General features: G+C 37.0%; 4 non-coding genes across 4 annotated transcripts; 1 reads left to right on the plus strand and 3 right to left on the minus strand.

Moving 5' to 3' along the window:
* Positions 1–9,025: 9,025 nt before the first annotated feature.
* Trnan-guu lies at positions 9,026–9,099 on the minus strand. The gene has a single exon. It is a non-coding gene; the product is annotated as a tRNA-Asn (tRNA).
* A 14,102-nt stretch (positions 9,100–23,201) lies between these two features.
* Trnan-guu lies at positions 23,202–23,275 on the plus strand. Its single transcript has one exon. It is a non-coding gene; the product is annotated as a tRNA-Asn (tRNA).
* Positions 23,276–25,249: 1,974 nt separating this feature from the next.
* On the minus strand, positions 25,250–25,323 carry Trnan-guu. The gene has a single exon. It is a non-coding gene; the product is annotated as a tRNA-Asn (tRNA).
* A 33,989-nt stretch (positions 25,324–59,312) lies between these two features.
* On the minus strand, positions 59,313–59,394 carry Trnas-uga. The gene has a single exon. It is a non-coding gene; the product is annotated as a tRNA-Ser (tRNA).
* Between the last annotated feature and the right edge of the window lie 12,695 nt (positions 59,395–72,089).

Consider the following 72,089-nt stretch of genomic DNA (forward strand, 5'->3'; position numbering starts at 1 on the left):
CAGATTATAAAAATCGAATGTACCTCTGATTTTTTCCCGCTAGACATCAGTATTTGGTCTATAATTTTATAATCGGAAGGTTACAAAATATTCCATCGGTGAAATTTTTCCCATACATTTTATAGGGGCTGAAATGTGATTTTCATAGTCTGTATATGAAAAAATAGCTAAAAAGCGGAAGAAATCAAAATTCCACCGATGAAATATTTTAAAACCTTTCGATTATGAAAATATAACCCAATTACTGAACTCTAGCGGAAAAAAAAATCCGAGGTACATTCGATTTGCATAATCTACTGGTTTAGACATAGCGTGAGGTGTTCTTCATACTCATCCGCTGCACAAGTATGGACACTTACACCATGCCGAAAATGTTTCCTTTGCAACACACCATAAAACGCTCAACACGCTACGCGATGCATCTCTGACATTGTACGCACACACTCGAAACTCATACAACATGATAGATGCACCACGTAGATATGGCCGGATGTTGAAGAACAACGCAAGATGATTTGAAAACTCACGATTTTAGAGACAAATTATATACACAGAAACTATTTGCAGATGTCTACCGATAAATTGAACTTAAAATAAATGAATTCACGTTTGATTTCAGTTTTGGTTCACATTTTTGCACTAAACATCAAGAAAAATATCGGACGGTATTCAAAAGCAAACCTCCTGCTTAGCAATGCACCCAAAACTCACATTTTCGGTCGAATTTTAGGGGTTCAAAACATTTAGGTATCTAAAAAATTATGATACAATATTGAGAAGAATGTATGTATAACAGAGCAGATAAGTATATTTGTTTGAGATCAAAATATAGACCAAATTTTTATTAAAACAGTTCTTTCCAGGTTTTGATTTTTAATATTTTTTTTATTGATTACCAATCTTACTTTTTCTAAGGTTACTTAAATCATTCGATCTATGTCGTAAAAAAAAGTTAAGTCAAAGTTATGGGTTATTCCCAATGTTGCACTGCACAGCTTCTAGTATTCAAAAACTGCAAATTTGCAGGTTATGATCCTGTTTTACATCGGTACAAGAAAATTTCAAGATAGGTGTATGATGCATGCAAATAGAATAAATATGCATGAATGATTAATAGTTTGCAGGAAGGCCCACTTGAATTATATTGAAGTAATTTAACCAATTAAATTGAATGGAGAGCATCAACATAGTTGATCAAAAAAGAAATAATATTTTGCTGTACACAAAATATAGCTTCATTTACATAACTCAAAGCTCTCAACATTATCTTTGCGCATTTCCGTCAAAAATTACACATTTTAATGATAAACTCAGGAATCATTCATGTGATCTTCATAATTATTATTGGTTTTTGATATACACGCCAGGAGAATGATAGGGCTGTCTTTTTTCCAATTATTATTGACATACTAGGAGTTGCTCAAAATTTAAGTTGAACTTTTTTTTCATCACACCCCATTTTACGATAAGATTTTTGTATTTTAATAAATATAACGACTGGATTGGAAAGTATATTTAGAAAAAAAAAAGCAATTGAAATTAGCATAAGCATTGATAACCGTACAATTCGTAGTTGCTACTCCGAGATTGACCGGAATAATCAAAATTGCATAGAAAACCAACTGAAGTAGCTTGGGACTAGCATACATCTTCAATTTACAATTTCGAGGACTCCAAATTTAGTAATGTCAATAACGGCGGTGGACGTTCCTTACGGAAGAGAAGGAATATTAGTGTAACGTCCATTGCTAATAGAGACCGAGATCATCTCTGCATCTCCATGGTTTTCACAGGAAGGAGTTTTGTTAGTGGGAGGGTCCAAAAACCATAAGATCGGGATTCACCTTGGTTAGTGATGAGTGAGATTCATGTAGCCTCTATTTGCCTCTATCAGTGCGTTGACAAGTTTAATGTCGAACTATTCAAAAGCTTTTTTTGAGTAATAGCGAAATAAAATAAAAGAGAGTTCTGTTTGATCTTCCGACCTTGACGCTTGCTTCTGCGGGAGCGGGTGACGAGGGCAGGATCAAACATGTCGCGCGTCGGTCGAGTAAAGTGAAAAAGTGCCGCGATCGGTTAGTTCTGTTTGATCTTCGACCTTGACGATTGCTGGCAGTGCGTCAAGAAAGCCCGAGCAGTCGTCAGTTGTTTTCCCTCTCGGGTCGTGCGCCTATTTTCTCTGAGTGATTTTATATAGCCGAGCAAACGAGTTAAGCTGAATGTGGATTGTTGCTGCTCAGTCAAGGATGACGGATCAATTGGTGAGCTCGTTTCATGCTACTATTTCTAATCTATAAAATATGTATGACTGCACATTTAATCGATACAACGGTAGGACGTAAATATGATTTTTCAACAAACTATGAATGGTTCGTCACTGTGAGTGTCGACATAAACTCTAATTCATGAATTATTTATGTTTCACATTTTTTTGTTTTCAAAACACCCCTTTCTTTTTATCTTTATTTTTGTAATTATAAAAAAAAACTTTGAATGGTTCGACACTATAAGTGTAGACTTGCGAAAGGTTCACTTTATTCAACAAACTTTGGATGGTTCGCCACTGTAAGTGTCGGCATAAGAATAAGAGTGTTCTATGATGTTCCAGCCAATCGAGTTTTTGTTTCTTTTCAAATAAGTAAAATATAATAACACATGCTTTCGTACTGACAGCTGTAGGTATGTTACATTTAGATATTTATTCAACAAACTTTGAATGGTTCGTCACCTCAAGTGTCGGCATAATTTTCCTTTACATAGAAATTGTTCATATCAAATGAAAATATTATATTTTCATAAAAGCATATTTATATTTGACAAAAAACTATTTATCATGGTCTAATTACTTATCAAAGTGAATCCTTTGACCCAACGATCCTCCCCATTAACAAACATCCTTCCCAGTAACCTTTGTGGAGATGCAGAGGCAAACACGGTCTCCAAATAGCAAAGGTTACACACTAACATTCCTTCCCCCAATCCCACCTGACTGCAAGGACGTGGCCGGCGCCGTTATTGACCATGTATAAATAGAGGTACTGAATTATGCACACTGAAGAAGATTATGGCCAATCCCAGCCGAACTTCTAGTTGATTCTTTGTGCATTTTCACTGACTTCGGTCAATCACGGAATAGCAACCATTGATATGTGTAGCCAGTCTAAGCTAAGCTAAGCTAATAGCGAAATAAAATAAAAGAATATGTACGTTCCCCTCAAAATGTTATAAACCAAGAATAGGGACTTATGCCGACACTTTTAGTGACGAACCGTCATTAGTTTGTTTAGCGATTAAATAAACGTAACATTGCCACGATACAAATGTGTGTTATAACAATGTGTGTTATAATCCATCCTTGACTGAAGTCACTTTCTCGATATCAACGAATTTACTTTGTGCACTGCTTATTAGTGGTTCATTAATTACGTAAGACAATTTTGGCGACTTTTCGACCCCCCTTTCTCCCATTGTAAGATTTTTGTATGAAAATTGAAAATAATTTGTTTGACACGTAAGAAATCACAAAACCCACTTCCCCCCCTCCCCCATAACCACTTACGTAATTAATGGACAGCTCCTAAGGTATGGAACCGGGTAAAAAACATATTTCACTCTCTCTGGCGTCACGAGAAACCAAATCTGAAAACATTTCACTCCGGGGACGCGAAAACCGAATCCATATGAAATGACAAACCGAAAGAGAAAACATAAATTTCACTCCGGGGCTGCGAAAACAGAATCCACTTTCTCGGACTTCACGAAGCACACTCCTTAGATAAAAGCAATTGCAATAAATCAAAGATCTGGCAACACTGTTATGAAATGTGATTCCATATAGAAAATTCGAGCTTTTTAACTTGGAACGCAATTTCTCAGAATTGCCTCAAAACACCACTGGGAGTTAAGTGACTTATTTTTTTCAAATAAATAAACACTTATTCGTCGAAAAATCGATTTAAAATTTCAATATTTATGCAGTTAGCTCTCTCGAACTTGATATCGAGTTAGAGGGGTATCGAATAATAGAACACAAAATTAGTGAAAATGCGTCCTAAGGGACCATCAAGGTAGCCATGAAATCCAACGATTACTATGGTTCTCCAACTTCATATCGAGATACCGAATGTCGATTAAAGGAGAGTTGACTGTATAAATAAAAATGGAATGGAATTTGTATGTCACGAGTTGGCATGAGACCGGGTAAACAGGACTTGTATAACTCCGTTGCGTTCATCTCGTTGCGTTTCGTGAGGGGACAGCTAGTTGAAAACAAGAATATTTGGCAACACTGTTTACAAAAATAGATATTCTTTCTGAACTCCATAAACGGGTTTCTTCAAAAGTACCGAAGGTCAATTTTTTCTGTGTCCAATAGTTTCGACGATATAAATTGAATAATGTAAGATAAGATGCCTGTGTTGGTAGCAAAGCTCAAAGCTTCTCCAGTAGAGAAGCTAGGTAGAATACAGGACGCTTCGATGCTTACTGACTTTGAAATGGCTTGCTCAATTTTCACCACCTAATAAAATTCAAATCTTGCGACGCCTATCAACCTATTCGTTTCCATCATTTGTAAAAATCTTCTATAGATTCCCTTTACCTTTGAGTCGCATGACCGCTATAGCCATAAAACAAAAATAATATAACAATCACGATCGATACCTTCTCCTATAAATCATGAATTCTTGTCAAATTTTTAATCAATAGGAGTGTTCCGATACGCGTAACAATTTGGCCTTTTACATGGATCAAGGAGTTTTAGCCAAAATTTGATTGAAATTTGCGGTGGTCAATTCCACGTTTGTACTTTTGTGGAAACTCGCTAAGAAATGACTCATATTAATGTACATGAATGATGTTAACATTCATGAGATCATATAATATCCATAAAAAGATAAAAGAGTAAAAAATAAAACAACTTATTTCTAGATTTTTGGCCTATAAGCGGTATCACCGTGCAGCAGCGGGGGGAAAACTTTTACCTTGTAACGCTAAGCGACGACTAAGATGTTGATGAAAGTGTTGCTCCATGAAGCGCGCCTTGTGTCCATACAAGGCAAGAACATCCATCAATCCATTGCTCGTGTGCTTCCCTTTAGTCGTCTTTCGAATGCATTTCATTATCATCTGATTAATTGCAGATAGAGGATGGGTAAGCTTAAGAGAGGGGAGGAGGCGTTTGATAGTAGATCATTTTATCTCTAAACTCTCACTTCCCGGCGAGGCAACGAAGGCAGCAAGCTAACAACAATTGATTACTGCTACTGGTCTTGTCGGAGGCAATTTTCCAGACGACTGGTTCGACTCTTTCAGAAGGTAAGATAAGTGTTGAATTCACTTAAAAACATGGACTTTCGATATAATAGTAAGAGTTCTGTTATTGAAACCGCTTAAAAAGGTTCAAGTTTTGAAGAAATCCTAAGAATAATCCTTTTCTTTCGAATAAAATCCTTAAAATAATCCTAGAAAAAAAATTGAAGAAGATTTAGACTTGTTCTTGAAAAAAAAGTATCATTGGTTGAAATTCTTTTATAATCCTTGATGATATTACAGGAATTTACACAAAAAATATAGTTGACATTTTAGAAAAGTTGTAGAGGAGTTCTTATTACCAATTCTCAGATAATTTTTATTATTCTAAGCGGAGTCCTGCTTTCCTGGTATCGAGTATCTGGGTAATCTCTATGGAAATTTGTTGAGCAGTACCTTAACATGTCCCTAGAGGAATCTAGAAGAAATTTTTTAGAAATTAACAAAACCCCCATCCAAACTCCCAACGTTTTCTTGTGGAAGTGCAGAGGACTCTTCGGCTTCCATAAAGCAAGTAAAGGTAAATATTTCTCTCCCATCCCCAAATTGACCTGCATTCGGACGCAGCCGGTGCCGTTATTGTTTATTTTGAGGATACTATTGAATCTGAGTAGCGTTCGTTGGTTCCCTTTGTAAGTACAGTTGTTCTAGCAATAACGGAGTAGCAATTGCGGGCGGTCAATCATGCTCATGTTCATGCTCAATCCATGAAAACTTTATGGATCAATTTCTTTTGAAGTCCACAAATAACTTCTGTTGGATCTTTAAAGGTATTCTTACCTTGAATAATTCATAGAATTCTGTGTAGTAATTTGTATATTATTCCTGGAGTCAATAAGGATAAAATGCTTGATGGAATTTCCTGTACATTGTCGAATTTATTATAAGAATAAGATTTTGTGAGTAAATTAGTCAAAAAAGTTTAATTTTATAACTAAAAGCTAAGCAAACTTGCTTGATATGATAAGTCGTAGGTGACTTCATCAAAATTTTCTATTCAGAAAAAAGTCCCTCCATCAAACACTTTTCCTTTCAATTACGAGGTGGTTGTTGCAGTTGCAACAACATCTACGATGGGTGACAATCTACTACATATCGACACCAACAACCGAAGGGAAAGGAAATCGAAAGTTTCCATTCTTTCATAAGATCGGACGACGCAGACGAAGACGGTGACGACGGGAGAAATCATCACCGACATGGGAAAATCAAGTAGCTAACTCGCTTTATCCATCCAGCCAGCGTCGTCGTATGTGCAGGTTTTCAAACGCAGTTGCAGTTGCAACTGCAGATGGAAGAAGCAACCGTGGAGGAGAGATTTTCATTTTCTATTGCCACAATTGGCCATGAAAAACGAGACTCCCGTCGTCAACGTCTCACAGTTGGTAGAAGGTAACTATCTACGACATAGGTTCCCAAACTATTTGAATGCACGAGCCAGCTAGTTTCCTACGTTTTAATGTCATATCGCATACTTTCAATCAAATTGAAAATTATTCCGACTTTTTAGAAAATTTAATTTTTTTAAAAACATTTCTAAATTGTTGATAGATTGTTGATGTATAAATATAAAATTATTGACAACGTAAGGTTCTAAGAAACATTCAACAATATATGCGAAAAATACGATATGCAGTTTGGGAACCTCTGGCCCATGATGAAGCACTTGCAGCAACAGCAGCAGCAGCAAAGCGACTTCCCATCGATGGATGACGACAAAGACGATGAGGTTGTGGCGTGTGCAGATCACTCTCACTGGTTTCATCCGGAGTTTTATTAGATGGAAGAGCAGAGAGAGAGAGGGGATGGGTGGAAAAACATGCGTTAGACCTAGTGAAAAGTGAAAAACCCGGTGACTGAGTGAACCAATTGTGGCTTGTGCAAACGGCGACCGGATTTGTAGGTGTTGTTTAACTGTAGTTTTCCATTGGTGTTCAATGTCGTTACTTTTCATCGCCTAGTGACAATTTTTCAGATTCTCAAACATAATAATTTTGATTTCTTTCACCATTTTAAATATACTTTTGATAGATTTAAATGATTTTATAGAATGTACTTGCCAAGAGGCGTTTGAAGTACTTCTTCTATCTTCTATCTCCCTATCTTCCATCTTCCAATCTTCCATCTTCTATCTTCTATCTTCTATCTCTACTTCTATATCTATCTTCTATCTTCTATCTTCTATCTTCTATCTTCTATCTTCTATCTTTATCTTCTATCTTCTATCTTCTATCTTCTATCTTCTATCTTCTATCTTCTATCTTCTATCTTCTATCTTCTATCTTCTATCTTCTACTCTTCTATCTCTATCTTCTATCTTCTATCTTCTATCTTCTATCTTCTATCTTCTATCTTCTATCTTCTATCTTCTATCTTCTATCTTCTATCTTCTATCTTCTATCTTCTATCTTCTATCTTCTATCTTCTATCTTCTATCTTCTATCTTCTATCTTCTATCTTCTATCTTCTATCTTCTATCTTCTATCTTCTATCTTCTATCTTCTATCTTCTATCTTCTATCTTCTATCTTCTATCTTCTATCTTCTATCTTCTATCTTCTATCTTCTATCTTCTATCTTCTATCTTCTATCTTCTATCTTCTATCTTCTATCTTCTATCTTCTATCTTCTATCTTCTATCTTCTATCTTCTATCTTCTATCTTCTATCTTCTATCTTCTATCTTCTATCTTCTATCTTCTATCTTCTATCTTCTATCTTCTATCTTCTATCTTCTATCTTCTATCTTCTATCTTCTATCTTCTATCTTCTATCTTCTATCTTCTATCTTCTATCTTCTATCTTCTATCTTCTATCTTCTATCTTCTATCTTCTATCTTCTATCTTCTATCTTCTATCTTCTATCTTCTATCTTCTATCTTCTAATCTTCTATCTTCTATCTTCTATCTTCTATCTTCTAACTTCTATCTTCTATCTTCTAACTCTATCTTCTATCTTCTATCTTCTATCTTCTATCTTCTATCTTCTATCTTCTATCTTCTATCTTCTATCTTCTATCTTCTATCTTCTATCTTCTATCTTCTATCTTCTATCTTCTATCTTCTATCTTCTATCTTCTATCTTCTATCTTCTATCTTCTATCTTCTATCTTCTATCTTCTATCTTCTATCTTCTATCTTCTATCTTCTATCTTCTATCTTCTATCTTCTATCTTCTATCTTCTATCTTCTATCTTCTATCTTCTATCTTCTATCTTCTATCTTCTATCTTCTATCTTCTATCTTCTATCTTCTATCTTCTATCTTCTATCTTCTATCTCTATCTTCTATCTTCTATCTTCTATCTTCTAACTTCTATCTTCTATCTTCTAACTTCTATCTTCTATCTTCTAACTTCTATCTTCTATCTTCTATCTTCTATCTTCTATCTCCTACCTTCTATCTTCTATCTTCTATCTTCCTATCTTCCTATCTTCTATCTGAAAAATGTTCCAAAAGCTTTAGTGTTTCACTGTTATAATCGAGAGAGGGCGAGAGAGGAGAGAATATCGTATTGTTACCTAGGTGCTTTAGTAAACTGCCCTTCTACGCCTACCTGTCCCATGTTCTATGTAAACCTTATGGACCGCAGGACAAATATGCGTAGAACGACAGTAAAGTTCAGCGAGATATCTTCAATATTCTTCTCTCATACCAATACCGATTTCCACTCCACCAGACAATCGAAACGTTAAGTTCATTATTAAAAAAGCATCCCGCCCCCGGGTGGACTCGAACCACCAACCTTTCGGTTAACAGCCGAACGCGCTAACCGATTGCGCCACGAAGGCTTGATAACAAACGAACTCATTTGCTCGTTCGACAATGCTCCATTTACTCACAGCGATTCACGTGATAGGTTTTAAATCAACATTGCTAGTTTTATTACGGTTTTAATTCGGTCAGAATTTGAAAAAAAAAACATAAATGTGCCAATGGTATGATCTTTTGCGTCATTAATTCTGTAAAGTTCAACTTCAATCGTGGTTGTCAGTCTCTATTCCTGTGCACATGCTTTAATTGCCATAACACAAATTAAATTCCGCGCAATCCCTCAATCTTATCTAGTCCACGCCAAAATGGCACGCTTTAGAACTCATAAACTTGAAACTCTCTTTCGAGGAGCAGCCTGTCAAATCAATCAAAACTGACTGTCACTGCCTTTCCCGACTCGCTAACGTAACGACGACGACATATCACAGGTTACACGCACTTCCTGCCCTCATTGGCTAAAATTATAACCCTTTTTTCCTCCTATATAAATAAATCTCCGACTCCGACTCACACTCCAGAGAGCAGCATCAGGGTGCATCTCTAAATGCGTTCCCTGATTAATTCAATGCACCGCACTGCGAAATCGTACCGAGATCGGTCGTCAGTGCAGGGCTGGTAGCGACTGAGAGTCTTAATATAGGAAGAAAAAAAAACAGATAGAAACCAAACAGGAACCAAGAACTCAATAAGAAACCAGATGACAAGAGTTTTTAAGAGATTTTTCAACATATCCAACCAGACATTTCTAGCAGTTTTTGTGAATTCCTCGTGACATCCCGACAAAAAGTATCGAACGTATGAATATAAGAATTTTCCATAATTTTCAACGGGAATTTCTACACTAATGAATTCTGAAATTTGCCTCTGATATTACTGCGAAGATTTCTCCAGAAGTCCAAACAGTGATTCCTTCAAGAATTTCTTCTTCCTTCAAAAGTTCCGCTACATGATTTTTGGAGACATCTCGCAAGGATTCATTGATTCTTCCAGGTAATCGTTTCTCAAATTTCGTTTTTGCGACCCTACAATGTCTGGTCTGCTCGTAGTACATATGAAGCGACGTGCTGACAGATCTGGGGTTGCGAGAACCAAGTTTAGATAATGAGACTTTTTTAGGGATTTTTGTAGAAAATTTTCTACAAATTCACAAAGTTTGTTTTAGTTTTAAATTCACGGGTATTTTCATAGAAAAACTTTCATGAATTTAATTAATGTTTTTATTGGTTCTTCGAATTATTTATCAAAGATTCAGCTATTAATACCTTAATGAAATACGCTGGATATTCTTAAAGAAAATTCTTCAGGGATTTCGTATTACGTTTCTCATGGAACAAAACCCACCGTTCATAAATTATTCATAAATTATTCCAAGAACTCTGCCAAAAAACGAAGAAGAATTCTTTCACAAATTTCATTACAAAATTGTATTACAATGTGAATGCCTGGATTTTTAATCAAACGATCTTCCTAGAAATTACTCCAGAGATTGCATGAAGAATTTCTTCAGTAAAAACTCCAAATATGTTTTCAGACATTTCTTCAGTGGCTTCAAACATCCATTCATATCCATTCATAAATTCTGTTTATACAGCATCTTTTCAGCTGAATAAACTATTATTCAGCTACCAATGTTACTTGGGTCGGCAAAAAGTTATGAAAATTCGTAATAACTTCAGGAATTACTCAAATAATTAATCCAGATATTTTTTAAAGAATTCATTGGAGTTCAAATTGTCTAGAAATGTTACAAAAATCTTGTAGAATTTTTTTCAAGCACTAAGCTGAGGGCCACATTCCGTTTCAGTGGAAATGAAGTATAAGATATGGTTATAATTTTGTTTAATTTGCCCGACATCGACATGCTATGGCGGTAAAATCGCCTAAATTGATGCTTCAACCATGTTCCATTCAGGCTTTATTTTGCTCATCTTGATCTGATAGATGGAGCGACCTCGTACGCTCATAACAATTATGAGTCAGCATTCGATGTTGGTTGAATAATCCGTGGTTGAGAGAGTGGAGAGAAACGTTGGCTCTATCCAATCGCACATCTTCCATTTGACAGCTCTAGCTTACTGCGAAGCTCTGCAAACACATCATCATTGCTTTTGGGATGAACTGAGGTTGGTTTCTCCGTCAACGCAAGAGCATGATTTCGCTGTCCTCTTTGCACTTTTGGGCAAAAAGCTACAAAGAGACAACGAAGAGCTGTCAGGAAATGCTCTTCCCCGAACTGAGAAATGGGAAAAAATGCTCTCCCCCTAACTGAGAAAGGGAGAAAATAAAATCTTTCTCTTTTAAGCACTGAGGTTGTCAAAACAAACTCTTTACCACTGTGGGAATGAAAATAAGCAAAGACAAACGTGTAAACTCTTCATCTCACAGATCAAGTACGCTCAGTTTGTGGGTGACATCGCTTCTCTTTTGTAGTTGCTCAGTAAAAGGGGGAGAAAGAGGTTAAGTCAAGAGCAAGGAAGAAGCCTGGTCCATTAAACACGTTGACTTCGCAAAAAATGTTAAACAATGTTATAATCACAAATCATTACAGCCCTTAATGCTGTTGTAGCGTTTCTTATGCTGTGAAACATTTGAAAAGTTCCAGAACATTCTACAAATCAGAGAGTAGACTGTTACCCGGAAATTATTTAATGTTCTACTGAATAGTTGTTGTATGATTCATTGTGGTACATCAAAATTACAGTTGTAATGTTCTTACCTTCGAATTAACTGTTGTAGGGCTCTGCAAATTATGTCGTAGTGCTCAGAGAAAAACATATTGGTACAACATTTCAAAGCTTTACTGTCAGACAGATAAATCTAGAAATTTAGATATTTATTGAAGAAAATAATTACATTCGTGAATATTATCTTGCAACATTTTCTGATGAAATTTCTTGAAAACGTCGGAGTTTCCTGAAGAAATTGTATAGAGATTGGATGAACTACTGGAATAATTGTTGTATTTCCTGCTGGTGTGATACTTTACACATTTAGATTTATGGATTTGAGTGGGAACCCAACAGCTAATGTTCGGTGATATAATTGACATTTATTTTCAGTTTTAGATGAATCTGTAACTTTGCTACGGACTTACTTCAATTTACAGAAATGTTCAGCTGTTGAGATTACGGAAAATTCATCGAAACTCGAAAAATGCACTTGGTATGTATGGCAGACTTAACAAGATAAAGTCTTCGAGCAATGTTTGGAAGGGTGCGAAAGTAATTCTTGTATGGAATGCTGGGGAGTTTCTTAGAGAAATGACTGCAGTAACTTCATGAGGGCATCCTGGAAGAGTTCTTATTAGATTTCCTGGAACAACTGTGACGGATTTTTTAAGCAATTTCTGGAATGAACTATGAATAAGTTCTCGAAGGTATCTTTATGAAAATGGCTGGAAGAATAACTAAAAAACATCGGCGTAGAAACTCCTGAAGGAGTTGGGTTTCCTATAAAAATCCTCAAACAAATTTCTTCAAAAAATCTGAAATAAATCTTGTGGATTTTTTTTTTGTATAAATTGGAGAAATTTGTGAAAGAATAACTGAAAAAAAAAATCAATTGCAAGAAAACCTAGTAAGGATAATTGGCCGGTTATTATAGTTATTTCTGTAGAAAGTTCGCATATTCCTCTAAATATCTTTTGAGGAATCGCTGGAGAGAGTTGGTCATGTAATGTCTAGAAGTATTGCTGGAGAGATTGTGATAGTTTTCTAGAGGAAACCTCTGGAGCAGGGGTTGAATTCTGAGAAAATAGAGAGTACCTCTCACTTATTTCTCTCTGTAACAATCATGATCCGCAACACATCATGAGAGTCTGTTTATCGCCTACTGCTACAGCTTTGATTATATCGGGGGAATGACAGTGCATGATTAAACCCTTCTAAACAAGCTTCAAATCTGGAGTCAGTCTTACCATAGGATGTTCGAGGATTGTTTATCATGCTAGTGAAGTAAAACATCTACCCCTTATGGTAAATAAGCGAGAAAAATTGGTTTTATCATCGCTCTCTCTTTATGGCTTTCCTTCGCTGCTGCTATTTATCAAGTTTGTTACAACTTGTGAAACATTGCGATCATTAACCGACACAGATACGATGTTTTTCTTCGCTTGCTTTGATCGTACTTCGAAATCAATTGAGAACGAATTATGCAATGCCTGCTCTGGAGAAATCGTTAGAAGAATTGTTGAAAGAAATCCGTAATGAAATTCTTGAAGAAACTGTGGAATAGACTCGTAAAAAACTCTGAAGTCTCTATAAATTTGTCATCCACACGTAGAAAATGAAAAAAAAAATGACTTTAAAGACCATTTTGGTAATAAAGAGGCTTTACATAGAACTGAATATATTTAGAGACTTAAAATCGAGACCTGCTACCAGCCCTGCTGAGAGGCTAGATTGATGATGAGCAAACTACACACACGGGACGGGAAGTCCCCATCTTGGTGATCTACGGTCTGAAAATAGGTGCGCTCCGTGAATCAACTAACGACGAAGACGAAGGCGATGGCTATATGCACTTTTCTCAACCAAAGAGTCACGACGACGACGTAAGGCATCCTAGTTTTTGCATACTAATGGCGTTGATGCTGCTGCTGGCTGCTTGGGTGATTCAGACTTTATTAGATCAGAGTCAAGGTTCCGAGCGCTCCGCTCCGTCCGGCTCGAGTTGACCCCATTCCGTCAAGGAACATTCAGAGTGCGCTCGATGTTTGAAAGACGTCAGTGCGGTTGCATCTACTGGTGCATACGCACTCCCTTGAGGAAGTGTGCAACATCAAACGAGCTCCAGGTTGGAGAAGATCCAGTTCTGAGTAAACTGAGACGTCGTTTTATGAAGTATTTGACTTTTAGACGATTCAATTCCCATACTCCAGAATACTCTGGAATATGATCTTCAGATCTACAAACATGATCTTTGAAACTTCTAAAATCTTTGCATAGTCAAAGAAGTTCAGGGAAATAAGGTGGTTTGATTTTGTGGCATTGTTCTTTTCAAAAGATGTTCTCAGCTATCAAAGAACTTCCTGAAATACATGTCTATAGATCTACAGACGGAACAAGGGATATTCTGGTTGATTATTATGCAGTGCATGTCCATAGTAATCCAATAAGCAAACTTCATGGAATCTGGATCGAATTTAATGTAAGAAATTGTGTATAATCTGAACCATCCAAGAACTTCCTGACATATAGGTCTTGAAATATATTAACAATCTATTTGTTATCTATTGAAGATTATTGAATGTAGGGCATGCTCAGGAAAGATTGAAGAATTTATCTACTTATCTTGATGAAAACAACAGAAGGTACAAGTCATCCAAAAACTTGCAGGAATATAGATCCTGAAATCTACTAGAGCAATAACTGTCCTGGATGACCAAGAACTGTAAGGATGTTAACAGTACAGCGTTCGACGAACTCCATTTAACGATCCTGTTTCGTAAATTAAGGTTCCAGTGTACTCGTGTCTATTTGACATTTGAAGATCTGTTGATTTGATTGACGTCGGAGCAGGAGGAGCCGGAATTGCCTCATCATAAACAGGTAAATTAGAATCGTGAGTTCAGGAGCTCGTAAAGGTTATTGTTCTACGATTGTATCCAATCGTAAGCCGCCAAGAACTGCAATACCTTTCTTCATCTCAGCAGATGGTTTCCTGTGAAATTTGAACAAAGACCACTCGGAGTAGAATCGGCTTTCTGTTTCATCAGAGGTACCTTACTGTAGGAATTGTAGCGCAATGACGGAGGAAGCGTTGGCGACGAGGAGGAATCTATCGCGCAATCTTCCCGCGTTCGTCTCGGGCCCTTTGCCGCGGCCATGGCAATCTTCGATTCGAGCGAGAGTCGTGCAGTCAGCCCATCGACTTTTAATAGCTCCGGTCCGAAGAGGCGAAGAAGACGACTAAGGCGAAGACCGGATGCGACAAACATAGCAAGCGATGAGTAGCTACCAACCAACATCTAGTAGGCAATAGAGCTGGAAAATCATGTTTCCTCATGCCCCTGTTCGCATTTCCTCTCTTCGATGCATTCAGGGTTACCATGTTTGCTATTACTGAAAAGAGTACATTCTCCACGACATTTTGAACTTTGTAAAAAATACTAAAGAGTACACTCAGCCTAACCTGAAAATTTGGTAATACGCTTTTTACGTATGTAATTGTGTCAATCTCTTATATTTTTTTCTCGATTCTAAAATTCGTGCTCGTTAGTCGTATTAAACTATGCCTTAATTCTATTAACAACCGAAAGTTAAATTTAATTTGTGATATCTGTAAAAGACTACTCTAAAAAGAGTACATCTGGTCACCCTATCTGCATTCCGTCTGCCAGCAGTTTGCCAACTGCAAGTGCGTGTGATGAAAAGTGAAAAAATAAACCTGTGTGTGCAACTTGCTGCGAATAAATAAACATGGTAGCAGAAGTCGATGTCTACGGAAAAATGCTCCCGTAAACTGCACTGTGCTCTGCGACTCAAAGAGGAACGGATAGCCTGCTGCAATTATCTACCCTTCCTCCGAGCAGAGCACACTAGATCAGACCGAACCGAAGACGATGCGCGATTTTTTCTTCTTTCAAGTTTTTCGAACTCGTTCTCCTAAGCCTACTGCCTTTGTGCTGGATACTTAGGGAGGAGCAGCAGCAGAAGACGCTTCTTACACCACCAAGTCTTCGTCTGGTTACGATGGAAGAAGTGGTTGACACCGACACACATTGCCGTCATTGGCACGAGCAGATATAATTTTCCTTTCGCTGTAATCCGAGTGTTGGGAGTTGAGTTCGTTGCTTCCTGGCTGCGGGGGACGTAGACGCTTCTGACTTTCTATTTGTGGTGAGCCTAGGAATGCTACTTGAATTGAATTTTGGATTGATTAAGATTCTCTGAACCTCCCAAGAAGAATGACTTGATCCTTTATGGATGTCTCAATGGCATGCTCAATGCCCAGACAACCAAAATGTACGTATAACGAAATCACCTGGAGGCTCTATATGTGCAAAATTTCACTTATAAGATGTTGCGAAACGGCCTTCTACGTACAAAAGTGGAGGCGATATGCGTGCATATATTATGTGATGAATAATAACATACAATGCGAGTGTAAAAATATTCTACCGAACTAACCTGCTATATTATGCGACTTAACTTATGATAACAAATGATGATTTGACAGCTGCTACGGATCGATCCGACTTACTTTGTACGTGTGTACGGGACGAAACAAAATGTACAAATGAACTCAGAAAAGAAGTGTTTTATGCGAGGAAAGTCATCAATCTGACGAGTTTATCCACGGTGTTTAGCGAGTTTGATGTAATTAGTATGAATAAACGAGTTGTAACGTGAACTTTCATGCGATTTCTGGTTGTCTGGGTGGTCTATGGAACTTTCCAGAAGAATCTCTGGATTCCTTCAGAGGCTATCCAGGATATTTCTAGAAGATACCGTGGATAGCCTTTAAGAAGATTTCCAGATCTCTTGATACCCTCTAAAGGAGTCTTCAGATTCATCTTGATAAGCCTCTCTCCTGAAAAGGAACTGTACACCTCCACACAGGCCTCGAGATGTTCAAATATTTATTATCAAACTAGAACCTTCTGCAGGAACCCTCTGAGGAGCCTTTGGATTATACCAGGTAAGCTTCTGCATCTCTTTTGATAAGCCTCTGGATTGTCACAAGAGGACCCTCTGGATCCATCTTCATTATCAATCTGAAACCTTCTAGATGGATTTCTGGGTACCCTCTAGAGGAATATATGGATCTTTCCAGGCGAGCTTCTGGGTCCCTTTTGATAAGCTTTTGGATTTTTATATATAAGTCACAAAACGAGCCTCTGGATCCATCCAAGTAGAGAACTACTGGATGCCATCTTAAGGATATCTCGCTAGATCTTCCAAGGTGATTTCCTGGATCCCTCTAGGTAAGCCTCAAAATCTCTCCAGAAAAGCCGCTGGATGGTTCATGGGGAGATACAGGATCATTCTATTTGTGATAAGTTTCTAGATCCATCCCTATTTAAATCCTTTGGAAGCTCCATGAAGATCTACTGGATCATTCTGTTTGTGATAAGCCTCTGGATCTATCCATATAGGAAGCTACTGGATGCCATCTTAAGGAATCCCTGGACCTCGCATGATCTGACAAGAAAATTTTCTGGACTCCCATTGGTAATTCCTCCAGAGGAGCCTCTGATTGCTTCATGAAGAACTACAGGACCATTCCGTTTGTGATAAGCTTCTGGATCCACCCATGTAGGAAGCCACTGGATACCACCTTGAGGATTCTCTGAGACTCGCCGGATCTTTCTGGATCCCTCTAGGTAAACCTCTGTATTCCTCAAGAGGAGTCTCTGGATGCTTCATGAAGAGATACAGGATCATTCCGTTTGTGATAAGTCTCTGTAGAGAACTACAGGATGTCATCTTAAGGGATCTCTGGACCTTGCCAGATCTTTCAAGATGATTCTCTGGACTCCCATAGGTAGCCCTCTTTATTCCATCAGGGGAACCTCTGGATGCTTCATGAAGCGATACAGGATCATTCTATTTGTCTCAGAATCCAGACCTATAAAAAGTTACTGAATATAATCTTAAGGAATATCTGGACCTTGCTAGATCTTTCAAGATTATTATCTAGATCCCTCCAGCCAAACCTCTACATCCCACTAGAGGAGCCTCGGAATGCTTCATGAAGAGCTACAGCATCATTCCGTGTGTGATAATGCTCTGGATCCTGCCATGTAGAAAGCTACTGGATGTCATCTTATGAAGTCTCTAGCTCTCGTCAGATCTTATGAGATGATTTTCTGGATCTCTTCAAGTAAACCTCTACATTCCTCCAGAGGAACCTATGAATGCTTCATGACGAGCTGCAGGATCATTCTGTTTATGAGAAACCTCTGAGTCCATCCATGTAGAAAGCTGCTGGATGTCTTCTTAAGGAGTCTCTGGACAAAGCCAGATCTTTCAAGATGATTATCTGGATCCCCCTAGATAAACCTCTATATCCCTTCGGTGGAACCTCTGGATGCTTCATGAAGAGATACAGATCATTCCGTTTGTTATAAGCCTCTGGACCCATCGATATAAGAAGCAACTGGATGTCATCGTAAGGAGTCTCTGAGTCTCGCCAGATCTTTCAAGATGATTTTCTGGATCTCTCTTGGCAAGCCTCTACATTCCTCCAGAGGAGCTTCTGGATGCTTCATGAAGATCTACTTGATCATTCTGAAGCTATAATCCGTCTCTGGAAAAAGAAGAGGATCCTTTTAATCTCCTTAGAAAGGTCATATAATATCCTCTAGTAATCCATGGTAAATACATAGATCCTTCCATAGAAGCTGCTGGATGCCTCGAGCTAATTACATCTCTACAAAGAACCTATTCATTCAGGAACCTTGCACGGTTTATGTTGCTGAGCTGGCAGCAATCAACTTCGCTTTGGGGATGATCTCTAACATGCCCGCAGACCACTTCTTCATCTTCTCGGATAGTCTCAGTTCTATTGAGGCACTCCGATCGATGAAACCTGTAAAGCATGTATCTTACTTTCTTACAAAAATAAGAGAGCAGATGTGTGCACTGGTCGAAAGATCATATAAGATTACCTTTGTATGGGTCCCCTCACATTGCTTAATTTATGGCAATGAGAAGGCGGACTCTCTCGCAAAGGTGGGCGCTGAGGAAGGTGAGATATATGATAGAAGAATTTCACACGATGAATTGTTTCATTTAGTACGTCAAAGTTCTCTTCACGGTTGGCAAAGCGACTGGCTAAATGACCAACTGGGACGGTGGTTACATTCCATAATCCCTAGAGTTTCCTTGCGAGCGTGGTGGAAAATTTGGGATGTAAGTCGAGATTTCATTCGCGTGATGTCAAGACTTATGTCCAACCATTACTCGCTAGACGCACATTTGCACAGGATCAACCTCGCGCTGAGCAATATATGTAATAGGTGTGGTTCCGGTTATGATGACATCGATCACGTAGTTTGGCAGTGCCCGGATATGGACGCCTCCAGAGCACAACTTATGGATACCCTTGTGGCCCGAGGTAGACAACCCTATGTTTCAGTTAGAGATGTGTTGGGCTCCCGCGATCTCGTCTACATGTTGTCGATTTACGATTATCTTCGCTTGTGTTGTATAAAAGTTTAATTCTCTTGTGTTCTCTTCCCCAGTTTTTTTTTTCTCTCTGTGTTATGTCCCATTTGTGTTGGATTGATGTTCCTGGCCATCCGGCAATCGAAAACCCACATGAAGTTGGTATACGCCATGACACGACAAACGAGCAACCATGAAATACCACCCGGATGAGCTGCAAAGAACCCTGTAACCCAATCCCAACCTAGCCCTTCCTAAAAATATTTGTGACCACTAACCTCGAGTTGCCACGAGTACCCTGGCTCCAACCCGGACTAAACTTGGTACTTAAGAAGTTAAACAATTGTAAAAAAGTACAAAAATGAATCTCGGCTCTGTAAAGCGTTAAACGCGATAGAGCCTTAAATAAATGAATTGGTAAAAAAAAAGAACCCATTCGGATCCCTCTAATCGAGCCTTCGGGTTTCTCTAGAAGTGTCCCTGTGGACTAGAAAAGTTTTCAGACCCGCTGCCGTTCTGATTCCTCCAGATAAGCCTTTTGGTCCTTTCAGACAAGGAAGATGAGTCCAGACTATGGGGGGCCTATGGATTCATTCAGACGAACTTCTGGATTCATCCTAAGGAGTCTTTGTATTCCTCAGTCTCTAAAATATTCTGGAAGAGGCTTTGAATTCTTTGAATTCCTCAAAATAAGCCGATTTCGCCGTGCCGTCGAAATGAGGTTCTGAATCCATCCCTGTAGGGAGCTGCTAGATGTCATCTTAAGGAGTCTTCGGACCTTTCCAGATGACCACATAGATTTTTCAAGATGATTCTCTGGATCTTTCTAGGTAAGCCTCTGTATCTCTCCAAAGGAGCCTCTGGATGCTTCATGAGGAGCTACACGATTATCCTGTTTGTGTTATACCTAAGAATTTTTAGGTTCTTTTATGATTATTCAATTTAGGAAACTCTGGGTCCGTCTGGGAAATAATGAGCATATAAATCTCTCCAACGGAGCCTTTGAACCTCTCTCAAGATGATCTTCTGGATCCATATCTGTACGGTACTGGATATACTATCTAAAGGAGCTTCTGGATCCCTCTAGATGAGCCTCTCAATCCCTCAAGATGAGTATCTGGCTCCCTCTGTTTAAGCCTCTAAATAATTTCAAACAAGCTCCTGAGCTTTCTAGACGAGCAAATAGATCCATGGAGAACTACTGGGACATTCTGTTTGTGCTAAACATAAGCATGCTGTCAATTCAGAAACCTCTGAGAAGAGTCTAGGGTATAGGGTATTGTATAAAAGGTCCAAATGCCTCCGTATGAGCTTCTGAATCTCTCAAGATGATCCTATGGATCTTTCCCTAGAAGCTGCTGGATGCCTCTAGAGAACTACATCCCTACAAAAAAGCCATTCGGACTCTTCGAAGAACGGACCTTACAAAAAAGCCATTCAGATAGAACTCTGGGCCCTTTCAGACGAGGGAGGTTCTTTGAATCCGGATGAGGGCAGTCTATGGATCCATAGTCATAGAGATGGCTCTGAATTACTATTGAGAGGCATTTGCATTTCCACAAATGAACCACTGGAATCTTCTTGGAGTTTCTCGAGAGACGTCACCCTGTAGGATCCTAAGCTGAGTCCAGCCAAGTCTGAGATTTTTTTTAGAAAAACTATCCTGAATACTTCAAGAGGAACTGGTAGATCCCTCCAGAGGAAAAAATCTCTAGAAAAGTAGATTCTACAGAATTTCTGTGTTCATTAAGAGACATTTTTGGATTGCTGCCCAGTATTGGACCTTAATACTTTCTATAAAGGGGGACTTTCCTTAGCCGAGTGGTTAGCGTCCGCGGCTACAAAGCAAAGCCCTGCTGAAGTTGCCTGGGTTCGATTCCCGGTCGGTCCAGGATCTTTTCGTAATTGAAATTTCCTTGACTTCCCTGGGCATAGAGTATCATCGTACCTGCCACACGATATACGAATGCGAAAATGGCAATTTAGACAATGAAAGCTCTAAGTTAATAACTGTGGAAGTGCTCTTAGAACACTACGCTGAGTAGCCGGCTTTGTCCCAGTGGGCACGTTAATGCCAAGAAGAAGAAGAACTTTCTATAAAAGCACCTAGAATGAGATCCCTCTATAGAAGTATTTGCTGGATGCCTTTAAAAAACTACATCCCTACAAAGAAGCCCTTCGGACTCCCCAATAGGGTCGTTGGATTTTTTTGGAAGTGTCGCTGGATACTGGAGATGTCTCCGTATAGAACTCTGAGCCCTTCCAGACTAGGGAGGTTCTTTAAATCCAGATGAGAGTATGTAGTTTATGGATCCCTAAAGATGGTTCTGAATTACTCTTGAGGAGCCTTTGTATTTCTTCAAACGAATAACGGGAATCTTCTGGATGACGAAGTCTTGGAATTCGTCAAGAGACGACTTATGATGAGTCAAGATCTGGATGCCTCCCTGTAGGAAACTACTAGATAACATCTGAAGGAACCTATGGATCCCTCCAGATAAGTCTGTGCACATTTTAAGAAAAACTATGGATGCCTTTAGAAAAGATTCTTTTCAAATGAACCACCTGAATCCTTCAAGAGGAACTTGCAGATCTGTCCAGAGGAGATTTAAGATCTCTCCAAAAAAGTAGATTTCTCAGAATTTCTGGTTTCTTCAAGAGAAATTTTTGAATTGCTGCAATTGAACCTCTAGCTGGATACTAGAGATGTCTCCGTATATAATTCTGGGCCCTTCCAGACGAGGGAGGTTCTTTGAATCCAGATGAAGGTAGTCTATAGATCCATAAAGATGGTTCTGTTCTGAATTACTCTTGGGAAGCCTTGTATTTCTTCAAATGAATCACTGAATCTCCTGGATGGTTTTCTGAAGTTTTAGAATTCATCAAGATACGCTTCTAGACCTGTTCTTATGAGTCGAAGAATCCCTCAAGATGAGCCTCTGGATCTCTCTCTGTAGGAAACTACTAGATACCATCTGATGGAGCTTTTGGAACCCTCCAGATGAGAATTTTAAGAGAGACTATGGACCCCTTCAGTTAAACCTCTAAATATTTTCAAATTAATAACTTGAACTCGTTATGAGGATCTTATAGATCCGTCCAGATGAGTTTACGGATTTGTCTCGAGAAGAAAATTCCTCAAAATTTATGTTTTCAACGAGATAAGTTTTTGGATTGCTGCAATTGAGTTTACCTTCTTGCTATAAAAAAAAAACATCTGAATGAGTTAGATAGAATAGAATATAATAGAAGTATTTGGATCCCACTAAATGAGCGGCTTGTAGGTAAATTCATGAATCCCTTTGGAGTCTCCTTCACATGAGGTTCTGAATTTTTTTTCTGGGTGCTAAATCTTTCCATGAATAGCTTGTAGATTCTTCCAGAAGAGCTAGTATATCCGTTCCAAAGAGCTTCTGGGTCTCTCCAGATAAGTAGATCCATCTGATTGAGTTAGTAAATCCCTCACAGATGTATTTGGATTCCTCTAGATGAGATTCTAGTTATTTACCTAGAAATGTTACCGTATTTGGGTGATTGTATAGTTAAATTTTACTCCTCTGGTTTCGTTCTGAACAACCAGAGGAGTCCCTGGAACTCTTCGACGAACCTTTCTGATATCTCCAAAAGAGTATCTTGATGATCTCTGGGAGTATCTTTGATTCTCCCAGATGATCCTTTGAATAGTTCAAGATGAGCCACTGAAGCAGTACATTATTAGAAAGGTGCTGACAGATCCCTCCAAAAGAGTATTTGGATCTCTCTATATAAGCCTCTGTAGTTGCTAGATGAAGATGAAGATCCTCTATAGAAGCATTCGGTTCACTTCGGCCTCCCCAATAACATTTTAACCGTCCGATAATTTCATTTCATGCTTTTTCGTTCTGGATTGTTATCGATTTCTAATTTACGACGCAGCCCAGTTGAAAGAAACTGTGAACATCGACAAAGCAGTACATGAACGGCCTGAAAGAGTACATCAAAAGCTGCAGCTGTTATTAGAAGCATATGCCTTCGTGGCGCAATCGGTTAGCGCGTTCGGCTGTTAACCGAAAGGTTGGTGGTTCGAGTCCACCCGGGGGCGGATTTTTTTTTGGGTAATGTACATTTTACTAAATTTTACTTAATTTTACTATATTCAATAATTTTTTTTCTAAATTTTACTGAACTTTATCAAATTTACAAGTCGAGTCTAGTTCACAACACTGAAGACGGCCTTGCAGTTGAGGTTGAAATACGCGTATCTGTCAAAGGATACAAACTCTAGTGCAATTAAATGGTATAAATCTAAATTCGGTTTTCATTTGCTTGAAATTCAAATTTCTTTTCATTTTACTAGAAATTTTGTTGAGTTTTATTAAATTTATTCAATTTACTGAATTTTACTATTTTGTTCTAAATTTCTGCTGAATTTCATATTCTATTAAGAACCCATTCGGTCAGCTTACTGAACCACCGTCACTGTACCGTGATTACCTTTATCACTGCCATTCTTCTCATGCAAATCATCCAATCAATGGGTGACACAGTCTGCAATCAATATATCTAGATATACGCTCTCACTCTCGACAGTCAAGTGTGAGTACGATACTCACGGATGAAAATCCGAGCATAGCAACAGGTGGGACGGAAACGGTTATCGCCCGAGGATATGTGTTTTATTCGATCTCAGTTCAGGGTTTGAAAAAAAATGACAGAGAGTTGAGTGTCGCTCGTTAAATCTGATAATTTGTATGCGACAACAGACATGAACAGTTCGATATCAATCCGCAACTTGCTTTTAATACCAACACAAAAATTTCAATCACTGCCACCCCCACGAGTACCGAAGCCGGCCCAGGACATTGAACCACTTTTGTCGCATTTTGCATTACCTGCACGGAAATATTGAATGTCACAACCCAGATGTTGCAACCGGCGGCGGCCATTAGGGGGCCGCCTGACTAGACTGGATCGATTATCGATTAATAACAGCCCCCTCTTTTAAGATACTGACACCCAATCGATGAAGGGAAATTTTCGAACCAGCAGGTGATTTGACCGAAGGTCAACTTGAATTTTAATTGAGCGAAAATCACTCACGTTGAATGATCGAAACTCGCGTTGCTCACATTTTGCCCCACCCCACCCAAAGGCTTGATATCTGAATTAGTTAGTGCTGCCGGCAGAAGCAGGAAAATGCACGCCCGGTTCAAGATCTAACTCTGTTATCGCTTTTCCCACGCCGAGAGCGTGCGCGGCCGGACGGAAAGTAGGGTGTGAAAATCGAAAGAAATCGAAACTGAATGCACGTTGGCGGTACGTATCTACAGTGTTGGACAATATGTTTCATTTTTTTATTTTTCATACAAAATGATCTTATAACCAAAAATTCACTAAAATACGGTATTTATCAAACTTGTTCATCTTGTCTGAATCGACAACTTTGCTAAACATATTTGAAGCCTTAAAATGTTTAATATCTGTAAAAAAAATGTCAAAAAATCACTTAACGTAAATCGTTATGCTTTTAAACTCTTGATTGGAAAAAAATCATTCAAAAATAATGTTAAAAATCAAGCCATGTTTGAAGAACCTTGATAATTTCATTCAAATTGGTCCATCAATAATCAATAAGATCTAACCCGCTAAATTTTACCATTTTGTTTCAAATGTATTGTCCAATGCTGTACACATATTTGCATCACCGAACAAGAGAATGCGCATTTTTATGTGGGGCGGAGGCGGTAATTAGAGGCATTATCACTGTTTCGACTCGGTTGCCACGCGAAGATTGATCTTCAGTTCGCTGACTGAATGGCTGAGCGTCTCTCTCACCATTGGCGTAATTAATTGATAATGTGGAAGGAAGGGCGATACATCGCGGCGAATTAAATCGCAAGATGGGCTTTTGATTTCCACTCAATCACCCAATTAGAAGACTGATTAAAATATTCAACGGCGATATCCATGACCGTCGATTACAGTAGATTTAAATAATGCATAGAATTTTAAACGTCATAAAAAACAGATTTTTACGATATCAACAAGATTTTTTGCTCATTCGACAAAAATATTCCGCCCCCGGGTGGACTCGAACCACCAACCTTTCGGTTAACAGCCGAACGCGCTAACCGATTGCGCCACGAAGGCTCTGATAACATAGGTATGCGTCAGCCATTACATATGGTTAAAAGATATCCAACATTCCTTATCAAATTACACGCGAATCAGTAACGGTAATGGAGCTGTTAATCAATTATGAACGATAACTTGTTCGTGTGTTGTCTATACAGTAAAACCTCCAAGAGTCGATGTACCGCGACTCAATATTCAGCTCATGAAACCACAATGATATCGAGTTTCCTTCATACCTCATTACTTTCCCAAAAAGTATGGGTTTCTTTTTTCTATTGTTGTATCTATTATTGCATTACTATTGTTGACTGTATTTTATTTTCTTCTATAATTCATGATTTCTTAAGCAGTAAAGGAGATGAACTATGAATTTTGAGTTTTTGCTCCTAGCTTTTCACAGAGGACACAGAATGTAAGGCAAATCAATTATATCCATAAAAGTAATCTTTAACTAAAATTAAATATGTTTAAACCTTTCTTAAACAAATAGAAGTAAACAGAAACAGTTTTGATAAGTCTTATATACACGATATACACGCGTATTGTACAAAATATTTGCTACTTTTTCGATTCTCCATATAAAATGATCAACTTCGGTAGGATAGATCGGAGTTATTAACGGACCAACTTGAATGAAACTGCCACGGAAAGACATAATTGGAATTTTACCATATATTTTTGAGCAATTTTTCCAATCACGAGTTCAAAAGTAATAACGAATTGACTAAAGTGAAATATTCGGAAAAAAAAATTCTAAAATATTTAACTGAAAATCAAATAGTCCTATACAGGAACTATCTTCAGCAAACTTTTCCATTTTGTCAAAATCCAAAACTTTGCTAAAGATTTAATGAATCTATTTCTTTAATTTGTTTAGTTGTGTCAATTATAAAAAATCGTCAAAAATTACTTTGTTCAAACCGTTATTGCTTTTCAATTCGTGGTCAGAAAACATTTCTCAAAAATGTTGAAATTCAAGTTATGTCTAAAGAACTGAGAATTCCAATTAAATCGGACCATAAACGTCTCAAATCTAACCCACTGAAGTTAACCATTTTGTATGGAAAATCGAAAAAATTTCCTTGGAGTATGTAACGAATAATTTTTACGCCAGAAATTATGAACACTATTTGAGAATAGTCATTGAAACCCAACAAGCATTTCAAATTGTGATATCAAACTATTCTACATTATTCAATCATTATTGAATATTCTGATTATTTCACGCATGATTTTTCAATCCGACGTATATGCAAAACAAGATTAATCGAGATTTGCATTGCGTGTGCTCGACAAAATATAAGCTTCATATTGAGCATACAAACGTATTACTGAAACCATTTATGGTTTTTGAAAATAAATTTCAATTATGTCCAATGTATCCAAAACACCATGTTTGATTATTTAAAATAAATTCTGATTATGTCCTATATGCACTTTACTCAGTGTTTTTTAATTTGGTTACATACACCTCACGTTTGCAAAGCGACTCAACTGTCAGCGTTTCTCAATCCAGCACATACACCGTTCATACGCTATTAGTAAAACGAGCTATGTGCAGACTCAATACATAAAATTTCGATCAGCATATACGCCATATTTTTTATGAATCACTAATTATGTTGAGAATTGAGAGGTTCGGGTTTCCACAGCTGACTGGTCGGTCGGCAAATTGATGTGGATCAGCATCAGTGTTCGGTTTTAGGTAATATTTCTCGCAAGTGTTAGTTCTGCATCTACTTTTGTTACTAACGGCTTCGTCCGGTGCTCCTGTTATTCGAGTTGAAGTTGGACAAATTCGAAAATCAATAATCGTTGTAGTTGAACATAACAACAGACGAATTAATCAAACAACTTTATTTAGTATATATGGGAATTCACAAACCGACGTATGTGCAACTTCAAAGCCAATACGAATGAAAAATAAACTGTCAAACCGACGCATCAAACAAGGTGTATGTAACGATCTAAGTATGAAATCGACGAATCATAATGGTGTATGTGATAAGTACAAAGCAAAAGAGGTTAGTTTTATCAATTTTGCAATCTAATTCAAAACAAATCGGCATTGCTTGATGATGACTAGAAACAGTGTTCTTTCTTATTCAACTTATAGTAGATACAGAAACATAAATCATGCAAAACATTTTAAACAGGATTCAAAATGCTTTACAATACATTGCAACGCATTTTTCTCGAATCCTTCCAAGTGTTAGATACGTCGATTTTGTCGCTAATTTACTTTTTTCGTGTTTTTATTGGAATTGAGAAACCGACGTATGTGCAACTTCAAAACAAATACCGGTGTATCTGATGTGACGCATGTGCCAAGCGAACTTTCGAACCGACCCATTGTACAAGTTGTATGTAACAATCTAGGTATGACATAGACGAATGTATTTGTTAATGTTATCAATTTTGCTATCTAATTCAAAACAAATCGGCATTGCATGATGATGGTTAGAATTAGAGTTCTTATTGTCATCTTAAATTAGATACAGCAATAGAAAATACGGAAAACATTTAAAACAGTATTTAAAATGATTTACGCTATATTGCACCGCATTTTTCCCGAACCCTTCTGAGTATTAGATACGTCGTTTTCAAAAATTATGCTTTAATTTTTTTTGTTACTCAAGTCTCCGTTCGCTGCACCTGTTGGTCGAGTTGAGATAGGAAACATTCTTAAATCAATATTCACATACATAGCAACCGATGAATCATGTTTTTATGGGAATTTAGAAACCGACGTACACTACCCGCCATAAGTATGGAATCGCATCATTTAGTATTGCACCCCCCAAAAAGTTTAACATCACCCGTAAACGATTACACTAATGACGAAATATCTTGGAAACCTTACTTTCTACCAAGCTGCGGTCTTCAGCAAAGTTGTTCAGAAGCCTTACGGCGTTCATGAGCTGAAATTTTTGATGCGTCATTTTGCCGCTACGTGGCGCTAGTGTGCATGTAATTTGAACATATTCTAGTAGGCTCTAGCTCATGAACCTGACCACTTAGAATGTTGGTGTCTTCAGCAGCGTTATTCAGAAGCTTAAAAGCAATGTGAGGCAACACTGGTTGGTTAGCAATTTTGCCGCTACATGGCGCTAGTATGCATGTAATTTCAACATATTCTAGTAGGCTCTAGCTAATGAACCTGACCACCTAGAATGTTCGTGTCTTCAGCAACGTTATTCAGAAGCTTAAAAGCAATGTGAGGCAGCACTGGTTGGTTAGAAATTTTGCCGCTTCGTGGCGCTAGTGTGCATGTAATTTGAACACATTCTAGCAGGCTCTAGCTCATGAACCTGACCACTTAGAATGTTCATGTCTTCAGCAAAGTTGTTCAGAAGCTTAAAAGCAACGTGAGGCAGCACTGATTGGTTAACAATTTTGCCGCTACGTGGCGCTACGTGTGCAACTTCAATGCAAATACCAGTGTTTCTGATGTGACTCATGTACAAAACGAACTGTCATACCGACGCATCAAATAAGATGTAAGTAACAATCAAAGGTGTATGTGACAAGTACAAAGCAAAAGGGTTTATTTGTTATTTTTTTTCAATTCAATTTATTTTCTCCTAACAAACTTTGTTGCTATAGTCAGCGGTTTGGACGCTATTCAAAAAGCGCCAAAATAAAGCACAGTGCATCGTTACATAAATTTATCATATAATCTTATATCGACAACTTTTATGTTGATACATTTTAAAATTTAGAGCTGATCTAGTTTGCTCATTAGGGGTAGCGTTAAATTCATTATGATGAAAACGTTTTGAATATGTGATCACGAAATATTTTTTTTTTTTTTCAAATAATATCGACAATTTTGATTATTTATATGATTAGTCACTATTGTTCTGATAGAAACTAATAAAAATAATAAAAGGTATTTGTACAATTTGAAGAATCAGGGCACTAAGAACAGATTGAAATATAATAATAGAAAACAAATAATTAACGGGAAAAAGAGAAAATTGAAACGTAAACAATAAGGCATTCGTAAGAGCAAATGGAATATGGGTATACAAAGTTGCTAAGAATAATTGGTTAAATATTGTAGAGACAAGAGATGCAGGGAGAAGGTACAAATGTCCAGTGAAGTGTAGATTATCCTGAAATTCATAAAATTTAAACCTACTTAATGTACAGCAAACCTACAAACAACTGAAAAATCTACAAAAAAAACTGCTTCACGACTCTAAGAAGAAAAATAAAATCAAAAAACTAAAATGATGATGAAAGCTGTAAGTGCATTGGAGAAAACTTCAGAAAAAGCGGGAAGAAAAAAAATGTGAGAAGAAAAGAAGCCAAGTTGAAAGAGTAAACTTAATAATAATAAAATCTTGAATAATATGTACAATTTAAAATGGCGACAATGGATAAACAGAATGAGATGAACAGAAAGAAAGTAAGAAATTGAAACGCAAAAGAAACTATTGGAAGAAAGTACAGAAAAGAGACTCTACATCGTTGAGAACTAATACTGTACAGATTAGTTTAAGGTGCATACAAAAAACCTCTTAATTAGTCTAGAAAAGCCCTTTTCGAAATTACTTGCAGGTCGTCCAGAGGATCGTCAGGATTTCTACAGGTATTAAGAAGATCCTTCTAAATGAGTCACTAAATCGTTCCAAGAAGCTTAGGAGTTCTACAAACGGACTCTTGTATCTTTGAACCTCTAAATATAATGTAAGGAAATTTCTAGAATCATCCAAACCTATAAACAATCTGCACCGCAGTTTCCACAGAAATTTTTGCAAGCCGTTACAGAAATACGGTAAAGAACGATGCGTACAGAATAATATTGAGCAATTCTCGCTGAAACCAGGCCGCCATCGGCACCCATCGTTAGAATTCCAATTTTATGTCACTGATCGCTAGTTTTCGATAAAACTTAAGGGTGGTCCTTTCTGTTTTCTCAAATTGGTGGACCTTTCGTACGCCAGCTAGCTAAACAATTTGCGAAAAAGCCCATTTTTTGATAAATCTTGGGTATTTCTTCACGGGATATGTCTCATATTTCGCTTGGAACACATAGCAAACTTAGTGGCATCGTATAGAGAAAGGATATAGCTTTCATTTAAACTTGAAAAAATTTTGGCGGCCATTTTGAATTTGGCCTCCATTTTGAATTTTGTTAGAAAAATCGATTTTTCACCATTAGCACACCGCTAGTTTTGAATTCTGAAATCACCATTAGAAAGCTGGGGAAACTAGGTGAGCAATGGTATTTACCCTATCAAATGAACGATTTTCTAAATCATGTTATACGATTTGCAATCAATACAAACATCATTTTTTGTACAACAAAGAAACAAGTTTTCAACCTTTGGTGTTTTATTCGAGTCGAGTAAAGAATAAGAATATTATTTTTAGTGAAAAAAATCTGGCGGCCATCTTGGATTTTGACGCCATCTTGATTTTAGGTAGTAGAATTAATTTTCACCTGAATTTCGCAAACTGTTCAGCTAGCTGGCGTACGAAGGGTCCACCAATTTGAGAAAACAGAAAGGACCACCCTTAAGTTTTATCGAAAACTAGCGATCAGTGACATAAAATTGGAATTCTAACGATGGGTGCCGATGGCGGCCTGGTTTCAGCGAGAATTGCTCATTGTGAACTTTAAGTGAATTGAAATTTTAAGCATTAACAAAAAGGTGTAATAATTGAACGTACAATTAAGATTTCTGTATATTCAAATATTCACTTTTTATAAATTTGAGAGAAAAACAATCATTAAAGTGGTAATAAAGATGAAAAAAACAATAAAAAAATACAGAACAGAATATACCGCTGGTAGAGAATATTAATCAGGTGAAGAAATTGAAGAAGTGAAGAAATTCATACAAAATGCAGTAAGCTTATTAGTTAAAAAAAAATCATATTCCATTTTTGGGAAAAGAAAACAGTAGCAAAATAGAGAAGTACTTTTTGCAGATATTTTGAAGAGGGTAGGGGCTTGAAAATATTTGAAAACACCTTTTTTATGATCATCAAAACAAGATAAAGTAAAAACAAGTTAATGTGATGTGGAAAAATATAGCATGTAGAAACATAAGAATGAGGAGAAAACCTGTAAAAAACAGGAAAAAAATGTGAAAACAGCTGAAAATTTTGTTAACACTTCAATCGTTGCGCTGTTGTATTTTGTACAACACTGATGGAAAAAACACGCTTTACGTTCACAACAAAACAACGTGGTGGTTCTGATGGTGGCCATCCGTGCGACGACTGGAAGGTTAAGAAAGAGCAATAATTTTGGACTGGTTCAAATATAAAAACAAGCTAAAATTAAGAGCATGAATATATAGAAAAGTATTAAAACTACCATTGCGGAGAATAATTATTTGTCCAATGGCCAATGGATCTATTTCAACCAATCTGAATCTATTTCAGCTTACTAGTTTTTTTTTACTTCATCCCATAAAATTCGTCATAGATCAGTACATAATTACAACCAAACGAAGACCTTTTTGAATACGTCTAATTTTATGTGACAGAGTAATAATATTCTTATTATGAGTAAAGTAAAACTATATCAAGCTTCTAGAAGTATTATTTGCCTTAGGTAAGGAATCTTTCTAAAGCCAGGTAAATTTTACGAAAAATAAAAAATAGTTAAAAACTTTAAAATTCTTGCAATTTAGAAAAAAAAATATGCAGAATTCTTTTTTTTTTGTTTTAATTCATTGACTTTTCTCATTGATTTCGATAGCATCAAAGATCGAGAATTGAATATATACAATTTTCACTATTTTCCACAGAGAAAGATTTATGATGTTTTAAAATGTGTATGAACAATCAATAAGCAACTAGAACAAGATAAAACTGCAAAAAAAAAAATGAAGAAAAGATTAAAAGAAACAAAGCATATACAAAACAAAAATGACGTTGTAAAAGAAAAAGCATAAAAAATAACAAAAATAGGTATGAAATATAAGGTGCAGCAGAAGACAAAGATAGGATAGAGTAAGAAGACATAATGAGAAGATAAAGAAGTACTCGAATATATTGAAAAAATCAAGGAAAAATGATAAAAGTATGAATTTTAAACAGGAAATAGACTGTCACGATGTGGTAAAATCTTGTATGAAATTTATGCAGAAAAATACAACCAAAAAGTCAGAAAATAGATCAAGAAAAATAATGATTAAGTTTGAGACAAACCAAAACGAGAGGTATAGGAATGAACGAATCAACAAAAGTGGAAGAAAAAAGAGATTTTAACAGAAATAGTTAAATAGTAACGAACCTTCAAGAGCTCGCAATAGAATCAAAAGACTAGACCAAATTTAAAATTTCTTGGATGTTCAATAGTTTTCAAAACTACTTCTCTTTAGGACTCTTTTCAATATTTCCGTTGGACAAAAGTCCCTTGTCTCGCCAAGGAAAGACTTCAATCGTGGAAACGTACACATTCATATATGGCATTAATATAACAAACCTTCAACAAGGCGGTGACGTTACCTGCAAAGAAAGAAAATATTTGGAATTAGTTCAATTTGCTCAACAGTTCTACAATTAACAAGATATATTTGTAAGAATGGCTTGAAAAATTCTCTACAATTCATTTAGCAAAAAAAAAGAGATCAATAATTCGCTATACTGGTAATCAATTATTGTTGGTCAAAATCAAAGTGAGATTATCTACCGCTCACTCATAACCTCGACGACCTTCCACAAATCACCTGTAGATCGATTGGGAGGTTCACAATTCAGCACACTCCATTAGATGGAGGGCACCTCCATTTTTTCCCAGCCACTTAAAATTGCAACCAATACCACCCCCTTACTGCCTGCTAGTGCATTTCCCTTTCATTGAACGGCGCAGCGCGCACGTCAAATTGTCAAACGTCGACGGTCGACCCAGGCAGGGTCCAAAAAGCGAACGGAACGGGTTTTGTTGTAGTTTTTTTTTTCTTCTACGGTGTTCGATCAATTTCAATTCGTACGCGATCCACATTTGGATTTCGGGACCTTGACTGAAATTTATTGTTTATTTACTTTCCGCTCGTGCGCGCTTGCAAGCTCTCCTTCTTTACCTACACTCACACCGTGATCGTGTGACTTTTTTCGGACTACCGCTGGAATTGCCGAGTGGAAAGAGGTTGCGAAATGAGGATAAAATTTGTTGATGAGCTTTAGTCGGAAACAAAATTTGTTGGGTCAATTCTGGAAATACAGCACTGCTTAAGTGGTATGATAAAGAATTTTATATTGAACCTTTGAAATCATCACGGGCTTTAATATATTATCAAAATTTTGTATAGAATTTTTATATCAGAACATATCTTGTTAATATCTAAGAAAACAATACAATCCACAATATTGTTCTATTTTCTATTCTCATATGATTAGCACATTCTCCTGAATGTGCCTTTTATAGTTTCCAATATTTGGATGAAAAAAACGCACAGAAAGAAAAATCCATGTAAAGTTCAGCATAAAATCATGCACATGAAGGGAGTGCCAGATTTGCCACAAATTTACACGTCACATTGTGTAAAATTACAATAACATCATGTAAGTTTCCGCTATATATCGTGTAATCTATCATGGATTCTAACCGATTACGCGACAATTCGCATAAATTTACATGATTGTGATGTCATTCTACATGATGTGTCATGTAAATTTGCGACAAATCTGGCATTCCCTTTATGTGCATGATTTTACGCTGAAATTTACATGGATTTTTCTTTCTGTGCGAATAAAAACGTTTTTAAAACAAAATTTATTGTTTATTTTTTATCTAAAGAAAAAATGGTTATAACCACATGTGTAATTAAATGTGTAACATTCAACCGTTTTTAGTCGAAATTTTGTCTTTTGATTCACGATTTTTCCCAAACGTCTTCTGTTTGTTTGCAAAACTGACAGAAAAAACTACCAAAATATTGAACACAACATTTTTTGTTTTAAAATTGTTGGCATTAACGTCACCATTGACAAAAAATGACTTATAACGAGTCAATTACCGCAAGTAGGTTTGAAGTAAACTAACTTGCTGCCCAGAGCATTGAAAAGGCAAATATACAGATATGAAAGTATATTTACCAAGCTGTGTATCAACAGCAACATCCGAAGTTTCAAAAACTTTGGTTTCAAATGGCGAAAAAAAGTTGATGTTTAATACGAAATGTTTTATATGAATGATGATAGCAACTTCACCACATGCTCTGTCTAGGCGATCATTTCGATAAACAAAAAAGTTGGGATCCTCTTTTGAGGTTGAATCCAGGTTTCAAATAAGTTTCAGTGATAACTGCTATATGCATGTATTTAGCTATTAGAAAATTAACAAAATTTGTTAATTTTTCCCACTCGGGCACCGTACACCGACTGGTGCATTGGCTCCAGGGAGGCAGGTACCTGTCCTGCAAGGCAACCGCCACCTCTCGCAGAGCACTTTGATTCACTCGGTTACATAATACCATCAGCAGCAACAGACGACAGCGCATTCTGTGCATGCATATAGACCAATCCAGTTGCCTGCGTAGTTGTGCAATGTTGACAAAATTGTCTTTGTTTGCTGTGAGAACTGTCACAACATTGCTTTTGTTTGCTGTGAGAATCCAAATATAAACAGAATTGCTGCAAAACAACCACTTCCTTGTTGGCCTGCCGTTGACCGTAAGCTCAATGACGTCAAACAAATATCGATACGTTTTCATTCTGAGGAAATCGACTTGTGTAAGATTGATTGTGCGTTGGTGTTCGTGGCAGTTTGCTTAGGGACCTCTATTGAGATTCAGATGTAAGCTCCACGATTCAAGCACAGACCAACAGACAGATAGTTTGAATTATTTTCTTTGTACAGCAAAATGGCGGTCAATACTAATGTTTGGTAGTTGGATAATGGCTCACCCGTAGCGTTTGTGTCGTTCTTTATTCAAGTTTAACATTTGCGCACTACCGCCACCTAGATCTCGGTAGGCCAAACATAGTATTTAAAGTATTAAGCGGTTATGTTCGCGTGACATTATTACTATATGTGACGTCTGTTTGTCTGTGATTCAACGAAGCCGCCACGGATCTTATCACGTTTGGGGTCTCCTCTGTCGGGTTTTGAATGGATGGCGGCGCGATTTGCGACCCTTAAACGGACCCGCGCCACCAGTCAGTTTGCGGTGACTGGAGTTTCTCGGTCGCTTTCAAAGGTTCGTGTCAAGTGGACGGCTGGTTGTGACCTCTTTTGACATTCATGGATGTTTATGCGAGTAATTGATTCGTCTTAATAGTTAAGCTTTCCAATTTTCTGAATTCAAGGAAATCCGACTCGCTGAATTCCGTTGCTTTGAAGTAACTATGAAGGTGCGTACACACTGATTTTGGATGCCAATGGAATGCGGCGGTGAGTCATGTTTATGGGTGCAGTTTGGATAAGTATCAGATAGATGGAATTTCGGTAGTTTATAGCCAAGGCTTTGGAAAGGTTGCTCCAAAAATAGTTCATACGTAATGAGATTATGAGATTTTGAATAGTGGATGTTTATTAGTACTTGTGACTTGCGGTTAACTATTGATACCGTGAAATTACCATTCAAAAGCCGATTATCTGTCCCAATACTACGCAAATTATTATAATTTCTAAGGATTATCGGATATCTTAAATAACTCGATCGTTGAAGAAGTAAAATTGATGTCGGGGGGAGATAAGTGCTCTGCAACAATCACGATCCACAACACATCATGGGAGTCTGTTTATCGTCTACTGCCACAGCTCTGATTACATCGGGGTAATAAAAGTGCATGATAAAACCCATCTAAATGTACTCCAAACCTGGGAGCACTATTGCTGTAGGATGTTCGTGCATTGTTTATAATGCCAGTGAAGTAAAACACCTACGCCCCTGCTCTGGGTTTTATCACCGCTCTCTTTTTGGGGCTCTCCTTAACTGCTGCTATTTATCAAGTTTGTTACAACTTGCGAAACATTGCCGATCATGGACCGATACAGATGCGATGGTTTTCTTCGCTTGCTTCGATCATGCTTCGAAATCAATTGAGAACGAATTCTGCAATGTCTGTACAGTCGCCTCTCCACATCTCGATATCGAAGGGACCATCGAGATAGGGAGAGATCGAGACAAAGGACAAATTTTTGATGAATACTAGATTGAGAAACACTCCGTTGCCAAGAAAGTAATACACAAACAAACGTCATTTTGCGCTCCTAATTTGTTTTGAATCCCAAAACTTTGGTCTAGTAACCTTCGATATTGCTCACATCGACATACGGAGAGAAAATTGAGAATGAAAAAGCAACAGAAACAGATCGAGATATGGAGATATCGAGATATGGAGGATATCAAGATATGAAGAGTGAAAATGTATGCAGACTGAACCCAGACAACCAAAATGTGCGTATAACGAAATCACCTGGAGGCTTTATATGTGCAAAATTTCACTTATAAGATGTCGCGAAAAGGCCTTCTACGTACAAAAGTGGAGGCGATATGCGTGCATGTATTATGTGATGAATAATAACATACAATGCGAGTGTATAAATATTCTACCGAACCAACCTGTGATCTTATGCGACTTAACTTATGATAACAAATGTTGATTTGACAGCTGCTACGGATTGATGCGACTTACTTTGTACGAGTGTACGAGACGAAACAAAATGTATAAATGAACTCAGAAAAGAAGTGTTTTATGCGAGGAAACTCATCAAACTGACGAGTTTATCCACGATGTTTTGCGGGTTTGATGTAATTAGTATGAATAAACGAGTTGTAACGTGAACTTTCATGCGATTTCTGGTTGTCTGGGAAGGGACTTATGAATTCATCGACATAGGGAGAGATATCGAGATGTAGAACATCGAGATGTGGAGAGTCGACTGTATATAAATCTTGAGATGATAAATCACGATCATTTCGGATGGCCTTAAATTATAATTCTTAAATGGCCTTGAATGATGATTAGTATTCAAAAGTATCCACTTAAATATTTTGAGTAACTCATCGCCGATGACCTTCAATTCAAAGAAATTCCGCAATCACTGTAAGCCTTTCCTCGCCGTGAAATCACGAATCAGTGCGAATCATGCGATAACCGTCACAACCTTCGCACATTTCGCACATCATCTACAACCAGTTCCGCAAACTCGCGCGAATCCAGGTCATGGCGTTTCCGCATCACACAAACTCCCCGGCAAAATGGCCTCCAGTCACCCGCATGTCCTTAACATTCATCCCCACCTCGCCTCGCCTGAGCCTCCACTAACACCCCATCCGTCAATCGCACATAATTTCCTACCAAAACATAAACAAATCGCCCACCGAACGATCAGACGAACGGACGAACGAATGAATGCATCTGGCGAAGAAAAAACAATAAAATCAAACAACTTCCAGTGTGCGTCGAGAGCTGCTCTGCGTGAGCGCGGGAAAGAATCCTTGACGGTACGACAGCCGCTTTGCAAACACTTCCACACACGTAGAGTAAAGTGGGGCAAAAGTGGACGTTTTTTGAATATTTCTCACTCAACTCAAAACAATTTTTCTAGATGTCATGGTGGTTCGAATACTAATCAGGAAAGAGACTTTCACGTCCAATCATACACTCTTAAAAATAATGAAAATCACTGCGAACGTAATTCACATTATGACTGAATGACACATGATGTAAGTGATGAAATTACGTGAAAATGTGTTCTAAAAGATGTATTGAACGAAAATGTAATTTTACATGATGAGGAACATGAAAACGATGTTATTATGATTGACATTTCCCGAATCAGACACCATCGTATTTAAAATGTGACACAAATTCACGTCATTTGGCTCGCTTCTTTTATGTGCATCCAAAAGACGTAAAATCACATGATTTTCTCGGAGTGTGTACAAAACAATTGAGATTATGAAAATCAACTTTAAAACAAAAAATTTATAATTAGGAATGGATAAAAATTCTGAAACAAATTTGTTCAGCAAAATTGTAGAAAAAAGATCATAAACCACTGTCGATCTTTTGCCCCACCCTACGCTACATGCGTTCCAAGTTGAGCCGCCATTCACTTGGCTATTGCTTAATCTTTTTCTTCCTAATAGCCACTGCAACTGTGGTTGGCACAGCCCTGAGGCTTATTTTATCGCACGTCCGATCCACGGCGGGCTCTCCATACAGTTGACCGATTATTGCGTATGTTTTTGTTTGCTTTGTCAATCATCATCACCATCATCGACATCGACATCCGTGGGGCGTTGAGGTCTCATCGCGTTTATAGCGGGCACCCCCTTTCTCAGGCGGACTAACCCCCCGTCAGTGCACAGTGGCGCATGGCTGAAAAAAAATCCCAAAAATTTAAGTTCGCAAAGTTTCCTCAATTACCTTTATTATGAATTAAGATTATTTAAATAATTTGGGATCACAAAATTATGTTAAATCAAATTTTGCTTCCGACTACGCTTTCAAGTTATCTTTAAATTCCTTCAAGTAAAGGCCTCATATCTACATAACAGGCATAAAAATGAGTAAGAATTATTACCCCAATAAATATGTTGTTTCTATTGTACGAGTCCAACGACTGTCCAAGGTTATCAAAGAAGTCTTTTAAGAGCACGACTTCAGACCACAACATTAATTAACGAGAGCTGATTCAATAAGGTTCACCTTCAAGCAAGCTTACTCAAACATATAACTTCAAATAGTCGTACAACTTAAACGTTGGCAGATCTTAAAAATATGAGCCTTATTGGTATTTTGCTTGTACGCAAGTTTCTGGCTGGTCACTTTTTATGCTTGTAGTTCTGATGAATTGTACTCCAAGGATTTCTTGTATTACCTTATCCAGTCATTGAACTCAAATCTTGATAGAACATTTTTGAATTAGCCCTTATGAGTTTCAACCTTATCCATAACCTTCCAAAAGATCACTGGTTTTTGCTAGTAGATCTAAAGAACTATACTCTAAGGAATTATTGAATAACCTTAAACAACCTTAGAACTCAAAACTTGGAAGAACTTAGTTACCTATAAAAGCCTGTATGAGTATTGGGCTCGTTCGCAAGATTATGAAAGGTCACACGTTACGCTCGTAGATCTGATGGCCTGTACATCAAGTAGTTTTTCGATAACATCAAACCGTCATTGAACTTAAATCTAGCTAGAATACAATTGAATAAGCCCTTATGGGTCTCAACCTTGTTTATAATATTTCAAAAGATTGTTGGTTACGCTTGTAGATCTGAAGGCCTATACTCGAAGTAATTATTGCATAACTGTAAACAGTCGTGGAAGTCAAAACTTAGAAGAACTCAACTATATGAGCCTGTATGGGTATTATGCTTGCTCTTTTTGAAAGGATTGAAAATCTGACGGGCGATTTTTAGTATGATGACCTGTACTCCAAAAAGTTTTTGGGTAACTTTAAACGGATGTTGTACTTGATTCTCGATAGGATATAATTAAATAAGCCCTTATGGGTAACCCTCATAATCTTCCGAAAGATCACGAGTTAAGTTCGTAGATCTGAAAACCTGTACTCAAATAAGTCATTGGATAACCTTCGATAGTTGTTGAATTCAAAACTTGCGAGAATTTAAGTATATTAGTGTGTATGGGTAATATTTTTTCAATAATTTTAAACGGCCGTTGAGCTTAAAATTTTACACGAGATCTTTACATATGCGCCGGGCAAAACAAAAGTTTTTCATAAACCCTCAGGTGACCAATGGTTCCCGGCTAAAGTACCATTCAGTGAATGGAATAAATTATTAATATACCTACAATGTAACGTATTGGTTATTAAAACAATTTAATGTTATGTAACAAAACACTTTACACTGAAATGTTTTGTATTGTTTCTATACCTCAAATTTGGTAAAATTTTCATTTTCGTGTAAAACAACTGTAGCTTATTTCTGTAGAGCTTGACTGACAGAAATAAACGAAATTAGCTCAGAAGCAAACAATATTGGGTGAAGAATATTTTAAAAGTAAAAAAAAGTGATTCTAGCTGTTATTTTTCGAAGGACGAATGTAACAATGGCAAAGATCTTTACTTTTAAAAAAGTTGAAACTTGTTTGCTACTGTAAGCACAAATATCCAGTGAGATGGGAGATAATCTATAGAAAATACCAATTTTATTTTTTTTACCACCAACCAAAATACATTTTGTTGAATTGTTTGTGTATTGTACACACTTAACTGAGCACAATCTCAATGGAGAAGTTTAAAAGTAGATGGAGTACCTTTTAATTCCGCCCCTAAATGCTTATTTTTGACAGATAAGTGTATTTCGACTACCACTTGACAATATGTTTGAAAGTAATCTGCTAAATTTTGTTTCCAATAAAAAACAATATTTCTTATTGTTTTTTTTTTTAAAGCTATGGGTTATATCCCGTTAAGCCAAATGCCGTCATTCCAAAAGGGGAAAATGGTTGATAGTTTTGATTGGGCGTAAGACCGAACAGGTTGTCAAGAGTTTGTTCGTGATTATTTGTATTACCTTGAACTCCACAATATCCACTGTAAAATATATCTAAGAAGAACAGCCTCATTTGAGACAACGGTTTGTATTTTACCTGAAATATTTAAATGTCTTTTCAGCCTAACGAACCTTTTGGCCTTAATCGTCAATTCTGTTAGAAGTTTGCTCAAGATTATCTGTATTACCTTGAAGCCCACAATTTCGCTGTGAAATATATCTAGAAAGAACAGTCTTTGTCCTAAAGAAGGAAAACCCACTGATAAATGTTTGTTTTTTAAACAGTATTTTTCTCCTTAAATTGTCAAATAGTATTTCGGCCTATGTCGTTCGTTCGTCCTAAGGGGTTCGGCCTAACGGCATCCGGCTTAACGACCTGCTCCCATGTATGAGAAAATATCAATATTTGTATTGTGACAATACTTGTAACCCATACATTCTATTGTAAAAACCACATAACATACAGATATTTGTTCAAAATATTATATTGTACAGTATTGTATTGTTTTTTTTACAATATACTGTATTGTATTTCCAATGTTTCGGTAGTGTTACAATACGTTATATTGTATTTGTTTTGTATTTTTTTCATCCGGGTTACGCTAGAAGATCTGTCTGTTTCGCATAGATTTCTTGGCTGACCTAGAACACCAAGGCAAATGAGCATATAGTTGACATTGCTTTACACAAACTTTGCCACACAAGTCTCATTTAGTTTATTTGATATGTTTTTTTGACATTTCATACAAACTTAATTTCGAGGGCGGAAATGATCTTTTCATATCACAAACTTCATAAACGTGATAATTCTATTTAGAGTAAGGTGCGGAAAAAGTTCCACCTTAGTGGTATAATCAATATTTCCGAAAAAGCTATAACAGTTCAAAAGTAGTAAATCAGTGACACTTCCACATATTGGCTACAATGAAAGTTTGGCCGAAAATTACAATTTTAAAGTCTAAAAACAACTGTGTAGCTGTAACTTTTCCAAATCTCAATCGATTTCTAAAACATTTGAAGTCTTTTACTTCATTAGCGTTCGAAGCACCATAACATTTATATTATTTGTTTTGAGTCGAACTAGGATTATTAAAAAGAGACTCTTGCCCCACTTCACTCTACGTAAAGTTCTCCTTACGAATCCATGATTGATTACGTAAATGGAAATTTACGTACTGTACTAAACTTTTGAGAATGCTCTGGCCGTTGGCCGTAAACAGGTTCGGTTTAAGATCATTCCAATCATAAAACTGCATCATATTTCAGAACTTTGCATTAATTTTAGTTTACTTTTATACCATTAGAAAAATAGAAATTCGTATTTGACTTTCAGTTTTCGAATAAATTTTTGTATTTTATTTCAATTTTATGTAAAAACAGGTGTGAAGAAAAGTGAGGTTTTTTCACCTTCGTTATATAAAATACTACAGCACTACTTCTGAAGTGTTGATTGGGTTTCTAAAAGTTGTCGAACTATGTTTCCACGTGGTAGCTTAACGTTATATATTTCGCACAAGAGTATATACTTCAATTTGCACCTCAAAATCGCGAGAAATCGATAAAAATCGCAAAATAAAATTTCGCTCATTAGTTTGACTGGTTTCTTTTTATCGTGCACAGTTTGTATACGAATGTCAAAGAAGGCAATGGTGCGAGGATGAACATAGGTTGGCTGAACTAAAGAAACTATAGACGAAGAAACGAAATGTTCCAAATAGAATTCCAATTTACTGTCAATGTCATTCCAATCGAGCAGAAGACTTGTCAAACACTTTTTCACACACGCTGAAAACGGCTCACACAAAAATGTTACCGCCCACGAAAATGGTGCTTCTTCTGAAGTAGCATATTTTCTGAATACACGAGTGTCTGTTGCAATTTTCATGTTTTGGTATTCATTACATTGGTTTTCCACACATTCATTCAATTTTCATTCGTTACCCAAACCTGTGTAAACTCAACACATGAAACCTGTGAACCACTTTGAGCTTGAATTTCAACATTGGTAGTGCTGTGTAATAGATTCGGCATAGTTGCTAGTTGATTTATTTTCAATATGATCAGATTTCGTCTCTTTGTGTTTTAGATCTTTAGTCTGAACGAGCACGACAAAGTTTGTCAATGCCATGTCGCCAGAATATTTTTTTTTTTCAACATTTTCTAATATTTTTTATGAGTTAGTTTCGGTGTAAAAAACTGATAAAAATTTGGTTTTGCAGTCAATTTTGAACGACAAATCTGAGAATCTCAACATCTCTTGGAGTCCCAATTTGGTGGGAACTTTCATCTGGCCAAAATACAATCTAGTGCACGCTTAAATGCCAAAATTGGACGGAAAATTTTCAAGGGGTAGAGACAAAAATTAAAAATCAAATTCTTATCAACCGAATGTACGGTTTTATCAACCGAATGGTAGATATATTTACAAAAAATAATATGCTTTCGACTCAGGTACCTCAAACTTTTTCACAATACATATACCATGCTGAGGGGTGAACCAAACTTTGGCACAATGACTGTTTTATTGATTTTGAATGATTTTCAGAATAGTCACCAAAATTTTGCTGGTGCTCCACAAATAATATAAGATTACAGATGTAATGCTAGATTATATTCAAATTGTAGTCGATTTAATGCTGAGAAAATTATTCGATGTTTTTCCAGCGTTATTTTCGAAATATGACAAAATTTGATTGTGGTCAAAATATCTACGAAGTACCGTTGATCAGTAGGGTGAAATTGATCACTGTGTCACTCGATTTTATTTCTTCCTAATGGAGCACAAATATCAATGTAACCTGCAGTGAATGAACGTTGTTTGTCGTAAGTATGTCCAAATTGTGTGTTGTGAAGTTTTTTGTGTTCAAAAATGTTTATTTATATGAAAATAATGTAAAATTTCAAAATCTTGTACGGTGCTGTGTTGACAAACATCAATAAACTTCTAGGATTTGGACATGGTATAATCCTGAAAGTTTGTGAGGATACTAAAGATATATCCCCAAACTAGATTTCATAACCAAAACTCGTACCAATAAGTCGATTTGGTTGAAATAATTGAATTTCTGTAATATATCAAAAAATTCCTTAGGAAATTGCATACTTTTAGGCGTTTTCTGCGTTATTCTTGAAATTTAAACATTCATTATTTCTATAAATATTGTATTGTTAAGAATTTGGCAAGCATATTCGGATTCAGGGAGCTCAAATTTATTATGCAAAGTTGTTTTGAAAACTAGCAATAATGGCATTGATAAGTGATCAATTTCACCCCGAAATGAGATCTCCCGATTTTTTATTTTAGACATATATTTTAGCACTAAAATTACATTTGTTAGAAAATTTCGGTACTTGAGTCAATGAGGCTCACCTTCATACTTGTTTTCCTGCATTCAGTTGTTTGGCATTGTCAACATTATAGAAATCAGACAAGAAAAACCTTGAAAAGTGATCAATTTCACCCGAAATTACGGTACGATTAACTTACTGCCATTGTTACGAACCATAAAGATTTTAGTGTATTTAGTCAAAATTTTTGAGTGTTGTAACATCAAGGTTTAATTGATAAATTACCACTAAAACTCACAAAATAGTAAAAAAAAAAAAATCAAAACTAATAATATTATTATGTATGATGAAATAGGGAACCATTATGGCCATAGCTGGTACGCCTAGCCTTATTATAAAGCAATGAACAACATATTTGTGCATTTATTTAAGAGGCAGGCCCCAAACTTTTGCACTGGAGTCTAAACCGAAAAATTTAAAATTCTCGACTACTTTTTCAGATCGACGTAAGAAACTTTCATACGGTGTTGAGATAATCAAGTAAGAAGAATCACAACTTGCCTTCTTAAACTGTTTTAAAATGAATCCCCTTTTAAGCATTTTTTCACCGTGTACATCGCTTGAATTTTGCTTGCAATCAACTTGCGTTCAAAAACAAGGGAGTTGTTATTATTTCCCACAAAAAAATATGACAAAATGATACACTACTTTATTCAATTACTTACGACTTTTTTTTGTACCACTATAAAATCGACTAAAGTCCTATTTGAAGTTTTATTTTGTTTTATACACGCGAAGAAAAGTTTGTGTACTCATTTTAAAATCTTCAAGTTAGTTCGTGTTGGTTTAAGTAAGTTCATTTCGGGATGTGATGTGCCAACCGTGATATTGTGCAGCAATACCCCCACTAAGGATTACTGCTACACGTTAGACTGTCAGCGCGCTCGTGTTTCCTCTTGAACGATTCTGCGACGACGGAACGTTTCAGCTGAATGTTGGATCCGGTGAGTTCGTTTCAATTGTGCCTTACATGGCCTGTGTTTTATTATGGGCTATTGGTGATCGGGTTTGTTCCGATCAACTCAGATCGGCAAGCTGCACAATCTGAGGTCAATTTCGCTTCTGAGCATTTCAAAAATTATGCGAGAGTTATACTTATGACTACTTCACTACCCTGGTGATCATAATTAAACTTGTTAACTGGAAAATGGGTTCTTGTTAGTCTACCGTGGGAATTTGGTAGAGCTGGTTGAAGCAGTTTTTACAATTTTGAACTACAGGATACTTTAATAACACTATATATGATATATTACTATATATTGGGTATTGGGGAGGAGTAGCATAAGGGAGTTAATTGAACTGTTGACTGTATGAAAGTGCGTGGGGTCGCCAGCCTTTTGTCATGAGAAAACAGCCTTAGTGTTGTCTTCCAAAGGTCTTCAAAGATATTAACTAGCCCTGCTACAACAAACCATCAGGTAGATCATTTCATCCCGATATGATTCTGCAGCCATAGGTAATCATCATAATCATCATCATCATCATCACCACTATAAAATCGACTAAAGTAGTGTTAAGTTTTGATTCGTGCTTAAGTCACTTTGTATCTCCATATAATAGAGCGGTGAAAGAAGTGGTTAGATTTCGAAAGATGAAAATCTGACTTAGGTCGTTTTGTTAATCTGGAAAATAAACGTACTAAAAGGAAAAACCGACCAGCTTCAGAGTGTAACGCATAGAATTTCGATTGTAAAATACGATGAATCGATTATGTAAGATCGTTTACTACTCGTAGCTAAGGTTGCTAAACTATTTTTTGAGAACAGGGTCTTAAAACTTTTGATAAAATCTTTCTTATTGGATGACACGATAAAATGTGTTCTTGCTACTACTTTGACAAATTTTCCCGCTCAAATAACGGCTATACCATGTTTAAACTAAATCAAAATTGGGTCCAGATTTTAACCTTGACACTCTTGATCATGTTTGAGGTTCACTTAGTCGACAGACACGCCACATGGGTTCAACTTTTTATCACAGGGATTATTCTTATCTGAAATTTCGAAAGGGACACGGTAAACAAAATCTCAAAAACCGGAAACAATTGTGTTTTTTTGGACTTAAACCAAAGAAAAACGTTGAAGAATTGGGTTTATATGTGTTCTTGGCCTAAACTTAGGCGTTTGGTACTGAAAATGACAGTCGAGTCTAGTACACGACACTGAAGACGGCCTTACAGTTGAGGTCAAAATACGCGTATCTGTGAGAGGATACAAACTCTTGTAGATTAAATGGTGTAGTACTAAATTCGGTTTTTTATTTACTGAAAATCAGAGAGGGCTTCAGGAACCAATTGATGTTTTTGTTCATTTCCATGGAGAATTTTTGTCCACCTTTGGTATGAAGCCTCCCCACTGTGCATCTCCTTCTTCCGACCCGGGTGCAGCTCTAAACGCCTCAGCAAACGCTCGGTTGATTTATTTACTATGAAATCAACTTTCTGTGTCAATGCTATCCGAGGAGACACACTTCCACCTTCCTCCAGTTCTGCGAAATGCGCGGACAATAACAACAGCTGTCCCGTAGAGGCCGGCGCGAGCACGCGGGGTATACATATCATTATCATCAGGCAATCATCGCACAGAAGCACGCGTCGTCAAGTGTGTGTTGTGACGTCCGCGTGAGCCGCTTTAGACCCCTTTCCCCCCTTGCGCAAAGTGTCAATAGCACAAATTACTTCACACTTTCCTGAGCGCGCTGAGTCTTGATCGCGATCGAATCAGTTTGGGTGCATCGCGGCGCGATTTAGCATTGAGCGACCAATCATGCATGTAATGCACACAGCCGTACGCGCCCGCATTGGTAAGTAGCGGCCATTTCGTCACCGCTCCCCGGTTTGCTACCCCGATCGGAAGAAAATAGCAAGGCTTTAACAATCACATACGTATTCTAATCTCAATTAAGAGAATCAATAGAGTAGATTTGAGCAGGGATAGAATCCTGAGAAAATTGAGAGAATCTCTCACTTATCGCTCTCAGTAACAATCATGATTTGCAGCACATCATGAGCGCTTGTTTGTCGTATACTTCTACAGCTCTGATTAGATCGGGGTGATAGCAATGCATGATAAAACTCCTTCTAAACAAGCTCTAAACCTGGGGTACAACATTGCTATCCGATGTTCGGGCATTGTTTATCATGCCAGTAGAGTAAAACTTCTACCACTAACGGGAAATAAGCGAGAAAAATGGGTTTTATCAACGCTCTCTCTTTGAGGCTCTCGATCGCTGCTGTTATTTATCACGCTTGTTACAACATGTGAAACAATACCTATCATGGAGCGATACAGATTGGATTTTTTTCTTCGCTTGCTTTGATTGTACTTCAAAATCAAATGCGAGTGAATTCAGCAATGCATGCTTTGTCTGTTGCAGATGCTATTCATTGAAATTTATGTTAGTGAATTTTGGTGTTATGCTTCTTATTCCCACCTTATGAAAAACATATTATGGTATATATTTGCCTCTTTTTCTGCTCGGGTAGTAGGCTAGGGTACCTAGTGCAGGTAGTGGACCATCAATCGCTCGATCGGGTTTTGGTAAATCCGATTGCGTCAGTTTCACACCTGGATGACTCAAAGCTTCGGGCACCCATCATCGCTGCTCACGCGTACGATTGCTGTTAATTATGCTAATGCACCTGTTTTCGGTGTGCAATTGGAGTTACATGCTGTGCCACGACGACGACGACGACGTGCCTATGGCTGCGCGTAGAATGCAGCGGCCTGACCTTGGGAGGATTGGTCAACTTGCCACTACGCGGCAGCCGATGTCGGAAACTTTTCCGTTCGTGACTGATTATGAACCTCGTCACCTTCAAGTGGATCGATTTACTCGAGGAATTTCATACGAATTGATAAAAGAACTGCTTACAAACAAAAACGCTTTCATTTTAGATACAAACAGAACCAAAATCAAGGGTTGAATTCTGAGAAAATTGAGAGTATCACTCACTTGTCGCACTCTGTAACAATCATGATCCGCAACACATCATGAGAGTCTGTTTATCGTCTACTGTTACAGCTTTGATTGTATCGGGGAGATAACAGAGCACGATAAAACCCCTCTAAACAAGCTCTAAATCGGGGGAAACTATTGCTATAGGATGTTCGGTGATTGGTTTTATTATCGCTCTCTCTTTGGGACTCTCGTTCGCTGCTGTTATTTATCAAGCATGTTACAAATTGTGAAACATTGCCAATCATGGACCGATACGGATGCGATGTTTTTCTACGCTGGCTTTGACCCTGATTCAAAATCAATTGAGAACAAATTCTGTAATGCCTGAATAAAATGTTATTCAGATCTCCCTCTATCTCTATTCGTTACCATGTATTCAATTTTTCCGTACAATATTTTCATTGAACTTCATGTGAAGCGGACAGCGTGTACTTGGAGTTCTACGAAGTCCTCGACCTCAATATAGCGTTGTACTTGCTGATTATATTCATATGATTTCTTCCGGCATTTGTGCAAAATAGCCAGCCCATTCAAGTATGCCGCATTTTAATTGCTTATATGGACACTTGATGCAGCTTGTGGTTCATGCGTCTACCTCAAACAGAGTTGTCTGATATCCCACCGTTTTACAAACTGGAAGGAATGGACGTGTTAGAATTCTAGATCTGTCGGACATTCTGGAGAAAACTACGTTTCAAGTTTTGACAAATTGCTGGATTCTGGATTAGGCTTCAAGCGGAGACTAGAAACAATAACTCATTGGTATCGACTTCATCGCATCCATTGAAGTGAAAGCTGATAACTTCGATCTTGAATGCGTATGTATGGCCAAATTCTCTTTGATATTCAGTATTTCGGATAACAAGATAGGAATAAGAACAATTTCCGTCTTCCAATTATTTCAGTAAACTTCTGCATGCAAGAAAATAGCCACTTTCTATAAAACCGTAAAAGATACATTCAACTGTTCGATGGGAAATACTCTGCCAGCTACAGAAAGGGCATTTTTCATAAACGAGCAAAACATCCTTGTACGAATCGAAAGCAGAAGAGATGTGACCCTGTTTTGGAAAGATCTTTCCTGATGAATATTGCTCCAAATATGCCTTTGCATCCCTCCAGATGAGCATCTGGATCTTTTCAGAGAAGCTGCTGGATCATTTCAAGGGAAAGTAGATCTCTGCAAAGTTTATATATGTTCTACACTTCTGGATTGCCATAACAAGGTTTTATTTGAGATACTCTGATGTAGATCTAACTCCTTCCAAAAGAGCCTCTGGACCTCTCAGATAGCGCTTTAGTATTTTGGTAACCTCGAGGATTGCATCCCTTCCTTAGGCCTTTTGTTCACCAAAGATAAGCCCAAGGATTCTTACAAAGGCGTTACTAGATCCGTTTCGATCCCTCAAATCGACTTCCAAGATCTCTGATGGAGTTTTTAGATCTCTCTCTAGAACAGTCTCATGATACCCTGGATCTCTCAGACAGAGCTTTGGTCTCTTGGTAGCATCTAGAGGAGTGATTTCTTAAGCCTCTGGATCACTAAAGAAAAACCTGAGGATCCTTCCAAAGAGACTACTGGATCCCAGCAAAGGAGCCATTCGATCCCTCAAATCGCCTCCCAAAATCTCGGATGGTGCTTTTGAATCTCTCTAGAAGGGTCTCATGATACCCTGGATCTCCCAGATAGAGCTTTGGCCTCTTGGTAGCATCTAGAGGGCTGATTTCATCCCTTCGTTAAGCCTCTGGATCGCTAAAAGTGAACATAAGTATCCTTCCGAAGGCGCTACTGGATGCCAACAAAGGAGCCATTCGATCTCTCAAAATGACTCCTAAGATCTCTGATGGAGCTTTTGAATCTCTCTAGAAGAGTCTCATTATACCCTGGAACTCTCAGATAAAGCTTTGGTCTTTTGGTAGCATCTAGAGGAGTGATTTCATCCCTTCTTTAAGCCTTTGGATCACTAAAGATAAACATTAGGTTTCTTCCAAAGGCGCTAGTGGATACCATCCAAGGAGTCATTTGAGCCGTTAAATCGACTCCCAAGATCTCTGATGGAGCTTTTGCATCTCGCTAGAAGAGTCTCATGATACCCTGGATCTCTCAGACAGAACTTTGGTAGCCTCTAGGGGAGTTATTTCATCCCTTTCTTAAGCATCTAGATTACTAAAGATAAACCTAAGGATCCTTCTAAAGGCGCAGCTGGATCCCAGCAAAGGAGCCATTCGATCTCTCAAAACGACTCCCAAGATCTCTGATGGAGCTTTTGAATCTCTCTAGGATAGAGCTTTGGTCTCTTGGTAGCATCTAGAGGGGCGATTAAGCCTCTGGATCACTAAAGATAAACCTGAGGATCCTTCCAAAGGCGCTACTGGATCCCAGCAAAGAAGCCATTCGATCCCTCAAATCGACTCCCAAGATCTATGATGGAGCTATTGAATCTCTCTAGAAGGATCTCTAGATACCTTCCAGATTAGTCTCTAATCCTCCAGGTAAGCTTCTGGATCTCTCAAGACGAGTCTATAAATCAGTGATCACAAAATTGCTGCCCTCGATAAGCTTCTAGAGCCCTCAAGAGCCAATTGATCCTTCTACAGGAGCTTCTGAGTCTCTCCAGAGAAGTATACCTTTACATAGGTTAAATATCTTGAAAAAACCTATGAATAGTCCTAAGAAAAATGTCTGAATTCCCATACTCGGGGTACTCTCTAGAGGAATCATTGGATCTATCCAGATCATATTGATTCCTCCAAATCAGCTTCTTGATTACTTAAGAACAGCAAAATCGTTCATAAACTATAGCACGGTGCCCCGCCAGATTATTAATTGTGTAATTGAAAAAATTGTCCATCAAAACAGAGTGCAGGGTACTGAGATCATTCTGCACCTCTGGACCCTAGGACCCTAGGAGGAATCTCAAGATACATTGATTTGAAGTTTTTCATTAGGAATTTCAATATGATTCATTTTAAAATTACGCAATAGCACCGAAAAAAAAAACTAGAAAACCGCTTAATAAGTTGCGAAAACTGTTCTCAACAAGTATATAGTTGTTACCGTTGTTATAATTAGTAATATTTACAACTGACTTAACTAACTAGAGTGGCTTAAGTATGTGTTTTGTATAGTTTTCTGATTTAAGTTTAATTTAATGTTGTTCTTTTTTTAATTCCAATTAGTGTTGTTATTTCGAAAAAAAGGATAAAAGAGTATAATTTAACAGTAAGCACATGCTTTATCTTCCTAACTATTACTGAGCTAATAGCTCAGCAATAGTTAGAAGATAAAACATGTGATTACTGTTACAGTCAATTGCAGCACGCATTAATCATTTGTTTTAAGTCGGGGATGATTTGGTTGCATATCAGAAGGAATAAAGCGAATGTCTTCCACGGGACCACTGATCTCCACCTGATTGTTGCAACTTTTTCTTCCGGCATTCACACTAGATGACCAGCTCAATGGAGTGTGCCGTTTTTTATTCTCCTAATAGTCTTCGCTTCTGTCCTTACCTAAATGTGCTTACAAATTCAACGGCAAATCGACAATGATATTTCATGTGTGCATATTTGCAATCATCGTTGCTCTCTTCGCATTATGGTGTAGCGGTTAGAACACACGCTTCTCACTCCGAGGACATGGGATCGAATCCCATCCCCGAGAGAGTCACCAGCACGACCTAAGCACCAACACAACTGACCCTGCTTCTTTCTCTACATGAAACCATATACGTTTGGGTAGAGTAAATGGAAGATATTACAAGCCTATCCTAGTTGTCCCTCTTCAAGATAGCGAAAGTCTGCCTCACTGCACTGCGATCGATTCCAATTAAGTCATCGTCTGTAAAATCAAAGAGTATCCTGTTTGAATGTAACACGTTGTTTTAAATGCTTTTCAAAGTTTTTCTAACTTGCATAGCATCTTTAAGGACGCTTTTGAGGATATCAACTAATCTTTGCATAAAATAAGAAAACCATGAACTTCATCCAAAAAATTTAATTTTTGTAGAAAAATATCTGCGCAAGTTATTTTGGTATCCCCTTAATGAAATTAGCGGTATGTTTTTAGAAGGATTTACTAACAAATCTCTGGTAATGTTGGTGAGAAATTTCAATAATACATGCATGGTAAAATCTGTCAAAGGACATATGCTGACGAAAAAAAATCCGGCAGTGATATGTTTTTGTTTTTAGGAAAAACTGTGACCTACATCGAGCCGTATCCGCGATGAACCGCCCATTTGCACGTCTTACCCAGCGCCGTCCGTCCAACATCCAACATCAAAACAAACCTCCAAAAACCCTCCCAAGCACCCGGCTAATGCGCAATAACCGTTCACTGATTCACGCGCGCAAACATCCGCCAGCTTCGGGGGCCACCCTGACCCACACTCGGATTACCTTTACGGCCGAATTCACCTTCTTATTTGTTTCGTCTTCTACTTCTTCACCCACCTTTCACCTTCCACAAACAAAAAAAAAAAAAAAACGAAAATGCAATAAACCAACGCCGTAGTAAACAACTGCTTCGCATAGTTCCACCAGCGGCTATTTCAATGTGCGGCAGTTTTAGATGGAAACGTTCTTCTAACACTCCAAGGTTGATCCTGGCGTGCGCACGAGACAAACAACAACCGGGCCGCCGAAATATGATGCAATAAGTGCCGCGTTTTGCCACCGACATCGCCACAGCCGCCGGTTATGATTTCATCCGCGCGCGAATTAAAAGACGTCAAGCAGTGCCAAAAATCGGCAATCTAACGGACCCACCAGAATGGCAGCTCTAGTAAACACACCTTACGCTGGAAGATGATGGAATCCTTGGAGTGATCCACCTACTTTATGACCAAAAAATTTGAAATTTTCGAAAAAAAAAATGTTATGGTAACTTTAGTGTTAAACCTAAGAATAATGCTTTGCATCAGCAAATATTAATTTTTCAAAAATATTGGTACTTTCATACCCTAGTGCTCCTGCTATTGTATTTTGTACAACACTCGTAGAAAAACCTCGCTTGTCGTACATAAAACCAGCGTGATGGTTCTGACGATGGTACATCACGTGACAGCCGGAAGACAAATTAAATAGCCTTCCGGCTGTAATAATCAACAATCATGTTTCAAATGTTCAAATTAACAATTAGACAACCTCCTGAAAATGGAATCTTTCTACGTTTCTAACTAAGAAACGTAAAACCGACATCAACCCCAAAACCAAAGCTGCCTTCCAAATGACTTCCCCCATTTTTCCGCGCAACTAAGTTGTTATTGTCGCCGTGCGCATAAGCGCTAGGTTGGCCTTGATGCAACATCAAATCGACCATAGGCGACAGACAACAACAACCGCGCGACCGCAAACCAACTCCAGCTAACAGCCATTATGTCGGTTGTCTTGCAGTGTGACGCGATCGTGCGACATCACGATGGTAATGAGTCCAACAAATCGAGCAAACTGTAAAAACGGAGTAGAAACGTGATCACTCGTCGTGGTCAGGTTTCTTCGAACGACAGCCAGCATTTGGTCACTAGGCATTCCACTTCGAGTCGACTTCCCCTTTTGTTATATTCGCGTTTTGCGATAAGAAAGAGTTGATCGATGACGATAGTGGATATCAAAATCACTGCTTAATTCTCGCGTAACTTTTCAAAGGGACCTATGTAACCTATGAAAGATTCTATTCTTTCTCGCTCTTCTTCGATTACAATAGTACAATACTAAAGCTCATTGATCAATGAAAAAATAATATGGAACGGAACTCCTATAACTTATTTAATAAATAATAATACCAAGTTTGCAAAATTTACAAAATGTGCAACAAAATTACAAAATAAAAAAAAATTTTGACGTATACTGCGTTGACAACTGACAACGAAAGCGAAAGCAAAACTCACAACACAATTGACAAAAAAATATCAACATGGTTTGCAAGAAAATTATCAACGAAGTTCGTAACAAAATCGGCAAAAAATTGTAACGAAATAGGCAATAGAATTTGCTAAATCTTCAAAATATTCAAAAATTATAAGGAAAAACCAAAATTTGTAAACAAGTTATCAAATATGATTCCACTGCTCAATTTGTTTCCATCCGGCAAATAAATCGGCAGCAAAATTGGCAACAAATTGTATTAAAACGTCGGAGTTTACAAATTTTGCCAACAAGCTTTACATAATCAAGTATGATTTAACTTCTCGATTTTTTTTTGGTAGAAAATTCCAGCAAAGACCGCCGTGGCAAAGCACTTTACATTCATGTCTCGCACCGTCACCGTCGTAGTCTTTCAAAAAGCCGACCCTGAGCTAGAAAGCCGGCAATGAAATGGAATGTAACAATGATTTGTTGGAACCATTTTTTTTTCTCCAAACTGTTAACATACGCATTGGTCATTCCGACATGATGACCGGAATCGGATGCGTGTACGTTAGGGTATGACTTGCTTGTCGAAACTTGAAATTTTCAAGGGCACGTGTCTGGTTAACCAAACATCCGTTTAAGCTGAAAACTTAATCGATTGGTCACTAGCTGGTGGTGACCAATCGATTAGGTTTTCAGCTTAAACGGGTTTTTGGCTCTTCAGATCCGTGCTCTTGAAAATTTGATGTTTGGCTTCAATTCAGCTTTAAGGTGAAAAAGCTGAAACTAGTGTTTTCTCATTTATTAAACCTTTGAAAAGGTTTTTGCTACAATTTTGGGATTATTTTGTAACGAACATATTTTTGCATGTACATATTCAAAATTATATGCACTATTCAATTAGTATTTATGAAAATATGCTTTATAAACCTTAGTTTTACAATAAAAATGTAACTTCCAATTGAAAAACTTAAATCATCAAAAAAAAATTGTTCATCAAAAAACGTGTTTTTGAGTTGTTTTAGTGAACAACAACGTCAAAAATATTTTTTTGGTTCATTGTGTTGAATACACAGTTTGATAACAATTAAATTAGCTTCAGAAGCATATAAGAAGCTTTGGAATTTGTTGAGTATTCAAAAAGTTATGGACGAACAAAGATGATTTCTTCAGTAAATTATGCAAACATTTGGAGAAAACTACTTTTCACTCAAACTAGTTTTGATTTTAGACAAATTTGATGTTCCACAATGTTTTCTGTAATTTAATTTTGAAGAGAATGATGCTGAAATTTTCAAAACGAAGTTATGGTGACTTCACTGAAGTTCTTTTTTTTATAACTTGAAAATTCACATCTGAAGCGCTCAAGCTTTGAAGTTTCTCTTTTTATGGGATTAGATTTAGATTAGCACACAATTTTTTGGTTTTTGAGGAACTTTTGAAAAATATGCCGCCCATTACTCTTTATCGGCAAATAAGAGTTCTGTTTTCCTGGCAACTCTTCTGTCTATGCGTACTCTTACAAATTATTTACTTTTGAAGATATTTTAAAATTATAGGGCAAACGCTCCCTTAGCGGAAGTAGTGTGTTTTGGCATGTTTCGCGCTAATAAATGATTATGTGGTATTTTTCTATTGCGTACGATGCAAAAATGATACAAGTAATCGAATAATATTCATGAAATTTACCCGTAAAACTATTTAAAACAATTATTTTGCTTAATTATATTGCTGATTTGCACCTATAGTGGTGCATCAGTACCAATAGTGGAGGATCCCATAAGAAATCAATGGATTGCGCCACTAAAGGAACCATTCTTAAAACATACCTCCACTAAAGGAACAGTGTTCCTATTATTGGTGTAAGGCTTTTTACAGGGAAATCTCAAATAAATCGTGATTTTTCTACATTTGAATGATAGAAGGATTTAAGATCTATCGAATGATATGTTAAAATCATATACTTTATGATTTTAACACCATGATTTAGCAGTTTTCCCTTAGGTGCACCACTAATGGTACACTTGCCCTAAACACCACGAATAGTGGAATACGCCTAAAGGTAGGTAATTTCCTAAGGGAATTATACATTCTTTGCATTAAATCGTTTGTTGTACTGAAATGAATACACTTTTTAAAAAATTGAAAACGTAGTCGTTTTTGGAAATTCCATTTTAGTAATAACAGCATTTTTTTGGTAATACCGTGTGTGAAATTCACATGAGACATGAATATTTGATAAAAAAAAATGTCATAATAATACACATCATCGTTTAGAAAAAAAAATATGCCTTTCATACGTTGCAAAGGTTTCAACGAAAAATGCTTTTTTGATGTTTTTACGAACAGGTTCATACCGATACGGGTTTCTCCTGTGGTGATTTCTTAGGTAATCCAGTGGCTGCAAATGACTAGATTGGTCATGCACTCACTATTGTGTGAGATGAGTCACATGCTCAAAAAATCAGAAAGATTGAGTCGTCGAATGCCTGGTTTTGGTAGAAAAACTTACAAATTACTCACTATACGGGTTTCTCCGGAGGTCATTCCATGATTATTTCAGTGACTGCAATAAACTAGAACGGTCCTTGACTCATTAATGTGAGAGATGGATCACATGGTAAACAAAAACGAGGAAGACTGAGCCGTTGTAAGTCTTGGAAAAGTTGATACTAAAATTTTGATATCCCATAATACGGTTATCTCCGGTAGTCATTCCTGGGTTCAAAAAAGTCAAATAGGACCGAATAATTTTCGATGTGAATTACATGTAGAAACCAACGATGAAAATTTACTTTTTCGATGTTCCGGGTTTCCGGAACCGGGTATGGATGCGGACATGATTTGTGTATCTCTATTTATAGTCCACGTGAATACCTGTTCAACTATATATAAGCCCAACAGAACTGTAATTGGTTGACAAACTTAGTTTTGGGGGCTGTTTGAATTGTTGGGTCAGAAACGACCCTGAATCACAATTTTAACTTTTTTTTTCATGGAAGCCCCCCTAGGTTTCATTCGAATTTCGTTTCCGCAAGAATGAAATTTTTCACAATAATTGTCAGAAAATTTCATGTTGCTAGGCTATTTCAATCAAAAATTACATTGATTATAATTTTGAAATATGTCGAAAGGAACCTAAAGCCCTTACTAAGGTTAAACTAGAAACACTATGAAAAGTGGAATTCGCCTAAGGCTAGGCAATTTTTTAAGGCAATTTTCCGCTACGTGACGCTACTAACAAATTATCTTCAATTTTCAATATCTCGAAATCATGAGTGACACCTTCCTGATGAGATCCAATCAGGTTCATAACTTCCAGAATTGATCTACCTTCTAGCTCATCAAGGACTTAAGATATAGTACTTTGAATAGACTTTTTTACTAACAACCCCCTTGCAATCCAATTCAATCAGCTTCGTAACTGCGGTTGATCTGGTGAGCAACTTTGTCAAAACATCAGCCTTCTAGCTTATCAGGATCTCGAGATATTGAATATAGAAAGCAATTTGTTACTAGCGTCACCTAGCGGATAAATTTCCAATTAGGTTTGTTACTGCCAGATAGCCCTTGATTCGCTTAGCAACTTTGTCAAAGACAGCAACTTTCTAGTTCATCAGGGTCTTGAGATATTAGTTGTAAGGATGATTTGGCCAATTTTTGTACCTCAAGACAATCCAGAATACCTCCGGAACCACTTGGACCATTTTCAAAAGCTTTCCGGCCATAAACTAGAAGATTTTTTCGTAAAATTCTGAAATTTCAACAAAATCCATCCAGAAACAAAAAAGTTATGCACATTTTAGTTTGTTTTTCAGCATGATAAAAGTATGTTGGCAGTATTAACGTTAATATAACCTAATTTGTTACATGTCAAAGTAACGCTAAAACATGAGAGATCTCATCGATCCCATAGATCAACGGGAATCGAACAGCCTACGTCTGGATTGCTGCTCCAATGCCTAACCTACTAAGCCTTAAGAAGACGTACCATCATACTCTTATCGCATCCCAACAGCTGTTTGGATTGCTCATGGGGCTTTTCGGAAGGCTGTTGTAATAGTTTCAATTTATTCCGCTCTCCGCGGCCTCACACTCCATTCGTAAACAACTTCAATGCCGGCGGCTCTCGATCGTCGTCATCATCGCTTTGCCGTCGTCATCATCCGGACGTGACTCACCCCTTTTGAGAAGTGTATTTTGGGGTGTCCAGTACTTATGCGTAGCGCACAGTGTTGGACAATACGTTTGCAACTTTTTCGATTTTACCTATAAGACTTGATTGTAGTCTCAGTTGTATATGGATCGTTTGAATGAATTATTCACAGCACATCAATAATGAAATCAATGAAATAACTTCAAATTCAACATGTAGTTTTGAGTATTTTTTTCCAATTACGAGTTCTAAAGCAATAACAATTTGAAAATATAGAAGCCCTGTGGAAAAACAGACTCTAGCAAACTTTGTTATCTTCTCTAAAACTACAACTTTATTAAACATACTATGAACCTGTTTTTCTTCATTTTTTATAATGCCAATTATTAAATTTTACAAAGAATCACCGTTATCGCTTTTGAACTCGAGATTAGAAAAATACTCAAAATACATGTCGAAATTTAAGATACTGCTGGAGAATTGTGAAAATATTCAAATGGGTCCATTAATAACCAACCCTCTAAAGTTGACCATTTTGTATGGAAAATCTTGTCCAGTACTGTATGTCTTGTCCAAATACTGTAGGTTCACATGATCTCCCAATCCTTGAAGCGAGCTTTCCATACTGTGGGCTGACCTCGCACCCCCGCCGGAATTGGATGTGATGAGAAAATTTTCCAACATACCTGTAACGAGACAAGAACACACCAAAAACGAAGAAAACATTAATAAAAAATGCGATGAAAAATGTCGGTCCCATCCCGAGACATTTTCTAATAAGGATATCATTTTCGCCAGCCGCTCGCTGATCCCGAGCTTCAAAGGGAACCCCAGAAGAAGCAGAAAAAAAGCAGCCAACAGTCAGCACAGCATAGATAGCATTCCAGACAGAAATTATGAATGGGTCAGTGAACATGAACGTCGTCGTCGTCGTCGTCGTCATTTTCTTGCTTCGGTTGCAAAAGTGTCATCCCCAAGAGTCGGTAGTGGGACGAAGTCAGAGTCCCTTGTCTGCTTCCACGCCGCTCGCTGCGGTTGACAAATGGCACAAATTCACGAATGAATTGAATTTTAAGTGTTTCTTCTGGTTCGCACACAAATCATCTTACACAGCCCGGGTGGAATGGGGCAAGCAGACGACAGGAAAGGCGAAGGCTACTTTCTGTGCTATGTCCATTGCATTGTTCCGACGTTATCATCGTCTGGAGTGGAGAGACGATTAAGAAAAAAAAAAAGTTCGCTGTAGACAGGATTCGAACCTGTGCGGGTAGAACCCAATGGATTTCAAGTCCATCTCCTTAACCGCTCGGACACCACAGCAGATGATTTCGAAGTGGCATAGAGATCAACATATTCTCAAATGCGATTAATAATATTATGTTCAAGTCAGACCATCAAAGCATTATACAGTTTTAATCATAAAACCAAAAGGGATCGTCATTTGATACTGACAATTTGATGGATTCAACTGTACACCAACTGATAACTAGATTGCACAGCCTTAGTTGAGGCCTTATTTACGAATTGTTTACTGCTGATAATAAACTTGGAAACCGTACTCCAACCCCAATCTGACTTGAACCAAGCCTAGGGGAGATTAAATTATTCGCCACATTCTTCGCAAAATGATAGGAAATTATTTAATTGAATGTAACTAAATCGCATAAGAGTTAGATTACCATAGAAAGTTTTAATGCTGACAAGATTTCTGGTAGAACATCTTTGCAGATTTTTGAAGAAATCCTAAGAGAATTTCATGAGAAGTTCTTGCCAGATTGCTAACCTAAATTGCTGGCTAGATCTTGGCGAAATGTTCAAAATGATATTTTTGGTGAATTCATAGCATGAATTTTAATAGTTTAGATGATTCCTACATGATTCAATGAGAATTCTTGATTGATCTTCATGATCCAACATGACCTTTGTATGATTTCTAGCAATATTCTTTGGTTTGTAGCTTCTGTTCACACATTGACTAATTTCTTGTTAAATTTCTAGGATCCTCAAGAAACTTAGGCGGGTTTTTTAGGGAATCCACTACTGTTCTGATTAATGATAAATTACACTCGAGATCAGTATTGATCTGAAAAATATATCGTGAGATCTTTGGCTGAATAATGCAAAGAACATCGCCAGAAGCCTTCAAGAATCAACGAAAAATGAATTCTTCGCGTGATTCCAAGCATGATGATTGATAGATTATTAGAGATGTTCATGAAGGTTTTCTAACAAAACTTTAGATAGATATCTGATTGATTGATTTATTGCATGATCCGTCGATTTATGATAAGATTCTTAGAGGATTTTTCGCTGAACTTTTAGTGTATTTGTTTGTCGATATTATTACATAAGTTTTAAGTTAAAAAAATCTTCTTTTTAAATTTGTGTCGATATTGATCATTGGTTATCTGGATCCGGAGATATTCCAAAGTTTCTTGAGGAACGGACGCACAGTGGCCGCATTCCATACAAATGCTGGCCATGAGTACAATTCTCCCTCAAAACGTCAAAAAATTCTAATTTTTGAAGGCAATTTGATGGACAAGGTTGCTGAAACAACAAAACTATATTTCCGGTACATTCGGCGGAATCGGTTTAAAATAGCATACCTACTTTAATTTAATCGTATCAACAATGAAAGTTTATTGAAATGTTATTATTTGCATACCAATCTAAAGTTGAACATCGTGTTCAAATATATGGTGGTTTTCGAATCTATTCGGGAGCTGATGATGGTAGAAAAAGGCGATCTTTATAACAAGTATGGTGATTTAATGGTCTAATTTCCAGTGTTACAAAAAATAAATTTTCATATCTTGGCACAAAAATGCGTAAATGGAGCCATAGTAAATCGAATACATTTGAATATTGTAACACGTTGAGGAGTAAATTATCGTTTTGGAGCGTTTCCTAAATACATAGCACTAGCTTTGAAAAATCAACAAATTTTTGAAGAATCTATTGACATTTTCGAATGCTAAAAACATGTCAAATACTATTCAAAACACCTTCTAAAACAAAAAATAAAGTATATTCTTTCGAATGAGAACGGTTAAGACAGAATTCATGACTTAGCACAGAAACTAGAATTTCTACATTAAAGTAATTTGAAAAATTGAAAGCTGACATCTCTACAGTTCACATGGTGCGAAAATCGAAACTTTCACGTATTTATTTGAAACTTTGGAGAAATGTTATTCACTACTAAAGAATTCAAGGAAAAATATTAGTGATGGAATTTGCAAACTTCATTTTATTTTACCTTAGGCCTGCTTTGGGCCACCGTGTGACGTGTTGCCATAACACACGTAAATATCTCAGGTTACAGAATTATTCTCACATTCGGTTATTCGCTGTTCGGAATAACACTTTAATGAGAGTCTGTTATGGAAAAATAAAGCAAATTAGTTAGGAGTAATTAACATTTTTGTATTTGTATTTTCCACTCTGACCATATAAAGATCTTGAAAACTTAAAAAAAACTTCATTTCGTATTTGAGTGAAGAACTAGCCATATGTGTTTAAATTTACGTTAATAAACCATACAAAACATTCCGTAATTTTCCGATTTATTGAAGACAACTCAACCGATTTCCATGAATTTTTTTTTCAGAGGAGCTCTCGACAATCTGACATTGTGTAGCTCACATATTATTTTTTTGATAAATTGATTGAAATAAAATGACGGCCAAAGAAATTTTATATTCCACTTTCCATTTTCGGTTCTTCAAAACCAGATGGCCGATGATCAATATTGACACTGATTCTGAAAATATAAGAGTTTTTTGGGGTTTAAGAAAAAAATATCGAAAAACAAGAAAAGCGATCACTGTTTGAATATTTTTTTGTGATTAAAAATATGAAGCTGCTACAATTCGTTTATTCCTAAATAAAAATGATGTTCATCCATGGTGGCCCACAATTCAAGAAAGGGAACCAATAAAAGAGTACTACGGGGCTTCATTTAGTGGAAACATGGGATCTTTGTAGATGAAGTATGTCCTAAAACGGGAGATTCTTATCTGTGCTTGCAAAGAGTATTTCGGATAACTTGCATATTGCTTAAAGAAGCACTTCCCGAGAAGCGTTGGCTTGGACAAGATCTTTGGCAAAATTTTAGAGAACTTGTATTTGATAACTCAGTTTTGACGATGAATCTTTACCGAAGTCGTGAGAAGATTTTTACCAAAACTCATGTAAAAGTTTTGATTTCTTTCTGGTCAACTAGTTGATGGATTGAATTGATCGATTTATGCAGAAAATGTTGAATAATTCTTTTCGAAATCAAGAGCAAAGGTTCTTTGTGATGTCTTTCCTGGCATTGCTGGCATAAGATTGGCGTGTTAATGACAAAAGTTTTAATGAATTATTGGCGAGATGTGTTTTTGGGGCAATATTTATTTAAATGTATACATTATTTGGTAATCATTATAATACTCTCTGTACAGCAAACAGTAAAGATTATTCACTGGACGAGAATCGAACTCGTGGTCTCTGTTTTGGCAATACGCAGTATTGTTTTTTAAACCAGCTGGACGCCCGAGGACATATTTCTAAGAAATCTTTCGTTCTATGAAAATATCATAGATAAATTACTGCAGAAAATGATGTCGATTTTCCAAGGATGTCTGACTCGAGCGAATTCTTAAAGAAATTAATGACAGATTCTTCTATATCAATCATTTTATTACATAAGCTTAAACCTTATGATCGCCAACGAGATATTTAACGTATTCTTAGAAAGGCTATGGGAAAACCCATAAGTAACGTGATTTATGGATTTGCATATTTCGATCCCCTCTCTCCCTTTGTTTAATTTTTTTTATGAATACTTTGAAAATCCTGTATGGATTGTCACTTTTCACTGGAAGCTCCTCCCTAAGAGCATGACGTAATTTATGGACAACCCCTATAGGCGTTTTCTGCGATCTTTGATAAATTAGTAGCAAAAACTTGAAGTCATGAATTTGTGCTGTCATTTCTTATGGTTTTCTCGACAAGTGCTTTTCAGAATTTTAAGTGGTTCTAAGCGATGTTCTTGAAACATTCCTAAGACCCTTATTGACGCATTGTTTGAGAAGTTCACCAGTGAGTCAACGAGTTCTAATTAAAATATTTCCTGCAGCACTTGTTGTGTTTGTGACAAGACTTTTGGCTGATAGCTGTAAAGATTCTGGACAAAATAGTAGAGAAATCCTCAGGCGTCTTACCTGAAAGCCCATGAATGACTCACCAAATTTTTATAAAACTGGAGAGATGAAAAAGTACATTTCCCAGATCTCTTTAACAGATTCCTAACAAAGAATTTGAGTATTTGTGAAATATTTTTTGATGGATCTTATGGAAATTGGATAAGAAATTTCTGAAAGAATTACAGGAAATGTTCTCAAGGAATATTATAATTTGGACTTGGAACGAGTTCCTGTGTTTTTTTTTTAAGAAAACTTTTTGAATAAAATTATAAAAAAATCTAGAAAATTATCTCAATTAATTTGCAAAAAATTCTTGAAAAATCCAATGAGAAATCTATAGAGTACTTTATGGAAGAAATGTTGGAGACATATCTGGAGTATTTTTTTAAAATTTCACTGCCATTTTTTTAAATGTCCTCGAGTACTTTCAATAGAAATTCAAAAAAATAATTCAAAGACAAATTCACAAACAAAGAACTAGTCGACTTTTTTAAACGACTCCCTCAATATTTTTTTTTGGAAATTTCCTGACGAAGTTCTATGTAAACTATCAAAGTAGTTCCTCTTCCTGGCGGTATCTTCAAAAATATTCCATTTTGAATCCATTCAGATGTTTCTGTATGGATTGCCTGAGCAAAACCTCCTCGCTTCTTCAGAAGGAATTCATGAAGAAGCCCTGAAGATAATTCTGGACAAGTTCCTAGATTAATTTCTGGCGAAGTACCAGTAACATTTCAGTAGCAATTGAGAGGTAAACATATTGCAAAGTTTGTGAAAAAAAAAACAATATAAGCATAAGCATTGATGACCGTACAATTCGTAGTTGCTACTCAATGGTTGACCACAATAATCGAAGTTGCACAAGGAATCAAGAGATGTAGCTTGGGAGTAGCTTGTCATCTTCAATGTACACTTTTGAGAACTCCAAACATTAAAAAGTCAATAACGGCGCCGGCCACGTCCTTACGGTCATCGGGGGAAGGGAAGGAATGTTAGTGTGACATCCACTGTTACTAGAGACCGAGATCACCTCTGCATCTCCATGGTTGTCACGGGAAGGAGTTTTGTTAGTGGGGAGGAATCTTGGCTGCATGATCAGGATTACCCTTGGTAAGTGATGCGATTGATGCAACCTCAGTTCAAAATATCACCTATCAGTACTCTAAAGACAACGTCAGTCGACACTTTTAGCGACGAACCATTCAAAGTTAATTGTTTATAATGATGAAAATCAGGTAAAAGGGAAAGTATGGGTTTTTTTTATGTTAATGTACTAGAGTACATGTCGACACTTACAATGACGAATTGTTCATATTTCGTTAAATTAATTTATTTAAGTAATATTCCCCTTGTTATCATGATAAAAATACGTTACTTAATATTGTACAATTGAAATAAAAGCATGAAACGAGCTCACCAAATTTATCATTCATCCTTGATTGAGCAGTTGTCAGCTTCTTTAATCAGCATGTTCATTTCACAAAAGCAAAATATCACTCCGGCACCGCAAAAACCTGAACTCGATTGCATTCAGAACGCTTTCAAACGAAAACGAGAAAGAAAGCTTCGGCGACGACGCAAAAAAATAAAACGTTTTTTCTGGTGAATATGAAACGGAGTCAAAACTCAAATTTTCAGGAGCACAAATCTAGAAAACCAGGCAGCAGTTCACGCTTAAAAACACTTGCTGGTGGTGATCAATCGGTCTAGACCTCAGCCCAATCCACTGTCCGGCTCTCCAGATCAAAGCTCCCGGAAATATAAGGTTTGTCTTCGATGCATCTTCACCTACTGCTTGAGTTATAACGAAGCACTGCCCAGCAGAACGCGTGCAGAATAAACCGACTTATTTTCAGCTAAAGACACTTTTTTCGAAAAACTGCACCATCCGAATCTTTTGCGAAGTTTGTGAAAAAAAAAAACAATATAGAATTGATGATTCAAATAATTGAAAGGAATCTCAGAAGATATTCCTCAAGCAGACAAAGGAGTAGAATGCATTTTTGAATATATTACTGAAACCCCAATTTCAAAAATTATGAAGAAATTTTAAATGGATTTTCCGCAAGTATTCGTAAGTCCTAGGTATAACTAAAAGATTTCGCTAAAAAAAAATTGAAAATAATCATCGATCTGTTGCGATTCTTATGAAAAAAATCCTGGAAGCACTCCTGGAGATATTACTTAAGAGTCCTTGGAGAAATTTAATTTAAATTCTAGAAAAATCAAAGTCAAACAAAAATATCACAAATCTAGGATATAATGTGTTAATCTTCATTCGATTTAAGCAGTGTTGCCAACTACATTATGAACTGTGTATCTTTAGACTGTATGGTATGCAACTTTTTATATTGTTTGTAGGATATTCCCCATTTTGGATTGTGGAAAGAAAGCTGATAAAGTAGCATCTATCGACAATTGTACCGAAATTATTCAAAATTACACCTTCCATTCATTGAAATCCATTGACAAATTCACCACCAGGTCTGATTACAACAGCTTGCATTTTCGCTCCCATTTACATGTTGCACGACTAAAGTTCATTAGAAACAGACATACTCCAACGATACCAAGATCCTGGGAAATCCAAAAGTTCAAGCAAAATTTAATTAAATTCAATTTCGTGTGAAACCGCACCTTCCTCTTTCCCTTTCCCACTGACTTTCATTATCGTCAGCAACACCGCGACATTGCATATTATCCTTGTACGAAAAAAGCAACGAAATGGAAAACAAGGATCCGTCACACACGACGCTACTCAGTCAGTCAGTCAGTGACGACGACGACGACGACAGTTTGGAAGTTTTTCCAGTGTCAGTCGACGTCCTTTTTCCCGTTTATTCTGTCGTCCTCATCCACAAATGTACATGTACATGACAAACTTTAATTTAATGACACATGAAATTTTATCTGCCACCAGGTACACTTTTACCAACCTGATGTCGGCGGCGACTATGACGACGACGACGACGACGAGGACTAAAGACAAAAGCGAGAAGCCATTGCACTTCCCAACTCTCTCTCTCTCTCTCTTTGGGAATCGGTCCTGATAAAAAAAAAATCTTAAAATACAATAGGATGTATTGTAACAATACCATAAGTGGGTTCTTGAATGATTTAACAACTTGATCTATTGTATTCTTAAACAGTAAGTTTGACACTTTATCATTATTATTATCCTGAGTATTATTATCACTATCAATATCATTATTATTATCATTATCATTATCATTATCATTATCATTATCATTATCATTATCATTATCATTATCATTATCATTATCATTATCATTATCATTATCATTATCATTATCATTATCATTATCATTATCATTATCATTATCATTATCATTATCATTATCATTATCATTATCATTATCATTATCATTATCATTATCATTATCATTATCATTATCATTATCATTATCATTATCATTATCATTTCATTATCATTATCATTATCATTATCATTATCATTATCATTATCATTATCATTATCATTATCATTATCATTATCATTATCATTATCATTATCATTATCATTATCATTATCATTATCATTATCATTATCATTATCATTATCATTATCATTATCATTATCATTATCATTATCATTATCATTATCATTATCATTATCATTATCATTATCATTATCATTATCATTATCATTATCATTATCATTATCATTATCATTATCATTATCATTATCATTATCATTATCATTATCATTATCATTATCATTATCATTATCATTATCATTATCATTATCATTATCATTATCATTATCATTATCATTATCATTATCATTATCATTATCATTATCATTATCATTATCATTATCATTATCATTATCATTATCATTATCATTATCATTATCATCATTATCGTTTTGTCGCTCGAAATTTTGTCTACAAACCGTTGTATAGCAATTGAATGAGTTCAACTATCCAATTGATTTCAATTTTTTTATTAGGGTACACAGTCGTTTCGGATTCTGGAAGTTTGACAGGGCTTCGCCGTCTGGTTAGCTGGCTGGCTGGATGAACGAAGAAGTTCCCGACTTCTGGGCTGCTTCCAAGCTGCTCTTCTGTGCGGTTGAAGCAACGATGATTACCAGCGCGAACAGAGGAAGGTGGTGTCCCACAAATCACTCTTCAGGGCGTTGGCACCGTGTCTAAATAACGAAGTGCACCTTCCATCCACCGATAGTACAAACCGACAAACCAGACCAAAACCTCCGACTAGCTGCGCCAAGTGATATTTATTTCCATTAAAAATTAAAGTGTTTTAATAAATTCTTGCAGCGAAGACGACCGAGAAGTATCCACCACTGAGAGACATCGAGATGGAAGTGGAACTGAAACAAAGTCTTGGCAGTTTGAAGTTTGGTAGAACAACTTGCGAGGAGAATCCATCAATAGAACCACTGTGAACTCGAACTGCACAGTGGTATCGCCCATGGACCAAAAATCGAAAGATAAGTTGTCTTGATTTTCACATCCTAAGCTTTGCATGGATCAATTATGATCTCAAAAACGTAGAAACTTAAATTCCAGAGAAACCCTTGTAGGATATTTGCAGCAAGACTGTGGATTTTGTAGTACATAAACTGAATACAAAACCAAAAAAAATCCAAACTTTCTTGTTTATCGAAACAATCGCCTTGATAGAGCATGTGTTGGAGTTCCTATAATCATTCATAAGGGTATAGAGCAACAATTTTTATGTCATTTGAAACCAAACTTTTTGAAATTTTTGTTGTTTCAGTTGAAACACAGTTTGAACATATACTTCCAGAGCTGGCTATTTGCCTTTTTAATACACTGAAAAATAGAGAAAATGTACCAACTTCAAAATTCTTCCACCAGCAATTTTTTTGTACAAGTTTTTTTTTTTGAACAGATGGTTCGATGAAAATTCAATTTATGTCAATGAACAAAAAGAGTACATTCCAGTCACGAAAAAAGGAACATTGGTAAAGTCTTCTTAGTTTAAAAATTACACTACCCTTGCATTAAGAAAAAAAAAAATAAACATATTTCATTTTTTTCGAAGCCAATAACAACACTCTCGAGACTGATTTTGACAGTGAAAATATAATTAATTTGTCAATTTCTAACAGTATTTTTCATTAGATATTGCATAAGATGATTTCTGACCGCTTTTTACAACAAATGAACCAATGTGCGTTGCAAGCATTGGATCTACAAATTTGGAGGAACCATAGCTTTCGCTTCCCCGCGATGATTTTGCGGTGGGAATCATCTGGGAGCCATCGGTATCCGGTTGCTCTCTACAGTCTGCACGATTGTCAGTTCAAAATGGATGGTCTGCTCTGTCAAAGTCCTGTGCAAGAAACCACGGACTAATCGAGAGCGAATGATGAAAATTTAATTAGTTGGTGGTTGGCAGTTCGCTGGATAGGAATTAGTGTTCGGGTGTGCTTCTTAAGCAGTGTAGCTTATCCTAGCAAACATTTTTGTGTTTCTGGTGGAAGACTTCTTGATCTGGGAGCAATGCTTTCTACTAAAACTATGTGTTAAGAAAAAATCTTACAACCATCATTGACAAAATTTCATTGAAAAGAAGAACGTTCAGCAATATTTTTTCCTGCCTTCTCAAACATTTCCGGTTTTGTCATGGTTTTAAAACAGACTTAAACCAGAAAACTTAATGATAAAATCGTTGTTGTTAGAAGTATTATGAAATAGCTATGCTATGCTGGTCAATAAGGGAAAGGTTGTTTATGGCACAAGTTCGCTTAGGCTAACATGTTACCAATCTATGAGACGTTAGACCAGCCTACTGTTATGGAAGATCGAATGCATTAGAAATAATGTTAGCCATTTCTATAAACTAATCAAAAATCTACCAAATTTGTAAAAAACTCGCTTTTAAAAGATTAAACTACTGAAAAATCCAGGTAACTAAATCGATCGAAGCATCAACAATTTTCAACATTTTGTTTCCCAGCAAAACGATTCAATACAGGTTGATCATTTCACAGTTTCCCTCGAAAGCCCCCACCTCCATATGCAAACATTAGAAATCGTTCCTTTCTCGGAAAGTGGTAATATGAGCAAAGACGGAGCCGGAAAAGACACTCGCTTGGTACCCCCCAAAGTTCGGCAATCGCTTCCAGTGTTTTTCCCAAACCTCGCAGCAGCAAGGGGCTATTCAGTGAAATATGACGCATAGGTGTACGTACTCCTTCATAGATTTCCACGAACCGGGTTTCCAAGCTGATGGCGCGCTGACTTCCATGTATTCATGCTGGTGGTCTTTTCATGGGGCGAGTATTGATATGTTGCCTTCGACGAATGGGATTGGCAATTTCTCGCTACCAGTGAATGGCGGAGCCTGGTCTTCTTTCATCATCAGATTAAGAAAAGGGGGGGGGGAGGTGGTTTTCGGATTGGGTTACAGTTAACACTGCCGTAGCATTGGGCGTTCGTTGAAGGATTCGAAATTGCAGCGACATATTCTGCTTCTTCAGGAAAAGCTTTCGGAAAGCTTCCGAATAAATTTATGGAAAGCTACAAAATTGGTTTTGGTAAGTTTCACAAGAAACTTAAAATTTTGGAACACTTCATAAGAAGCTTCAGAAAAGCTTCAGATGAAGCTCCGGTAAAGCTTCAGATGAAGGTCTGGTAAAGCTTCAGATGAAGGTCTGGTAAAGCTTCAGATGAAGCTTTAGGAAAGCTTCAGATGAAGCTTTAGAAAAGTTTCAGATGAAGCTTTAGGAAAGCTTCAGATGAAGCTTTAGGAAAGCTTCAGATGAAGCTTTAGAAAAGCTTCAGAGGAAGCATCTGGAAAGCTTCAGCTGCAGCTCTAGGGAAGCTGCAAACGAAGCTCTATGAAAGCTTCAGATGAAGCTCTGGTAAAGCTTCAGATGAAGCTCTGGTAAAGCTTCAGATGAAGCTCTGGTAAAGCTTCAGATGAAGCTCTGGTAAAGCTTCAGATGAAGCTCTGGTAAAGCTTTAGATAATGCTTTGGTGAAGCTTCAGATGAAGCTCTGGTAAAGCTTCAGATGAAGCTCTGATAAAGCTTCAGATGAAGCTCAAGGAAAGTTTTAGATGAAGCTCTAGGAAAGCTTCAGATGAAGCTCTAGGAAAGCTTCAGATGAAGCTCTAGCGAAGCTTCAGATGAAGCTCTAGGACAGCTTCAGATGAAGCTCTTGGAGACCTTCAGATGAAGCTCTAGGACAGCTTCAGATGAAGCTCTTGGAGACCTTCAGATGAAGCTCTAGGAAAGCTTCAGATGAAGCCCGAGGAAAGCTTCAGATGAAGCCCGAGGAAAGCTTCAGCTGAAGCGTAAGAAAAGTTTCAGATGAAATTCTAGGAAAGCTTCAGATGAAACATAATGATAGTTTAAGAAGAAGCCTAAGAACACCGTAGATGAAGCTCCAAGAAAGCTTAAGTAATATCTTTAGGAAAGCTTCAGAATAAACTTAATGAAATCAGCTGAAACCTCATAAAAGCTCTAGAAAAGAACTTTAAAACAGCTTCGAAATAAACTTTAGTGAATCAGAAGAAGCTTTGAATTGGTTCAGAACAATCCCAGAAACTATCAAGGAAACTTCTGAGAAGCTATCAAGGAAACTTCTGAGAAGCTCTTAAGGAAGCTTCTAAGAAGCTCTCAAGGGAGCTTTTAGAAAGCTTTCAAGCACCTTTTTGATAGTTTGATAGCTTCCAGAGATGCATCGAGAAAACTTCAGAAGAAACTACTAAAGTGTTTTGAAAAATAAGTCAAAAACTTATGAAAATCTAAAAAAAAAACAAAAATTATAAAAATTTTTACACGAGATTTTTTTAAAGTTTCGAGGAAAGCTTTAAATGAGCCTCTTGAAAAAAAAAAACTCATAAAAAACTTCGAAAGAAGTTACAGGAAAAATCAGAAGTATCTTAATGGAACAATTTAAACATAGACTTAGACTAAAGACACAGAAAAGCTGAAAACAAAGTTTCTGATAGGCATCTGCAAAAGCATGTTGCAAAGTTTGACTAAAAAGTTTCAAAAAAGCTCTAAAAATATTTTTGATAAAAAAGAAGTTTCAAAAAGTCTGGAAAGCTTCAAGCAACTTTCAAAATAAGCTTCTTCAGGAGAAGCTTCTACAGAGCAACAAAATGCACTGAAAACTGGAAAACTTCCGAAGAAAACTCAATAAAGTTTTTGAAAGAGCTTCCTTAAAGCTTCAGAGGAATCTTGCGGAAAAACTTTACTGAAATCTTCTGGAAAGCTTAGAAGTAAGCTTCTGGATTGCTTAGAGAAAGCTTCTGGATAGCTTAAGGGGAAGCTCCTGGAAAGTAGAAAGCACTTTTGAAATGCTTCAGTGAAGGCTGATGAAAAACTTCAGTTGAAGCTTATGGAATATTTCAGGGGAAGCTTCTGGGAAGCTTCTGAAAAGTTCCAAAAAGTTCCGAAGGAAGCATCTGGAAAGCTTTATAGGAAGCTTCTGGAAATCTCATAAGAAGCTTTTGAGATGCTTCAGTGGAAGCTTCTGGAGAGCTTCAGAGGAAGCTTCTGAATAGTTTCAGATGAAGCTTCTGGAAAGCTACAGAGGAAGCTTCTGGAAAGTAGATGAAAAAACCGAATCTAGTACTATATCATTTAATTCCTGTAGAGTTTGTATCCTTTGACAGATACGCGTATTTCGCGTAACTGTAAGGCCGTCTTCAGTGTCGTGTACTAGACTCGAGGAAGCTTCTGAAAAGCTTTAGAGGAAGCTTCTGGAAAGCTTCAGAGGAACTTCTGGAAAGCTTCAGAGGAAGCTTCTGAAAATCTTCAGAGAAAGCTCCTGCAAAGCTTCAGAGGAAGCTTCTG

This window comes from Aedes aegypti, chromosome 2 (genome assembly GCF_002204515.2).
Source record: "Aedes aegypti strain LVP_AGWG chromosome 2, AaegL5.0 Primary Assembly, whole genome shotgun sequence".
Classification (NCBI taxonomy): Eukaryota; Metazoa; Arthropoda; class Insecta; order Diptera; family Culicidae; genus Aedes; species Aedes aegypti.